This window comes from Hyperoodon ampullatus (assembly GCF_949752795.1).
Source record: "Hyperoodon ampullatus genome assembly, chromosome: 9".
NCBI classification, from domain to species: Eukaryota; Metazoa; Chordata; class Mammalia; order Artiodactyla; family Ziphiidae; genus Hyperoodon; species Hyperoodon ampullatus.
In genome coordinates, this window is record NC_136922.1 from 55,463,265 (window position 1) to 55,535,353 (window position 72,089).

Here is a 72,089-nt window from a genome sequence, read left to right on the forward strand (position 1 = left end):
GGTACATTTGAGATACAGATTGAGTGAGAACTTTTAAAATAAATAGAACAATCAGCCTGCTTTTCCTTAAGTGAACTGTGGGTAGAAACAATTCTGAGGGTAGGAAGTGGAATCACTGTACATTTATTAATGCTACCATCTTATAAAACATTTACTTCTTCCAAATGTTTAGCCTAGGATAAGAATAACTGCTAATAAATCTACCCAGCAAATAAATTAATTTTATTGGTTTTGCAAAAGAGTTCTTAGTTTTGTTAAGAAATCAATTATATTTCCTATAATGTGTCCCTGAACATAATAGACCTTTCATAATGTAGTTCTATAATAAGTGCATTTTAATTATATTTCACTCAGGTTTATACAAGTGTAATTAAAAATATACTGCAGAGTACAGAGTCTTCATTGTCAATGTACCACTATTAAGATGTAAAAGAAACTGAATCAGCAGCAGAATTTTATTCTGCATGTGTCTTGTGGTATGTTTCATAATATTGTCATACCTATAAAAAGAATACAAGGACACTTAGGGGTAGGAGTGCTAGAGACCTATTAAAATAGTCATACCTATTGGCAAAATGCAGTTAGAGCTTTTACATTGCATATGCAAAAAACTGGCTACTGGTGTTGATGCATTACTTTCTATTATAGATGTATTATTTCTTTTAAAGGTATATTATTTTCCTTTCAAGCTATATCATATCACCAACACTCTTATTTTAACAAGTATATTGGGACCCCATATCTCTTCAGTAGATCCCCAAACATAGTTTTTCAGCAGTGCAGAAAAAGACCTTTTTTAACTTAAGAAAGGTTATGACACAAAATCCATTTCAGAACTGAGCTGTAAAAACTTACAGGACCACACAGCAAAGGAAACCATAAACAAGACGAAAAACAACACTCAGAATGGGAGAAAATATTTGCAAATGAAGCAACTGACAAAGGATTAATCTCCAAAATATACAAGCAGCTCATGCAGCTCAATATCAAAAAAACAAACAACCCAAACAAAAAATGGGTGGAAGACCTAAATAGACATTTCTCCAAGGAAGACATACAGATAGCTAAAGGCACATGAAAAGATGCTCAACGACACTACTTATTAAAGAAATGCAAATCGAAACTGCAATGAGGTTATCACCTCATACCGGTCAGAACAGCCATCATCAAAAAATCTACAAACAATAAATGCTGGAGAGGGTGTGGAGAAATGGGAACCCTCTTGCACTGTTGGGAATGCAAATTGATACAGCCACTATGGAGAACAGTATGGAGGTTCCTTAAAGAACTAAAAATAGAACTACCATATGACGCAGCAATCCCACTACTGGGCACATACGCTGAGAAAACCATGATTCAAAAAGACACATACACCCAAATGTTCACTGCAGCACTATTTACAATAGCCAGGACATGGAAGCAACCTAAATGTCCATCAACAGATGAACTGATAAATAAGATGTGGTACATGTACACAATGGAATATTACTCAGCCATTAAAAGGAATGAAACTGGGTCATTCGTAGAAACATGCATGGACCTAGAGACTGTCATAGAGAGTGAAGTAAGTCAGAAAGAGAAAAACAAATATCGTGTATTAACCCATATATGTAGAACCTAGAAAAATGGCACAGATGAACCTATTTACAAAGCAGAAATAGAGACACAGACTTAGAGAACAAACATATGGATACCAAGGGGGAAAAGGGGTGAGGGTGGGATGAATTGGGAGATTGGGATTGACATATATACACTACTATGTATAAAATAGATAACTAATGAGAACCTCCTGTATAGCACAAGGAACTCTACTCAATGCTCGTGATGATCTAAATAGGAAGGAAATCCAAAAAACGGGATAAATATGGATACCTAAAATATAGCTTAGAAAGAAAAAGGTGTAGGATAAAAGGAAAATTCTTTGCACCTCAGTGGAAGTGCTTAGCCCTGGGGACAGAGCCGGGCTGTGGAGAATTCTAAGAAATATGTGGCGGTGATTAATGCTTCATCCCTGCCTTCCCATCGTCAAGGTATTTCAGTTAGGATTGTTATAGAAAGAAAGCTCAGCACCTGCTCAGACTGCTGTGTGGTAGAGTTGGGGTAAATAAACACATCTTCAAAAAAAAAAAAAAAGAGGTGATACATGTACACATACAGCTGATTCACTTCACTGTACAGCAGAAACTAACACAACATTATAAAGCAGCTATACCCCAATTAAAAAAAAAAAACTTACAGGACCATATGAGCCAGTTTAAATCAAGGATATATGGAAGGGCCAGGAAAAGTATACTATAGCTTTTTAGGTAGTGCAGGGGAGTGGCATAAGACACAGTTTGACAAAAATCTTTCCTTTTGGCTACCTTAATGGTACATATACTAGCACATAGGAGCTTAGGGGAAAAAAGAAATTTAGCTTATTCACTTGTGCAGAAAAAAGATTTCTTTGGTTTTGGAATTATATCAAAGTGCGTGTAGGTCTGGTCCCTGCATTAAGGAAGAATCTAGAAAGCCATCTCTTCACTTATCAGCAGGGCCTATTCTCTTGGATTCTGTGTGAAGGTCTCCCTTTTCAAAATCCCTTCCAATTATTTTCCTCTTGGCAAGAGGTGAAACTGTTTTCCATGTCGATAGACCTAGGTCCCTGGTGATCATAAGCAAGGAAAGGGAGGGTTTTACAGACAAAACAGGATTATATGCAATGTACTGGTATTCTGTGTATATAAGATCAGGTCACTGACTAGGAAGGAAAGAAAATCCTAAGCATTATCTTCAAAGATTTTGTTCAGCTGCATCCCAAACTAATCTCATCAGGATCTCTGGATGTGGGCCCCATGTATCAATATTTTTCACAGCTCCCCAGGGGATGTAAATAGCCAAGGTTGCTGACCATTGGGTATTACGTCCTTACCCATATCATATCAATTAAAACATAAAAATGACTTTAAAAATCGTTTTCATTACCATAATTTGATTTCCAGGTAATTCTTATGTGCACTTAAGGGTGAGAACCTCATTTTGAGTGTGTAATATGGGCTAAGTAATTTGCCTATATTATTTCTAATGCCCACTATGACTAGAAGTAATTATTATTCTCATTTTAAGAGTGAGGAACGTGAAAATCAGTGAAGTTAAGAAAAATTTCCAGGTCCACATTGGTGGCAAATACAGAACCAGGATCTGAACCCAAGTATATTTGTCCTCATACAAAGCTCTGGTGTTTTGACTATATCATACTACGTATATGAAAACTACATTTCCTGGATAAAATAAAAAATCAACTGTTTAAAAGGGCAGGAGTTTACTGTTATGCACTGTTAGTGCAATGTGAATTGCTACGATCATTTTGGAAAGTCATTTGCAGAATCTGCAAAAAGATTCATAGTTTATAATAGCTAACAATAATTTCATGCTTAGCCTATGATGATCCACTCCCAGACACTGCATATGGATTAACTCATTTACCTATCAGAAAAACTATAATATAGATACTATTATTCCTGTTTTGCAAAAAATGAAAATAGTTTATAAAAATTGCTTTGTGGGTTTAATAACTACATGAAAATAATGCAAACAATCAATGGCAGAACATAATTCAAACCTATCAGTCTTCAGTTTGACCCTATTCTCTTTTAACCGAGTAATTTTGTTCAGGAAATAATCCTGAATAAAAAAATAAGCTGTGTACATAAATGTGCTTATTGCAGTATTCCTTCTTAATGGGAAAAACAAAATATTCAGCAGCAATGGAATAGTAAATTATGGTAAATATATTCAGTGAATATTACACACCTATTGAAGACAATATTTACAACTATAAATGTGGACAAATGTTTTTGAAGCCACTTCCACTGCTGCATAAGATGTAGAAAACTGAAGAGACTGTCTCTTTTTCACTTGCAGCAAGAAAAATCCAGATAATCTGTAGAATCATAACTTCATTGAGTGCATGAGAGAGCTGAGGCTGGTAAACCTGCATTTACTGATTCCAAAGATAGACAAGCCTTCCCAAGGACGGACAGGACATGCAACGTGTCTCACCTTTGGCAGAGCAGGGTAGAAAGAAGTGGCTGCCATATAAATGGGTAAGAAAATATTAACTAACATTCTAATATATTCTTTTTTTTTTTTCTGTGGTATGAGGGCCTCTCACTGTTGTGGCCTCTCCCGTTGCGGAGCACAGGCTCCGGACACGCAGGCTCAGCAGCCATGGCTCACGGGCCCAGCCGCTCCACGGGATCTTCCCAGACCAGGGCACGAACCCGTGTCCCCTGCATCGGCAGGCGGACTCTCAACCACTGTGCCACCAGGGAAGCCCTCTAATACATTCTTAAAGGTCGAATGTTGCCAACCTGTTAGTTTGGATGTTCTGGGGCCTCAAACAAGGGTAGTTCATACTTCCTTGAAAGCACTTCTCTTTGTGTGTCTACCAAATACTCATTTAGTACAATGCGTAACACTAGAAAAAGTTCATTAATTTTGGATGTTGTTATTGGGTGAGTGGGAGACAAAAGAAGGAAATCAATTCAAATGATTATTGGGCATATCTTTTTGCTATCATTAACATTATTGTCTATTATAATATTATGTGAATCATATCATTCCATGATTTTGGTGTTTGCTACTTTATATTATAATAACTTCAAGCAGCAGAGTTAGAGGTACCTGCCTTACCAAAGGAAGAATACTGACTTTTTGTTAAAACACTAATTTTTTAGAGCAGTTTTAGGTTCACAGAAAAATTGAAGGGGAAATACAGAGATTTCCCATATATTCCAGGCCCTCACACATGCATAGCTTCCCCCATCGTCAAAATCACTCAGCGGATTAGTAAAGATGAATCTACACTGATATATGATAGTCACCCAAAGTTTACAGTTTACATTATGAATTGATCTTGGTGCTGTACATTCTATGGGTTTGGACAAATGTATAATTATCTTTATCCATCATTATAGTATCATACAGAGTATTTTCATGGCCTAAAAATCCTCTGTGCTCTGCCTATTCATCCCTTACCACCCTGCCCCCCTCCACCTCTGCCTCCCCACATACAACCTCTGGCAGTCACTACCTTTTTACTGTCTTCATAATTTTGCCTTTTCCTGAATGTCATATAGATGGAATCCTCCAGGATATAGTCTTTTCAGATTGGCTTTTTTCCACATAGTAATATGCATTTAATATTCCTCTATGTCTTTTCATGGCTGGTAGCTCATTTATGTTTACTGTTCAACAATATTCCACTGTCCGGACTGTATCATAGTTTAGTTATCCATTCAGCTACTGAAGGACATCTTGGTGGCTTATAAGTTTTAGCAGTTATGAAAAAAGCTTGTATAAACATCTGTGTACAGGTTTTTGTGTAGATGACAGTTTTCAACTCCTCTGGGCAAATACCAAGGAGAGAGATTGCTGGATCATATGGTAAGAGTATGTTTAACTTTGTAAGAAAATACCAAACTGTCTTCCAAAGTGGCTGCACCATTTTGCATTCCTACCAGCAGTGAATGAGCGTTCCTCTTGCTGCACAGCCCCACGAGCATTTGGGGCTGTTAGTCTTCTGAATTTTGGTCATCTAATAAGTGTATAGTGATATCCCACTGTTGTTTTAATTTGCAATTCCCTAATGACGTGTGACGTGGAGCATCTTTTTATGTATTTGTCATCTGTATATCTTCTTTGAGATGTATTGCCTTTTGTTTAAACTATTTTGATTCAAATCCACCTTGAAAGGAATTAGAGGTACTACAAATATTTCTAAGTATGCATGGACTAGGTTCCCTGATACCATATTCTACAATGGATCTTTGTCAGTTTACAAGTCATACAGTGAATGAAATGATTGTTTACTATTTTAATTGCAACACATATGTTGTGATTTGGCCTTATAACCAGTTAATTATCCCCTGAATTAATTCTGGGACTCATTAGTATAGTTTCAAAGGAATTGCTGTATTGTTTTTTTTAACATATCGCTTCTCCTCTAGTGGTGAGTGAAATCATTTAACATAGCATTTGGCAGTAAGACCTTCCTTTTAAGAAGGCTAAAATAATTTTTTCCCATTGTGTTACACTTATGTGATAAGACAGGGAAATTTGCATATACACAAATGGATTACCCTAAAGAAAAATCTCTGTCTCACACACACACACTGTGCCCATACAATGTTATACCAGCATATATATTGTTTGAGCTAAAACTTCCTTAACACAGATTTTTGGTAGTATTATTTCTGCCATCAGTATACGATATTTAGAGATGGCGAGATGTGACAAAATCATCTGACAGTAAGTTCCAGTTCTTCACACTTATTCCATCTGGGAGAGGGGTTTGAATTAATCTTGAGTAGCTTGACTGGTATGAAATAAATCTGCAGAATAAAACTGAATCAACTGTGTCTGCGTTTTTGCAAAAGTCTTTTCAAAATGAAATTTAACATTTTTCCCCCTCCCAGGGGTAGCAGTTTACTGCTGGCTATCATTGCTGTTTAATGAAACTTAGAGCTTTCAAATAGAGAAACTAATTACTATATAATTTCAAGAGGTTTTCATTTCCCCTTCCATTTCCCTTCCCCCTCCACTCCCATCCCATATATGCAGGGTGGGAGAACAGAGTTATGTTCATTTATACTGAATAGAAACACATTCTCGCAATAAAGTATTTTCATAAAGAGCAAAGATAAGTAATTGAGAAGAGCTGTGTTTAATTATCAGTTTCTGAGAAACCTAGGCTTGGGTCAAGTCAGAGAAGGAAGTGAATGACATGGGAGTCTGCCCCTATGGGTTCCCATATGACATTTTAACTAGCAGAAAGCAAATATACCCTGGGTTTCTTTGAGCTGACAATTTAAATTCTAATTCTGGCTACTCTTCTTTGAAAAACAGGAGGCACCCAACTTGGGCCCAGCATGTAATTGGACCTAAGTCATAGTTTCTGCCTGTAATTATGTCCCCAAAGTCAGATGGTTTGAACTGGGAGCCGAGACATGTTTTTAGCTTCTTAAGTGTAGGTTTATATATTTGGAATAAAAAATGTTGTTTAATTTCTCTTTTAAATATTTAAATATTAAATATTTTAGCTTTAAATATTTAAAACAGAACAGTTAAATTATAATAATTAGTAAATTGGAATCAGAGGTGAGAGGTGTGAAGAATAAACATAGAAAAATAAAAAAACAAACTAACCAAAACAGCAACTGTTACTAGAAATCAGTTATTATTAGAGAGGGAAATGGGCACAGGACTTGGCTAATATCTGGATACTACAGACTGGAAAACCATGCTGAAAAAGTTTATGCTTGGAATGGTAGGCTGGAGGCTTTTCATGTATGCTGGTGGGTACTCCAGCTTAGCAATTAATTTCATTAATATTAGATTACACTAAGAAAAATGGATAGCCAGTTGCCACCAGTAGATATTCCAAGCTCTAATTTTAATCCATTCTGATAGGTTAGGGAAGGATTCTGACAAAACCTCAGAAAGAGACTTCCTCCATATCATTTAGAAAATCCCACAAATCTAAATATATCCTACAGTAAAGTATGGGAAAGTGTCAAGTGTCAAGGGGGAAATAGGTAATTAACATAGAGGTAACAAAAAAAAGAATAAAGGTGACATATTGTCTTAGAATTCAAGCAGGTATTGTCATATTTTCTTTTCTTTTTTTTTTTTTTTTTTTGCGGTACGTGGGCCTCTCACTGTTGTGGCCTCTCCCATTGCAGAGTACAGGCTCTGGACTCGCAGGCTCAGCAGCCATGGCTCACGGGCCCAGCCGCTCCGCAGCATGTGGGATCTTCCCGGACCGGGGCACGAACCAGTGTCCCCTGCATCGGCAGGCGGACTCTCAACCACTGCGCCACCAGGGAAGCCCGTCATATTTTCTTATTTGTTGTTGTTTTGTTGTAGTTATTGCCCTTAATTTAATGCCCAGTGAGTACTCATTAAGAAATAATAGTACTCTTTTTCTCTCTCTGAAGTTCAAGATTTTAACTTCTGGGGAGGCAAAACTAGGTAAGCTGCTGACCATCAAAGAAATTCTCCAAGGCAGGAATAAGGTTTATATTTTTATCTTTAGAATTATTAATGAATGTTATTAATGAATGCTCCCTTCTGAAGGGGTTTACCAGGGTTGCATCATATGTGAAGACAATAAAAATAATAATTCTTTCATTGGCATGGTGGATTTATGTATTTTCACATACATTCTCTCATTTGAGTCTGATGGTTGAGGCCACTGTTTAAAGAAGTGACACTAGAAAGATGTGTGTATACCTTAGTGTTAAAGCCAAATAACATTCAGAGAGAGTGATTTGATTCCTTAAATTTAGTTAAATAGAAACTAAGAATCTAATCTCTTCCAAATACCTGGGACTGAGAGTATTTCAACTCTAATCCACATTAGATCACAACATATCGCAATACACAGTACATCAGTGTACTAACCTAAGGGGAAATATCATGACTTAAAATCCTGCTTATTCTGAGTCTTCAGACTCTCAGATCAGTAGTCTTCTTACAGTCTTACTTTTATCTTTTAAAAAAAATCTTACCCAAGACTGTTCTGATTGCTAAAAATATTGAATCTCCTCTATATCTCATTTCTCTTCAAAAAAGAAATACAAGAGAAATCATTGTTGTCATATTCTGTATGAAAATATGCATATCAATAACAACTTAGTCTGTTTTAACTTATTGCCTATTTATACATTTAGCAATCTAATTCATATAAAGTCTTTCTATTTGAAATATAAAATTTATGGGACTCTTGACAGTTTTGGATGTTTACATGAGTGATTTTACATGAGTAAAGAGAATGTCCTTACTTTTCAGCAAGATGAACTTTACTTAAGATTTGCATTCAGTGTGTTTAATATTGAAATTTGAGAGCTAAACAAGGATTAAAGTTTCCTGGAAGGGATAAATTATCAGTCACCAAATCAAAAATATTTTACACTGATAAGAAAACTATAAAAGCAAAAGAGATTAAATAAGGTTTCTGAGCCAGACTTTTTCTTGGAATTGGACCACCTATTAAGGATATAATCATTTGCCAGCCATAAGATAATATAAATGTTAGCAGTGTGGCAAACGCTTCTGTATCTTACTTCCAAATACTTAGGTTTTCAATCTAGGCTATTGAAACAATAAAACATTGTTTTAAAACAATGACCATTAAAACAACTACCAGAGGTAATTCATTTACTTCCTTATCCCTCAGGTATATTCATCAACAAAGGGTTTTAATGAAAGACATGCCACTTCTATAGAGATACAAGTAAGTAAAATAGTGTGTGGAAAGTTCTTTGAATTGAATATTCTTTGAATTGAATAAATGGAAGAAACAGTGTGAAATTGCAATATAAATCTCAACAATATAGTTTATCATTTCCATTTGGGGAGACTGGAAAAATAAATCCCATACAGGTGAAACGAGTTGGTCTGAAGTCTGCTAACAAATGAGCAGAAACTTAAGGCTTTGGTTTCTGGACTACAAGCTTGTGGCCAAACCATAAACCATTCCCATTTTGTATACCCACTTACATCACTGCTATCTCATAAAAAAGTATATTATTCTTCCACAGAGTCCTCGGATGTAGCACTAGTGTAAATCAAATATTCCCTGGTTTCTGCTCTTCTTTTGAAATGAAATTCTTAGGCTGAGCAGAATAAAACAACCTCTTAATCAACTAGGCATTTGAGGGAGGCTGGACCAAAGAGAAAGTAAAGGTTAGGAGAGAAGTAAGGGGACTAAACTTGACATTGTCTTGTCTATACTACCCATGTGGCACAACTCTGGAGGAGGACAGGCACTGTTGCAACTAAAACCTCAGACACCAGATGTTTACTCTTCTTTCACAAAATTTGCAGTTTGAGCAATTCTGGTTCAGGATATCTGCTAATTTCCTACTTCACGCTAGTTAGAAGGCTATTTTGACCAGTGATAGTCCCCATAGGCTTTAGAGAAGAGAGAAACTACAAACACTGAAAATGTCTAACAGTCATTCTGCATGTACCTCCACTAATTTAGACGTGTGGGCTACAAAGCAACACATATTATTTTTATATCTACAATCATACACAAGGTCCCTTTCAATGTACCTGAGATTAGTCTGGAGTACCTGACCATCCCATATAAGTCAGCTAAAATCAGTGTTGCCCCTGTCTAAACAGGTCATTCAGGCCTAAAGAAGTTTTCTCATTATCTCTTCATACACATTTTTGGTAGAGGCTGAGGGTGCAACCAACTCTTCTTCAAGGAAGAACTTGCTGCTCCAGCTGCTGGGAGCACTGACAGTAGACAGCTTTCTGCTCTCAGCACCTTCAGGGACTGTCTCAGCTGCAAAGACCAGCCCTATTCAAGCTCACACCCCTTCCTGGGGTGACCCATGAGTAACGACTAAACAACGTGGGTATATAAAAGCTTGGTCATCTCAGGCCAACTCAGGACGGCTCCGAAGGAACATTCCAAGTCCAGAACTCCCCAGGCTGACACTGTACAGTAGCTTCCCTTTGCCCATGGCCCACTCCTGTCTTCTTCCCTTTCCTTCCAGGGGTGTTAGTGAATCCTTAGCTGCATGCTCACTCTCTCCAAATCTATTTCCTGGGAAGATCTGCCCGTGACTATATCTCACCATCTTTTAATTTATCTCAAGGTCCTTGGGCTAGGATGTACTTTCAATAGCAATTAGTTACAGCTTCTGGATAGGAAATCAACCTAAGCATGCTTGTCTAAGCACCTCTGTCCATCACCCTAAGATGATTCAAAACATGTCCGGTAGAATATAAAAATAAGAGAAAATATGCACCATAGATAGATTCCAGAGATTAGTGACAAGTACAAATTGTTATCTTAGTATAAAATAATAATAAACCAAGTGATCATAATTCAGAAATGCAAGGAAGAAATATAACAATACTAACATCCAATGTTACATATTAATTTTACTATTGATAGAGAAACACCATATTATTATACTACAGTTGCAGAAAAATCATTAAACATATTCTTACATTGATTTTTAATTTAAACAATTATAAATGAGAAACAGAAAGGAAATTCTTTAATTTGATAAAATACATGTATTAAGACCATAAAGAAAACAGCTTATATAACTGTAGAACTTTAGAAATATTTACATTAAAACTAAAGACAAGTCAATTGTATTAGTTTTGTATTGCTATATAACAAATTGTCATAAACTCAGTGGCTTAAAACAATAATCCTGTATTAGCTTATGGTTCTGTAACTCACCATGTTTATTGAATCGAAGATCTACATTTTAAAAGTGAACATCATTCTATTATTATTTTTAATAATCAAAAATATAGTAAGTGAAAAAGGTATGATTCACAATAATAAATGTATATACTAACTGGGAAATAAAACATGGAGAAATGTACAAAATGCTATTTATGAACATGAAAAATCTACAATCTGGAACATATGTCATTTTTGTAGATAAGAAGACTTAGCCTCAAATTATTTATATTTTATGAAACTAGGATCAAACCTTCAGTTTTTCATGAACATGAAAAAATTATTTTCAAATTCATTTAGAGAATTCAAGTTCAAATATCATTAAAGACTGGACTTAAACTAAAAGAGTCCTACTTCCTCTTTGGAAGAACATAATATGAGCGTACCTTTTAATAAGAAACCGGTAAATATTTCAACAGAAAAATAAGCAGGTAATTAAAAGAAGAAGAAATAAGACAGGCCTATAAAAGTATGAGTAATATAAGACCATGCAGGGAAATACACATTAAATCATTAACGAGATACTATTTCACACCCACTGAATTACACAGAAAGTGTAAAAGCCTAATAATATGAAATATAGTCAAGGAGGTAAAGAAATAGATAATTGCATATATAAGGTATCAAATATATAATTGCATAGAGACACTGAAGTCTGTTCTGGAGAGCAAGTCAACATTAGCTCATGTTTAAATATGCATAAATGATTACCTAGCAACTCCATTCCTTGGAATAGACTGGAATTCTCCAGTACTAGCCACATGTAAATTTGAATTATTTAAACTTATTCAAAACGAAAAAATTGAAAATTTAGTTCCTCAATCTCACTAGATATATTTCAAGTGCTAGTGGCTACCTTATTTGACAGCACAGATTACAGAATAGTTCCATTATCATGGGAAGTTCTTATTGGACAGCCCTGATTTAGACCCTGAAGAAACTCTAGTATATGTGTATAGGGAGATATAGATATATAATGTTTTGTATTGTGTCTCTGGTTGTAATTACACCAAAAAAATGAGAGAGAGAGACACACACAGAGAGAGAGAGAGAGAGGAAGAAGAAGGAGGAGGAGGAGGACATGAAAGAAAGAAATTCATGAAAGAAAAGTAAAGAAAGAAAAGAAATAAAAAAGGAAGGAAGAAGAAAGGCAGGAAGAAGAAAGGGAAAGAGGAACCATGACTGAAAAAGTGAAGGGGGCTCAAAGAACAGCAAATTTGGAGAGGAAGGAGGTAGATATCAGGATTTCTGTCTGGGGGCATGTTAAAGTTTGATATACCAATTAACACCCCAGTAGGTATGCTGAGTAGGAATTATACAAGGTTGGTACTCAGGTGAAATGTAATTTAAAGTCACAAACAGTTCAAGTTATTCAATTGACCTTTGACAACAAGGAAGTTTTCATTAATGTTTTTTATATCCCCGTATAGTTCTTTCAATAAAATGAAATAAAGCATTAGATATTTTATGACTTTGTCTTCCATCACGAACACTATCAAGAGTTAAGGGTGTGTGTGTGTGTGCATGCATGCATTAGGGGGAATGGAAACAAAGTTTTTAATGAGGATATAAAATGTTTTTTTTAAGTTGAAATATTGCAAATATCCATGGTATTTTTCACAGAACTAGAACCAATAATTCTAAAATTTGTATGGAATCACAAGCTCCAAATAGCCAAAGCAATATTGATAGAAAAGAACAAAACTGGAGGTATCATGTGCCTTGATTTCAAACTACACTACAAATCTACAGTAATCAAAACAGTATGGTGCTGGCACAAAAACAAACATGTAGATCAATAGAACAGAATGAAGAGTCCAGAAATAAACTCATGCTTATATGGTCAATCAATCTCTGACTAAGGAGGTAATAATATACAATGGGGAAAAGAAATTCTCATCAATAAATGGTGTTGGGAAAACTGGACAGATAAATGCAAAGGAATGAAACTTACCAATTTCTTACACAATATACAAAAATAAACACAAAATGGATTAAAGATTTAAATGTAAGACTAAAACCATCAAACTTCTAGAAGACAACATGGCAGTACACTCTTTAACATTGGTCTTAGCATTATTTTTTTGAATCTGTATTCTCAGGCAAGGGCAACAAAAGTAAAAATAAACAAATGTGACTACATCAAACTAAAAAGCCTTGCATAGTGAAGGCAACCACTGACAAAACAAAAAGGCAAACTATTGAATAGGAGAAGATATTTACATGATATATCTGATAAGCGGTTGATATCCAAATATACAAAGAACTAATACAACTCAATAGCAGCAAAACAAACAATCTGATTAAAAAATGAGTAGAGGACATAAACATTTTTCCAAAGAAGATATACAGATGGCCAACAGGAACATGAAAAGATGCTCAGCATCACTAATCATCAGGAGAATATAAATCAAAACCACAGTGAGATATCTCCTCACACCTGTCAGAATGGCTATAAAGACAACAAGTAAATTGGCAAGAATGTAGAGGAAAGAGAACCCACTATTTTTGGGGATATAAATTGGTGTAGCCACTATGGAAAAAAGTGTGGAGGTTCCTCAAAAATTAAAAATACAACTACCATATGATCCAGCAATTCCACTTCTGGGTATTTATCTATAGAAAACAGAAACACTCATTTGAAAAGATACATGTATCCCTATGTTCATTGCAGCATTATTTACAATAGCTAAGATATGGAAACCATCAACGTGTCCACTGATAGATGATTGTACAAAGAAGATGTAAAAAATATATATATATATAACACATACACACACACACACATATATATACACACATACACACACGTACATGTATACACAGTGGTATATTACTCAGCCACTGAAAAGAACGAAATCTTGCCATTTGCAACAACAAGGGTAGAACTAGAGGGTATTATGCCAAGTGAAATGAGTCAGACAGAGAAAGACAAATACTGTATGTTTTCATTTATATGTGAAACCTAAAAAACAAAACAAATTAACCAACAGTACAAAACAGAAACAGATTCACAGATACAGAGAACAAACTAGTGATTTCCAGATGGGAGGTTGGTGGGGAGATGGGGGAAATTGGGAAAAGGGATTAAGAGGAACTAACTCGCAGTCACAAAATAAATAAGTCACAGAGCTGTAATGTACAGCATAGGGAATACAGTCAATAATATTGTAATGACTTTGTATGGTGACAAATGGTAACTAGACTTAGCAAGGTTAGTATTTCATAATGTATAAAAATATCAAATCACTAACATAATATTGCAAGTCAATTATATGTCAATAAAAAATAAGATAAAAAATAAAATTAAGCATGGTTAATATCTTAATTAAAAAGTAGATATATCACAATGCAAATACTATGAATCTCATTTAAAGAATTTCTTTACGTATAGCAAACTTGCTCAAATGCTATATCTACAAAATGACTCAAATGTTATATCCACAAAATCAAAGAGTCCATTGTACACTCTTACCAAACATCAAATAATTAGAAATATTTATTCTTTTTTTTGTGAACATGAGGGGGATGAAAGTGATGGGATTATTCTCATGTTCATTTAGTTTCAAACATATAAGCAAAACTCAGGAGTCCATTTCCATGAGGTATGTATTACTGGAATAAAATGTAAATCACTTTTAACCCTGTTTCAAAGACAGCCTAGAAATTTACATCTGCTTTGTAAGGCAATCTTATAAACGCATGCTGGCAGTGTGTCTAAATAACATTATGAGAAATTCTGATAAAAGGCTTAAGGGTTTTTCCTTTGACCATGAATAATGTTTTACACTGAATAGTTGAATAAATATAAACCTCTGATGTTTTACAATGTAACTAGAATTTGTCAGTTCTCTTGCTGATGTATTCTTTATAAACAGCTTCCAGAAATGTGTTACCTGAGGCTAGATACTACTACTAGATACTATCATTTTCCTATTGATAAACAAACAAATAACAGCAGGGGCGGCAAAATTCTGTGTCCCTTATTTTTGTCTAGCTTCAGCCTGATGGGACTTTTGAAAATTTTCATTAGAGCCATGATTTTTTTGTCACTGTAGTCAAATATCTATTAGTATTTCCATTCAAAAGTGCTTATGCTTATGGTTTATAAATTTAGGTCTACACATGTTGTGGAATGTGCCTAGTAAGAGACCCTCCTGGTTTTCTTCAGACGTTTGCATCTGGTTCTGAATTGTTCAATTCTAAATACAGTAAATAAGCTGTAATTATGTGCTATGCACAATTCATTATACATCTTCATTTGGAAACACTAAGCAACAAAACAATGTTCCTTCTCAAAGGAACTTGCCATCTGCATTTTGCACTCTGAGTTGGGAACAGGGAATGTAAAAGGTAATATGATGATAATGAGAATGAGAGTTGTTATAGACCTCATAAATTACAGAAATTATTCTCTGGCAATATTGCATTGCTGCTTGTACATAGCATCTTTAGAACACTTGAGACCAGGAAAGAGATGGGTGTGTGTAACCAGAGCAGCAGAGGCAGCCATAAAACGTGGCCTAGCACTCCCATTTCCTGGTTTTTGCACATTTCTTTTCCCTTTTTCCCTTTTAGTTTCCCTCTTTCTGCAATTAACTTCCACTTATTCCTCCTTCCTTATTCCTCAAACACAAAACTGCATGTTATTTGGAGATTGGAGGCGGGGGGGAATCTCTTCCTTTAGGCTCCCCTTTGCAAGGCTGGGGATTGAGAACTTTGTGGTTTACTGTTGACATAAATTACAGAAATAATTGAGAAGTGATTTTCTGTTTTCTCCAAAACTTGGAGTCCTTCTGCCCATGAAGTCATCAGCTATAAGTCGTTTTCTTATTTTTAAAATTTGCTAATAACTTAATAAATTTAAGAGATGTTGGTCTATCGGCATAAAGTCTATAAACATAGCTGCACTTTAAAGTCTTGTTTCTATGTGTTATTAGAAATGAATTTTCCAGAATTTATGATCTTTCATAGTGTGCAACGCAGGTAACTCTTTCCTACATGTTCCTGGAACAAGATGTTATAAACAGTTTGTCACAGATAGAAGTGGTGAAAGCAAGTAGTGATGAGGTCATTTCTCAAATTTTAAAATATAACCTTTGACTCTTACTCGTTGGCTCCCAGCTGTCCCTCATTCTGTCAACCAGTCTACTTTATTGCTTTTGGGGAAGGAAAGCCAGATTTTGTATCATTTAACATCTTTATTTTGTCATCTAAGCATTACCTACTAGCCCACATCTTTTAATATTTTAAGCCAAGCTCTTTGAACTCATAAGATTCCTTTTTTTCTCCTCAAAAACATATACGATTGAAAAATCAAAAAAGATTTTAAGCATGGTATCTTGCTATGAGTTACAAGAAATCCATTTAGATTCTCAGTTACCTTTCTTATTTCTACTTGATTATTTAATATCTCCCTATCTCGAGGGCAAATACATGCTTTCTGAAGTAATAAAGACTTTTAATTCAGTAGGGGTTGGTTTGCAAGACAGTGTCAAAAATCCATGGAGGAAAAGCTTATGAACTCAGTACTATATCCCCTACCCCATTAACATTGTCATAACCCAGAGAGCTAACGGAATCATCCTCTATGAAGGTCTTTGTGCTATTCATCCACAAGGACCAAGAATTCTGTAAGTTAGGTAGAGTGATCTCTAAGAAGTTTGGTGGCAAATAATTGCTTAATTTCCAATGGCTTCCTTATATTATACCTATAAATAAGAGTGTTTTCCAAACAAAATTACATTATTTTATTACAGATAATCCATTAGGGAAAATAAAAAATTACAGGTTCTTTCCATAATACATATTAAAATAGGCAATGTTTAATTGCTTTGTAAAGTAGAATTATGTTGTGATAATTAGTACAGTCTTTAAAAATATATATATATGCCTGTGAATATTCTAATATTTCTCCTGAGATTGGGACGTAATTTCCAGGTGAGACATCACAAAGGGACAGATGTTAAAGAATAATTTCACGCTTCTGCATAAATAAGAATCTATTGTTACAAGTCCATGGAGTGAGCAATCGAGCATTTTCTCAGTTCTCATGCTTGTTAATTTTGAAATCTTAGGTGAACAAAAGTCTTGGTTATGAAGGTTTCCAAAGATCAAATACAGTAGGCTTCCTACTTATATTCATCTCTCAATTGTATATTAATGGAAAATATAGATTAAACCCATTTATAAACCTACATCTTATTAACTTTTTTTCAGAATATTGCTGGCAAGTAGCAAAGGGAACTAATTTGAGTTCCATTTTACCACCCTTTCTCTTTCCATCTGGTGGGCATGATAATGATTAATCAAATTATTAAGACATTGGCAGCAGAGGATGAATACATGAAAATAATAATACATAAACCAAACTGATAAGGAATTTAATCATTAAGAGTGAAACTCAGGAGATCCACTGTATGAATTATGTGTCTTTTTAGCTCTCCTTTATACAATATCTCTAGCTGTCGCCTAACAGAGACAAATACATGGTAAACCTCGATTTTATTCTTCCCCAAAGACACAGGCATTTTGCAGGGACAGGACAGCCTGGGAAGATCCTTGGAATCATGTTTTCTTCTCTGATAAATTTCATTCTCTTTCCAAAGGACCTGCACCCATCATCCCATGATTCTTCTGCCCTCAAACTCCATTTATTTTACCCCTGTTATGTTCATATCTGTCTCCCCTCTGTAGTTCTAACACTACAGAGCTCATTCCTTTATTTCTCAGCAATGAATTATTACAGTAGCTTCTTGACTAGACACCACTGCCCCATATTCTTACCACTCTCATCTCTTCCTTCAACACCATCAACATATTCTTTCTAAAATAGATGTCTCAAACAAAAGCCCAGGACCAGATGGCTTCACAGGCGAATTCTATCAAACATTTAGAGAAGAGCTAACACCCATCCTTCTCAAACTCTTCCAAACAATTTCAGAGGAAGGAACACTCCCAAACTCATTCTACGAGGCCACCATCACCTTGATACCAAAACCAGGCAAGGATGTCACAAAGAAAGAAAACTACAGGCCAATATCACTGATGAACATAGATGCAAAAATCCTCAACAAAATACTAGCAAACAGAATCCAACAGCACATTAAAAGGATCATACACCATGATCAAGTGGGGTTTATTCCAGGAATGCAAGGATTCTTCAATATACGCAAATCAATCAATGTGATACACCATATTAACAAGTTGAAGGAGAAAAACCATATGATCATCTCAATAGATGCAGAGAAAGCTTTCGACAAAATTCAACACCCATTTATGATAAAAACCCTGCAGAAAGTAGGCATAGAGGGAACTTTCCTCAACATAATAAAGGCCATATATGACAAACCCACAGCCAACATTGTCCTCAATGGTGAAAAACTGAAACCATTTCCACTAAGATCAGGAACAAGACAAGGCTGCCCACTCTCACCACTCTTATTCAACTTAGTTTTGGAAGTTTTAGCCACAGCAATCAGAGAAGAAAAGGAAATAAAAGGAATCCAAATTGGAAAAGAAGAAGTAAAGCTGTCACTGTTTGCAGATGACATGATACTATACATAGAGAAACCTAAAGATGCTACCAGAAAACTACTAGAGCTAATCAATGAATTTGGTAAAGTAGCAGGATACAAAATTAATGCACAGAAATCTCTGGCATTCCTGTACACTAATGATGAAAAATCTGAAAATGAAATCAAGAAAACACTCCCATTTACCATTGCAACAAAAAGAATAAAATATCTAGGAATAAACCTACCTAAGGAGACAAAAGACCTGTATGCAGAAAATTATAAGACACTGATGAAAGAAATTAAAGATGATACACATAGATGGAGAGATATACCATGCTCCTGGATTGGAAGAATCAATATTGTGAAAATGACTCTACTACCCAAAGCAATCTACAGATTCAATGCAATCCCTATCAAACTACCACTGGCATTTTTCACAGAACTAGAACAAAAAATTTCAAAATTTGTTTGGAAAAACAAAAGACCCCGAATAGCCAAAGCAATCTTGAGAACGAAAAACGGAGCTGGAGGAATCAGGCTCCCTGACTTCAGACTATACTACAAAGCTACAGTAATCAAGACAGTGTGGTACTGGCACAAAGACAGAAAGATAGATCAATGGAACAGGATAGAAAGCCCAGAGATAAACCCACGCACATATGGTCACCTTATCTTTGATAAAGGAGGCAGGAATGTACAGTGGAGAAAGGACAGCCTCTTCAATAAGTGGTGCTGGGAAAACTGGACAGGGACATGTAAAAGTATGAGATTAGATCAGTCCCTAACACCATACACAAAAATAAGCTCAAAATGGATTAAAGACCTAAATGTAAGGCCAGAAACTATCAAACTCTTAGAGGAAAACACAGGCAGAACACTCTATGACATAAATCACAGCAAGATCCTTTTGGACCCACCTCCTAGAGAAATGGAAATAAAAACAAAGATAAACAAATGGGACCTAATGAAACTTCAAAGCTTTTGCACAGCAAAGGAAACCATAAACAAGACCAAAAGACAACCCTCAGAATGGGAGAAAATATTTGCAAATGAAGCAACTGACAAAGGATTAATCTCCAAAATTTATAAACAGCTCATGCAGCTCAATAGCAAAAAAACAAACAACCCAATCCAAAAATGGGCAGAAGACTTAAATAGGCATTTCTCCAAAGAAGATATACAGACTGCCAACAAACACATGAAAGAATGCTCAACATCATTAATCATTAGAGAAATGCAAATCAAAACTACAAAGAGATATCATCTCACACCAGTCAGAATGGCCATCATCAAGAAATCTAGAAACAATAAATGCTGGAGAGGGTGTGGAGAAAAGGGAACACTCTTGCACTGCTGGTGGGAATGTGAATTGGTACAGCCACTATGGAGAACAGTATGGAGGTTCCTTAAAACACTAAAAATAGAACTACCATATGACCCAGCAATCCCACTACTAGGCATATACCCTGAGAAAACCATAATTCAAAAAGAGACATGTACCAAAATGTTCATTGCAGCTCTATTCACAATAGCCCGGAGCTGGAAACAACCTAAGTGTCCATCATCGGATGAATGGATAAAGAAGATGTGGCACATATATACAATGGAATATTACTCAGCCATAAAAAGAAACGAAACTGAGCTATTTGTAATGAGGTGGATAGACCTAGAGTCTGTCATACAGAGTGAAGTAAGTCAGAAAGAGAAAGACAAATACCGTATGCTAACATATATATATGGAATTTAAAAAAAAATGTCATGAAGAACCTAGGGGTAAAACGGGAATAAAGACACAGACCTACTTGAGAATGGACCTGAGGATATGGGGAGGGGGAAGGGTAAGCTGTGACAAAGTGAAAGAGAGGCATGGACATATATACACTACCAAACGTAAGGTAGATAGCTAGTGGGAAGCAGCCGCAGAGCACAGGGAGATCAGCTTGGTGCTTTGTGACCGCCTGGAAGGGTGGGAGGGAGGGAGATGCATGAGGGAAGGGATGTGGGAACAGATGTATATGTATGACTGATTCACTTTGTTATAAAGCAGAAACTAATAAAAATAATAATAATAATAATAAAATAAAATAGATGTCTGATGACTTCTGACTTAAAAAGGAAAAGATAAAATTCTTTATCATCTTCTCCATTAACTGTTGACTAAAATCCATACTTCTTAGTTAAGGCATTTAAGAGCTCTCTGCAATATCTACTTCACATGCAAACTTTTCCATAGAGACTTGTGCAGTTCCCATTTGGTACAACAGATTAGTAATTTTATCCCTTAGTTAGCATTTTTATTCAATTTGTGTTTTACTTTTGTTAAATATCATAGAATGCTTTGTATTATAACTTCTCCAGTTATTATATACCATGCCCACTAGATATAACCTATTTAGGGATAGATACTTCTGAATCTACCAAATTACATAATGAAGGCACTAAAATATGATTAAATTGTGTGTGTAGAAGGGGAGTATGTGTATCCCAGCTAATGAGATGAAAAGTTTCAACCAATTTTCATTTTTCTATATTATTTCCCAGAAGTAGATTCATTTATAAATCATAAATGTTCATTTTTTTTTAGAGAATAATTGCCTAAAAATCTCTTTATTTATCATTTAGGATGAGGTTGCTCCCCATTGTGATGTTACAATCAATTTGTACAAATAAGAATTACCTACCAAAATAATAGGATTTAATTGTTCTCTCTAGGTTTTAAGGCCCTGCATGCCATTTGTTATTAATGTCTAATAATCCATTTTAAGTATAGAGCATCCACATGTATCAGAGATTATATTAGATTATATGTATAATATTTTAATTTAAATGTATTATATTATATATATTCTACCTTAATTATTCTAAAAATCCCCCAAAAGATATTATTCCCATTTTTAGATAATGAAATTAAAGCTTGGAGAGGATAAATAACTGTCCTAAGTCACAGAAGTGGAATTTGAACCTCCATTTCTCTGTTTTCAAAGCTTATGCTTTCTACCTTGTACACATGCTTTTTAATAAATTATTTCTGCTACTTCTTCCACTTTCCTCCTTCCCTTGACACCCATAATGCTTATTTTCAATTCCCTACCTTTTCCCATTCTATTGTCACTTCTTTGAATTCCATTCCTAGTAGCTAATTCCTTGATTAAGACCCATCTCCTTCAGAAACTTTCCCTGATTTTCATAGCACACACAATGAAGAAAATGATGGCTGCTACACTTTCACATTATTTGTTGAGTGCTTACTGTGTGCTAAGAACTTTATATCCATTATATCTTGTTTCTTTCTTAAGAAACAAGGACACAAAGAAAACTGAGGCTTAGGGTGATTTTGTAAGTGCTCAAGATACCAACAGACACTATTTCTTGTCTGACTACAAAGCCTGTATCTAACTGCTTCTCATTTTGTACCCCTCTTTTAAACTTGATTGTTATCTAATTCTTTTGTGTCATTTTAGCTTGGTTTTCCAAACGAACCGCAAATTCTTTTGGAGTTTAACTGCCCTAGACAAATAAGGTAGATATTGCATAATTTTTAAAAAGTAGTTAAAAATTCTTGCTTACAGACACATTTGGACTCAAAATTATCCAAATACAGATAATTAAAAGTTGTAATTGTTGATAGTTTAGATTAAAAAATAAGAATATATACTTCTAGGGCTTAATAACATAAAGGTCTAAAGACTTAATGTCAGATTTGATTAATTATTTGACAGAAGACTAAAGCCAATGAAAATCTTACACTTAAGTGATATTTTTTTCTTTAAGACTGTAACGAACTGATGTTTCCACCTTGTCATAGGTAGCATTTCTCCTAGGTTATATCAAATAAAGACATCTTTATTTGTTCAATCAGATATTCAGTAGAGGAAGTAAGGGTGTATTTGTAAGGGGTCACAATGCATCAACAGTGAAGAATCTAGTTTCTCTGGTTGCCAATCTAAGGGTGATTGATTACTACACAATACATTATCAGCATTTCCATAAATAAGGTACTATCAAAAACCTATTTCAATATCTGTAAACAGGGTGGGATATGATACAGCAACAATTAAGCCCTAAAATGTCAGTGGCTTAATACATGTAGGTTTATTTCTTGCTCTTGTTACATTTAATGTGGATCCAGCATCTCTCATAATGTAAATGGTTCTCCTACAAGTGGTGGTTCATGAAGCAAAGCCTCTCCCCATCTATAGCTATGCTACCTGGAACACAGGGCCATGAAAGTCACAGCAACTGAGAAAGAGAGGTGGAAAATGCCACGGGATGTTTTAGATGGCCAGACTTGGAAGTAGTTTACATTACTTCCTCCCACATACCTCTGGTTTTGACAAAGTAGTGCGGCCCCAACAAGTTTTATTGGTAAGCTCTCTATATGACACCTGAATTATTTTCTTATGACCTTTGTAATAAATTATCATAAACTTAGTGGTTTAAACAATATAAATTTATATCTTACAATTCCAGATAACAAAACTCTGAACTGAGTTTCAATGAGCTAAAACAAGGGGGTCAGTAGGGCCATACTCCTTCTATATAGTCTGGAGGAGAATTCATATCCTTCCCTTTATCAGCTTGTAGAGGCTACGCACATTTCTTGGCTTATGGTCCCTTTTCTTCATCAACTTTGGGCCAAGTCCTCATGGTACCATCTCTCTTTTCTGCCTCCCTCTTCCAGTTCTAAGGACTTGGATTATCTAGAGCCCACTCAGATAAAACTACATTATTCTCCTTATTTTAAGATTGGTTGATTAGTAACCTCAATTCCATCTGCAGCTTTAATCTCCTTTGCCATGTAACCTAACATGGTCACAGGTCCTCTGGATTAGGATATGGACATCTTTAGGGGGCCATTATTTTGCCTACTACACACATTATCATTTTACCTTAAATTTATATGGTCTAAATATTCCCATTAAATGGTAGAGATGGTCATATTGGATTAAAAAAAGTAAGACCAAAAATATGTTGTCTATAAGAAATACATGCTTTAGAAAGATTTCTAAAGGTGTTAAAGGTTTAGAAAGGTTAAAAGTAAAATAATAGAAAATAATATATCTTGCATACACTAAATAAAAGAGAGTTAGAGCACTATATTAATATCAGACAATGCATACTTCAATATAGAGTATTATACGGAATAAAGAGAAATTTCATAATAATAAGAGGTCTGTTTGAAGAATACATAAAAATATCAAATACTAAATTTTTGGTGGTGAGAACACTGTAGTGTATATAGAAATAGAAATATAATGTTCTACATATGAAAATTACTTAATGTAATAAACCAATGTTACCTCAATAAAAAGAAATGTTAAAATATCAAATATATATGAAACTAATAACAGAGCTTCAAAGTACATTAAAAATCTGAAAAAAAGGAGAAGATGATAAATCTATAGTTATATATGAAGAATTCAACACTCCTCTTACTATAATTGATAGGACAGGAAAAGTAAACACAAAATTTCTAAGTATGGAAGACTTAAACAACAAAATAAAACAAATTGTTCAAACAGATTTATAGAAATCTATTTTCAAAAGCAGAATATACACTTTCCAAGTATGCAAGGAGCTTTCAAAATATATCATATTCTGTGCCATAAAATAAGTGTCAAAAATGTTACAAAGTGCAAGGTATGTGCTATTAATACAAGAGAATTCAACTATAAATCAAAAGCAAAAACATACCTGGAAAATCTTAAAATGTTGGTCAAGGTCACAATGTAAGTCATCAGGGAAATTACCCTAAATAAATGAAAATATATGTCCTTGCAAAGATGTGTATTTATATGTTCATAGATTCATAGCAGTTTTGTTTATATAGCAAAAACTGAGAAGAAACAATGCCCACTAGCTGGCAAATATATAAGCAGTACAGTGGAAATATTACTTAGCAATGAGAAGAAATGAAGTCCTAATATATGTAACAACATGGATGAATCTCAAAATCATCATGTGGACCAAAGTAGCCAGATACAAGAGAGTACATACTATATGATTCTACCTATATGAAATTCTAGAAAAGGCAATGCTAATATATTATTTTAGAGAGTAGATCAGATGTTCTCTGGGACTGGAGTGGAGCAGGGGTTACTAGAATTAAGCATCAGGGAACTTTTTGTGGTTATAGAAATGTTCTGTATCTTGACTGTGTTGGTAGCTACATGGGTATATAAATTTGTCAAGATTTATTGAAACTTATGCCAAAAATGGGTGCATTTAATTACTCATAAACTGTACCTCAATAAAGCTGATTCAAAGAAAGATTTAAAGAATGAAGTTATAGCATCTCTAAAACTACAATATGGATTAACTAGAAATTAAAAGTGGCTTTATTAAAATATTTTCATGTAGACTTTTAGAATATATGGATATGTAAAGAGGTCTTTATAACAGAAATAAATCTGAAGTTGTATCAAATTGGCAACAAAATTAAGAAAGAATCACCAGTAAAAAATCTCTTAGGATAGATGCCCTTTATCTCACATTAGGATCACAGAACCAGTATGCGGTCAGGGAGTATATTCTGATACTTACATGAATAACACTTACAATGGGGAAGGTAATCATGCCTTTAAATATCACTTGGTGAATTCCAAAGCAACAACATTAGAGGGAGAGAGAGGGAGAGAGAGGGAGAGAGAGAGAGAGGGAGAGGGAGAGGGAGAGAGAGGGAGAGAGAGGGAGAGGGAGAGAGAGGGAGAGAGAGGGAGAGGGAGAGAGAGGGAGAGAGAGGGAGAGGGAGAGAGAGAGAGGGAGGGAAGGAAGGAAGGAGGGAGGGAGGGAGGGAGGGAGGGAGAATGTGGGTATGTGTTTGTGGGTACGAGGAGATTGGAAACTATCTACTTGCTTTTATTTAATCCCAAATTTTACCATTAACTAGATGTTATACAATTCTCCCTAGTATCTGATGCGGAATATTCTTTTCAAACGTTGGTTTCCTTTTCTGCTTCTCCAACAGGACCAAGAAAAAGATGTCATTTCCCTTGAAAATTTCTCTCAACTGGCACTTTACAATTCAAGTTAATTAAAATTTTTTTGTTTGTTTATGGGTAGGGTTTCATTTGTTTGCTTTTCAGCCTGCCACTTAGTCTACAGACATCAGCTTAATGGACTTGGAATTCCGGCAACTTCTAGCTCGACTCATCCACAGCAAAGTGAAAACCGTTCTTGTCCTCCTCAAATGATTGCTTTTGTTCATACGTGCCCTTATGATTTTGCTAAGAAAAGAAAATGATTGTTTCTTTCAGATGGAGGCTTGATTGTATGTGAAAACTGAAGGCACTTTAGAAGTATCTTTAAATTTCATTGCACCACTAGAGAAACAAAGTATTGGGTTGGCCAAAAACTTTTTGGCCAACCCAATATATGGGTACCAATGACTTAAATTTCTTCAGCTGTAAGGTAGGAGCTGAATTTCTATTCTTCACCTTTGTTTTTGGTTGTCATGTGTTCACTTAGGGCTATTTTTAAGCTGCTTTAATTTTTTTTATTGTTTGGAAAAGTTATAATTTCCTTGTTATTTCAATGAGGCTGTAGTACCACTTAGAATTAAATGGTGGATTTATTTCATGATTTCCTTTTCTTGGGAACCTGTGAAGTTTTTTACCCTCTCATTAGTCTTTCACACATAGGTGGGTGAAACTCCACTTGAAAGCTGAAGTTCCAGTATTAAAGATTTCAGAGCCGTTTATAATTTAAAATATGCACATGTACACACAACCACATACATTACCACCAACAGCACCATATCAGACAACAACCCAAAACCTCAGGTTTTAAAAGCTGAAATCAATTTGCTTATTCAATACTTGTGGTTTGTTTTTATGAAGATATTTTAAGCATAGTTTGTTCATGTTCTCAATGTTTTCTGAGGTTCCTTGGAATAAATAACACATTTTAAACATTCACAAATTGTTTCCAATTTATGAAATAAACTGGGAAAGTGATATTTTCTTTCTCTGTTGAACTTTCTTTAATTTTTTAAGGATTTCTGAAAACAAGTATTCAAAAAAAGGCACGCCTTTGCATGGCCAAGTGTAACAATATCTACATTCTCAGTCTACTTGGCATCCTTATCATCCATATTCTACACAAAGGTCCACAGGGCCATAAGCTGGGACACACACACACACACACATCATTCTTCCCTTCTGAATGATGCCTGAGACCCCTTACCTAGGAATCCTTTATGCTATCCCTGCTGCAATATCCTTATACTATTCCTTACAATATCCCTAACCCACAATTCCCTAATTAGAAATAAGACCTCAAATATCAACGTACCTGAGAAAGGTAATATGTAAAGGCTATCAGTCCTTCCGAGAGAACAGAATCAAGTGAAGAAGACCTAAAAATTCTGAGTGTAGGTGAGAGGGTCTAATCTGGAGTGGGAAATAGCACTAAAAGAGAGTCCTGAGGAACCTGAAAACAAACTTTCATTATTATCAAATTTGGTCAAGATACAGACTTCCCTAGACATGAATAAAAGTAGTAGAGGCTTCCTACTGTCTCTCAAAGGGGTTGGATGAAGTGCTTAAATACCAAATCATATAAAAAATATTCTGGAGTGCAGCCATCTTCATCTTATTCTCTCTTCTTCTTTCTCCTCTTCCTCCTCCTCCTCCTGACTTTCCTCCTTTTCTTATTTTTATTCCAGGCAAAAAGACCATGTTATCTAGATGTATAAGATTACAAATAGAGCGAAAGATCTCTCTCTATCCATTTCAAATTGCAAGTTGTAACTATTATTTTTAAATAAATATATGCTGGTGTGACTATTTTAAAATATTAAAAATAATTATAGTTATCATTTATTGACTACCATTCTACATTCTTTATATTGATGAAACAAATTAACTATTTCAACAACCCTGCCAATTAAGTATTAGTACATACATTTTAAGAGTAAGGAAACAGATTGTGTGACTCACAGAAGCTACCTAGCTAGTGCAGGATTAAAATTCATGTATCTTTGTCTAAAAACTATACTTTTTACACTTTAGAATTTAAACTACTTTTTGTCAATAAATAGAAGACATTATTTTTCATCTATTGAAAGTACATATTTTACCAGGGAGTTAGGTGTTATTTTCGTTCTATCAATATGTTGGGCTTAGTATTGACAAGTAACCCTCTCCAGGAAATCTCTCACCATTCACAGGAATCCTTGTGCTTTAATATTCATGATCAAATTTTAGTGTTTTCTTTTACTGTGCTTGAATGTCAATGGATTGTGTAACCCAGAGAGAGGGAAACGAGGGTACCAAAGTGTTACAAATGAAGAACTCTGGGTTTTTGAAGGAATGAGAAAACGTTTCCCTCGAGAGACTATCCTTTCTGGTTGTAACAGTTAGTTTGTGAAGCTTACTAAACTGATGAATAATGACTCCTTTTTCCATCTGTCTATAGTAAAATAACCAATTTAACTGAGATTAATATTATCCATTTTGTTTGACCAGCTTTATACTTTAAAGTAGAAAGAACTGTGCTCTTGCTGAAATATATTACTATTAGGTTTCTCTCTAATTATCCTAGGTTATAAAAAAATGCTTTCTGTAAAGAAAATGGGGAGGAAAAGGAAGAGGGAGACAAAAATGATAAAAAAGGAAAAGCAGCAGCTGTAATTATCTTTTTAATAATAGTATATTTTTTCCATATTTTAGGCCTGAGGATAATTGAAAAGTGCTGACTCTGTGACCATATTTGAGTTTGCTTTATCTGTAAGTATTAATACTACTTCTTATAGAGGAAAAAGCCTGTGCTGGGAGTGAGTAAAAGGCAAGTTGTGAGTCACCTGAAGTCCTAACTCCAGACACGACCTGACCTGTCATCGCTAATCTCCTTTCTCCACCAAGTAGGGTAAAATCAGGAAAAGCAAATGGAAGCCTTGATACTGCTTTTCTTCAAGTTGACCCAAGTATCAAAAAATGAGTGACACGTCACTGACTATTATTTCTATTTTGTCTAAGCATCAAGGGAAAATTATATTTTCAACAGTGAATGGAATAGAAGCAGAAAATGAACTCTACTTGCAAGTTTAAGCCAAAATGTAAAGAGCTTAGAATCTGCCACTCCTCTTTTTACAGTAAGAAATAGTCGAAGAAACTTTAAATCATTGAATTTTCTTGGACTCAGAGAACTGAGTCACCTCAAAATCTGGAAAGACAGGCAAGTTTAGAGTCACAGGAGAGAAATGTTTGCCTGAAGTAGAAATCCCTAGAGCTATAAACTGCTAGCAACACTTAAGTAGTAATTTTCAGAAACTTCTGGAGCCTGAATGTGGACTAGCCTGAGAATGGGAAACTCCTGAGGTTCCAGTCTTAGAGGGTGTTGAGCAAAGATTCCCTCCAGACTCTGGAGGTGGGGGAGGAAGATAAATAATTGTAAAATATGAGCAAGGTATTCTTTGTTTGAGTTCCCTTTTTCCTTTTGCTTTTTCTGCCAGGCTCTGTTTCTGAGGAAATCCTAGGCAGTGGCCTCTGACAGCACATACCCTTTAGGATGGGATATGGAGTTGGATTCTCTACCTGTTTAAAGGCAAAAGTGACCATGTAGCTCATGGTAAGTGGAGGAGGGTATATTCAGAGATATCATAATTGCTAATGTTTTGACCTGTGGTTAATTAGAATTGAGTGCAAGTGTAAGGCAAGGCATTGGAAGATCACGTGGCTGTTGCATTAATCATTATGGGGACAGTAATAACTGAGCTTTTGGTAACATTGGAACATTGTGAAAAATAAAAGGATAAGGCTTACAACAGCTATTTCCCATGTAAACCAAAGGACCTTTATGAAAGCTTTCAAAAGTCTTTCACATATTGTTCTTCTGGTAGATGGTGCTGAAAAGCAAGTCTAAGGTCTGAATATAGGATGGTATACCTGGAAAGAAGACTAAATGTGTCATCTTAACAAGTCTCATATGCTAAACTAGGGTCTTGATAGGGAAAGAGGGGGACCCTAAGACCTGAGATGGTTATATTTGGATGAATCAACCTGTGAATGTCAATTTCCTGAATTTTCCTTAATCTTCTTGTCCAATAGAGACAACCCTAAAAGACCTTGTCAGAAGAGAACAACCTGCTTTTTCCCTGGTGCTGTGAACTGACTTGACCTAAAGCAGGGGTCTCAAGAGATAATGTTTGTTCTCCACGAGGTCTGCCCTTAATATGCCCCACTGGCTCCAGGCCGATCAAGTCTCCTCACTGTTCAAGAAGGGAAGAATAGGCTCTGCTCTGGGAAGAAATGGCCTAAATCGCAAAGAAATTAAAGCCCTGGTCAATATACGCCAGCAGGAACCAGGGAACCAATGTGGGAGTGGAGCCTAATGTTAATGGTTATGAACCAGGAATGTAAGCCTGGATACATTTACCATTACACAACGGAGGCAAAGTGGGGTATGTCTATGGCCTAGGAGATTCACTGGTACCTCTCTTGATGCTACTATACCCATTGATAATTATGAATGAAAATTTCAACAGCCAGGACCCAACAAAGGCAAGTTAAGATCTCAAACCCATTAAGAATGAATGCTGTGTCACCTCCTGAAACAAGCAACAGTTGAAGTGATGGGAGAGGGTAAGGAAAAGCCAGAAAGTTTGGGTGAAGGATGAGAAGTATCAATTCTGTACCACCTGCAACAGTTTGAATATAGCTTTTTTTCCCTAAACTTCTTTAAGTTTAGGAGATTGCACTGACCATCACCTAAAGGATTAGATCTACATCTCCCTTCCCAGGGAAGAAATGGATGCAAAGTATTCTCCTGTGAGACCTGAAAATTGTTATAGGCTGTGAGTGAATATGAGTTGTGGCCTTCAAACCTACTTGACTTTACCTCATCCCCCAGGTCTCAGCAGTTTACTCTATTTCCTGGCTGGAACAGCCTTAGAGATGCCTCATGCCATTATCCCAAACATAAAGCCTAGCTCATTGCCACTGCCATCAAGCAGTCACAACCATCGCCAACCAAGTCTCCCCCTCCTCCACACACACAAATATACAAAACCTTGGAGGAGTCTGCTGCACAAAGCACCAACTGGGCTGGACCTCTGGAAGCCCTAATTTCCTCCAAAGTTGCCCAGCTAGTCCAGGTGCTACAATCTAGAAGTACAGCAGAGTTAAGTCCAAGCAGGGCTTTGACCAGTAGGAAACAAGTGAAGGAAAGTAACGAGGAGGTAATTCACTAGCCCTTCCTCCCTCCTTCAATCTCCAATAGATCTATCGATCCAAACACAGAATTCTTTACAGCTTCTCTTTAAACAACTCACATAATAGAGCTATGCACTATGCAGGTCTTGAAGCTGAGGCCTATATGGTAACAAACCAACTTGTGGTTTGTTCTCCTTCCATATGGTCTCCCTTTTGTCATTCACTTTTGCTTCCAGGGCTGTCCCCTTAGCTACCCCAGTAACATATCAGGGTATAACTTTTTGCCTCAGGTTCTGTTTTCTAGGGAACTCAGGCCAATATATTTCCCTTCCAGCCTTGGCCTGAGCAATATATTAAATTAGTGTCAGGCTTTCTATACAGCTAGAACAATGCCAATTCACTCGTAATACTATTTTATTTACTTAACAGTCAGTAGTTCTTCATTTTATACAGTTTAGTACATTTTAAGTTTTATAGTATTTGTAAACAGGATTTTCATACTGTTTTCTGGTCAGCCGTATATCCTGATTTAGCTATCTCCACAGATGTAGATATCTTAGCTATATATATTTATTGCTATATACATATCTACCTAGGCATTTCTCTTAATTTTTTCCTTTTAAACTATTTTTAATGATTTTTTATCTGTCACTGGAGTATGAGTATAGAGATTTTAATCCATGTTAGTGTAATTTAAAAATGGTTGTTTTTTAGGCACCTTAGGCATCACTAATGATCAGGGAAATGCAAATGGAAACCACAATGAAGTACCACCTCATACCTGTCAGAATGGCTATCAACAAAAAGAACATAAATAACAAATGTTGGTGAGGATGTGGAGAAAAGGGAACCCTTGTTCACTGTTGGTGGGGATGTAAACTGGTGCAGCCACTTTGGAAAACACTATGGAAGTTTCTCAAAAAACTAAAAATAGAACTACCATATGACCCAGAAATTCCACTCCTGGATATATATCCAAAAAAAACCCCAAAACACTACGTTGAAAAGATACATACACCCAATGTTCACAGCAGCATTATTTACAATTGCAAAGATATGGCAGCAACTTACATGTCCACCAACAGATGAATGGATAAAGAAGATGTGGCACACACACACACACACACACACGCACGCACGCACACACACACACACACACACCAGGGAATACTACTCAGCCAAAAAAAAGAATGAAACTTTGCCATTTGCAGCAACATGGATGGACTTGGAGGGCATTATGCTATACGAAATAAGTCAGAGAAAGAAAAATACTTTATGATATCACTTATACATGAATCTAAAAAATACAACAAACTAGTGTATATAACAAAAAAGTAGCAGACTCACAGACATAGAGAAAAACTAGTGGTTACCAGTCAGGGGGAGCAGAAATATAGGGGTGGGGGAGCAGGAGGGACAAACTAGTGGGTGTAAGATAGACTTAAGGATGTATCGTACACCAAGGGGAATATAGCCAATATTTTGTAATAACTGTGAATAGAAAGTAACCTTTAAAAATTGTATAAAAAATAAATTTAAAAATGGATTTTTTTAAAGATAAAGGTGGATTAGATAATTACTAATAAAATTTTGAAAACTATAGAGCTTCCAAAATGCAAGACACTATTGTTTCTTGTGCATACACAGGTCATGAAAGTATAATAAAAGACTTACGATATTTTACAGTTGAAAAGGACTCTAGATGCCATTTTAATCTAGATTATTTTATTTTATATAAAAGGACAATGAGGCCCAGAAATATGACTAAGAGTCAGGACTAAAGCCCAGCACTGCTAGTTCACTTTTCCCACTTATTGCCTTGGTCCAGCTTATACCCATAAATTTTTGTTGCCCTTCTTTATTTAAAAATAAGATGGGAAAAAGCCAGACGCTTATTTCATAGAAGTCTGAGACTGAGAAATTGCTCTGATCTGTTTTGGGTAGAACAGCCACCATTAGGGTAAAATTGAAATGAACAGCTTTTCTTGTATGGTAGCATTTATTCAGAATATTTAAATAAAAGGCAAATTTAAAGAGGCAAGTTCATGGGGAATTCTTGGGAACATGTGGAAAAGTAAACAGTGCTTCTGGCTAACACAAAAATAGTCCTCACAGCTACTATGCACTAATGATTGTTTGATAATCTAGTAACACAGTTTTCAGCCATTAGGCATATCGATATGTGTCTGTTCATCAGACAAGAGCATTGCCCAATGCCAGAACCAAGAATCTTTTGATTTTTCAAAGGGTGTAGACTATTTAGGCAGTTATTGACAATATGTTTTAGGCTGTTTTTTCAAGTATCCTCTCTCATTTTTTTCCTTTAGAGTTTGTTTCTTGAAGTAGATTAGAGAGTGAATGATAATATCAAAGCACAGCGAAAAGCTTTGCAAAGTGTTTCACACTCTATTCTTTCTTTTCATGAGCACTGCTATGTAATTCCCTTGAGTTCAGTGATCTGTGAATTTTGGATACTTCACCTAACTTTTTAAAGCTGCTTATCCAAACGATGCCATCTCCATCTGCCATGGGCAAGTTCATTCTTCCCTGGTCCTGAAGCTGAAGGAGCATCTAACATTTTATCCTAATTTAAAATCCATGCAGCATACACTGGGACTATTGCCCAGCATGGAGGCTTTCAAAGGGCAGAGGGCATAATAACACACACCTGAGAAAGGTACGCAAAGAAATAATTTTGACAATTGGCTTTCCACCCATTCCTTGTCACCGAGACTTTGTTCTTCCTATGAGCAGTGCTATCTAAACAGCAATTTGTTATTGAATCTATCCAATCTGCAAAATGAACGAATTGAGATGATTACCTGAGTATGTTTAGAAAACACCTTTACAACGATTGCTTTGTGCTGGCTGGGTTGACAAAGTCAAATAATGCTGCCTTGGCTATTTTTCTTCACCTGAGGCTGTTCTCAATTTCTTCCCCCAGCAAGAAAACTCTACTCCTATGGCACCAATCCTCGAAATGACAGTTATTTCTCTACTTCGGGGTAAGAACTCTTTAGGACAAAAGACTTTGTCTAGTCTTGGGCGATTTGTAGTTCTACAAAGAAATTTCTGTTGACGAGAAAGTGAAATGGTGTTCAATAAATGTCTAAATGCCAGTAAGTTTTCAAATGCCAGAATACTGACTCTACTTTCACATAGTAGAACATCTGGAAGTTACTACTGTTACTGAAGTCTTGGCAAAATTAATTTCTCTTCTTTCACTGACTTAAATGGTCATGACTAGGGGTATCAAGCTGACCAACTGCACTGTTTGCCCATCAGTTTCCACACGGGCTGCCACTCTTGCTGCATATTCAATGAACTGATGTGGAGGATGGCTCCAATTTTACATCCAGGCTCACAGGTTAGCCGAAAATCAAACTCTAAATAGGCATTTCCCCAGAATGTTAGTCAACTTAGTGGAAAAATATTTAATTCACGATATAAATTCAGAAGCTAAAAATTATTTCCTAGCATTTTAATAAAGAGCAGGAAATGGGAGCTTGTTCCAGTGCCTGTGTTCTCTGTCAGAGAGGAAGTACTCACCAAGTTTAAATCCCAAAATTTGTTAATCTAGTAACTATCCTCAGTACCTGGGCACAAACTGATAGGGAGGTTGATCAAGAATAGGACCCACAGGGCTTCCCTGGTGGCGCAGTGGTTGAGAGTCCGCTTGCCGATGCAGGGGACGCGGGTTCGTGCACCAGTCCGGGAAGATCCCACATGCCGCGGAGCGGCTGGGCCCGTGAGCCATGGCCGCTGAGCCTGCGCGACCGGAGCCTGTGCCCCGCAACGGGAGAGGCCACAACAGTGAGAGGCCCGTGTACCACAAAAAAAAAAAAAGAATAGGACCCACAGTACTTATTAGAGAGACAGCCTGAGCTACAGATATAAAATGATAAAATCCTACCATGCTCTGAGAAAGCCGATGAAAAATGTGCGGGTCTGAAACCTTCTAGACGCTGCATATTTTAGCACCACCATCCTTTAAATTCTCCAGAGGAAAACTCTCCCCTGAACTTGATGCTTTTGAAATAATTCTTTTAACTGAAACCAGTTAAACCTCTGGTAGGATCTTTAATGCCCAGAGTAGCTACTGGAATGTCTGGGCACTGGTAGGGAATTAAAGCACCAGATAGCTTATATCTGCTTATGGAAAATAAATAATACTTATCTTTAAACTTAAATGGAAAGAATTTGAAACAATATATCAAGGTCTCAGTCATATCATGCAGAAGCATTAGCAGTATCTTGTTTCTTTTGACTAAAAAGACCACATCCTTCCCTTAGGCCTTACAGTTTGATGCTTCATGTTTTACTTGGAAATAACAAGAGCTAATAATATGTTAATATGATATCTTGATCTTGAATAGTATCCCTTATTTTTGAATAGTCAGTATAAGAATACAGTATCATATAACAATATATATTATTTTAAAGTTTCAGAAAGGGATGCAGAGATATCTAAATTTGATTGTAAATAGACTTATGGAAAGGGAAGTTCATGTTGATTTTTAATAATAATATCAATAACAAAATAATAACAATGTTACTTCAAGTACCTACTAGATATGTATCAGTTGTTTTATATATGCTATGAGATAGGAGTTACTATTTCTGCTTTACAGATGAGGAGTCTTTGCCCAAGGCTACACTAACAGTTACATAAAAGAGGTAGATTTGAAGCCATATGTGTAATGATACCAATAAATTGTAAATCCTGCATTGCAACATAAGGTCACTATTTGCACTTTATTAACTGAATGCAACACAAATTTGCCATACCCGTTGGATGCTCATATACTCATGCCCCCAAACCCACCACCAATAACTCCCTAGTGCTGTGTTGTGCTAAGGAATTGCTATTTACAATTTGAGCCCTTTTGGGCCCTTAACGAATTCCATGTCTTTCCCCAAGTCTTCCTTCTGCTAGTAATGCTCTCCATTTGATGTACAATAACTGTGGAAAATCTACTGATCACACTATTTTACCCAATGCCCCTTTATTCATAGTCCCTCAGAGTTTCCCTACGGTGTTGAGATATTTTACATACTCGTTAATTGCTTTATTATGTTATTAAAATTTAATTTTTTACATTGCTGAGTATGGCCTCTTCTCTGCACATATCTTTTAGAATTTCTTAGATTCCTAATGGTTGTATATTTATGTTGGTTTCTTGTTGGCTCCAGTTCTGGATGGCCAACATATATCCAAATATATATGTCCTAGTATATTCTGGAGTGTTACATGTCTTCAATGTTAGCTTCTGAGCTTTTCCTTCACTGGTATATTTCTTAAGATTTACAATGTTTACTAACCTTATCTACCAGTTGTATTTAAAGTCAATATCTTGAGTTTATTCCTATTCTACCTTCAGGTGTGGGAAGCATGCTGATTTATTCCTATTAGCTTTTATATCTCCAGGTGCTTTGAAGAGATAGGGAGCAATAAAGAAAACGATGGTAAGTTCAACAGAAAACCTATGGATTTCATCAATAGGCGTGAAGCTCCCAAGCTATATTATGATATGGAAACTCATAGAAAGGTTTCTTGTTAAACAACGTTTGTTTTTATTGCTGTTGTGAGGATAAAATATTACTCTAAGCATATTTTTTTCCTTCTGCTTCCCTTTCAGCTCTTGAGCTGTGCTGTGAAACAAATTAGAAAACAAGTAAAAGCATAAAGCTTTTAAAAAGAAAACTAATATATAATTTTGTCATTTATGGGAAACATCTCAGTTTGTTCCTTAGAGATGCTGCCTAATTAATATTTATAAAAATTTGTATATGTTTCATGTTCCCTAATTTTACAGATAAGGAAATTCAAGTGCTGAGCATTAAAGTAACTTTCCCATGGTCATCTGGGTAGTAAACGCCAGAACAGAACAGTATTGGATTGAATCCAGTATTGGATTCAAATACCTGAAATTCCATGCTTTTTCACTAAATCACATTGTTTTACACAGATGAGTAAAACTTTGTTAATATCCATTTAATTCACATTTGACTCACTTTTCTCATTGTACATTGCTTACCAATGTAGTTCTCAAACTTTTCCTACTAAGGATACCTAAATGTGCAAGATATTAACATGAAACCCATACCCAAAAGAGATATACTCTAAATTGTACACAAAGTTAAACTATCTTTGGGGCTCTCCTGTTACAACTTTAAAACTCATGCAAAATTTGCACCCTACCACATACTGTAGCTCTTCATTTTACTACAAAAACTATTTTAAATAGTTTATAGTTTAATGATACTATTTAAAATAGTTTATTTTAAATGTTATAGTTATTAATAGTTATAACGTTATAAATAGTTATTTAAACTATTTATAACTCTATAAATAGTTATAAATAGTTATTTAAACTATTTTAAATAGTTGATTTTAAATGTTATTAACTCAAAAAAACACAAAGACTAAATTTTCTGACTTGTGACATTGACTAGTGGGCATTATATTATTAGATTTATACTAAGGATTTTGTAAAATGGGCTGATTAAAGACTCAAATAATATTTCTCCATTATAGACAGACAGACAGATGGATATTCCTCCCAGTCCTTAACACAGCAACACAGTCTACAAAACTTACACATGCTTTGCCCCTGACTACCTCTCAGACCTCATCTCCTCTAAATTTCTCTTGACTCACAATCCTTTCCTGCTGTTCGTCAAATATGTAAAGCAAGCTTCCACAGCAGCACGCATTCATGGTTTCTCTGCCTGATATTCACATAGTTTACTTCCGCTCTTCAGTTAGATTTTACTTAGGTTTCAATGCCTTCTTCTCTGGTAGTTCTTCCCTTACCATGTCTCTAAAATAGTATTTCCTCTTCCTCCACCCATGTTCTTTTTAAAACAATAACATTATACTCTATTTTATGCTGATCAGCATATTCAATTACCTGTTTCCCCTCCCGGAATGCTAGCCCTATGAGGTCAGGGACTTTTTTCATTGCTTATATGAATCATGGTTGTTAACTGCAAAAAAACCAAACCCATAGTTATCATAAAAAGTAATAAATTTAATAAAAGCTAGTAGGTTGCTCATGGACTCTCCAGAGCGCAAGATTATCCAGGCTTGGAGGTTAAGCCACCAGGAAAAGTGCGGAAGCCTCACAGCGCGGATGGTTCAACCCACTCCATCACGACTGCCAACAGAGTCAGATACCATCGTCCACATGCTGATGATAGGCTATCTTTGGAACCCCCAAATCTTGGCTATGGACTCTGACCTATCAGGAAAAGCATTTAGAAAAGTACCCCCTTTAGTATTTGCTTCCTATAGTTCTTTTTTTCAGGACCAAAGTCTTGAATACATGCATCTGATTAGTGAATTCCAGGTCACAGAGCTGAGCTCTAGATCAAGGTCAAGAAAAGTGAGTTTCACTTTTGAGAAGTGAAGTTTCACTTCACTTCTCATTTGAGAAGTTTTTTTCTTAACATAGAAAGTCCCCTACATATAAGAAAACTGTTCAAAATGTGCTCCATGGCCAAAAAAACCAAAGCAAATGTGCATTCCCAGCACCTAGAACGCTGTCAGGCACACTTGGAGCATTCCATAATAGTTGCTAAGTGAATTAGTGACATATTATGTTCACGTTCCAGGTAACATTTTTCTCAGTTTGGTATTACAATATTTTGAAAGCTGAATTTACACAAATATGTGCAAGCATGCAGTTACAGCTTTTTTTCAGTGTTTTGGCGATTGAAAGTACTGCCAAAGATATTGAAAAGTGATATTTTCAGGGTTCTTGTTGGTGAACACAATCTCATGTGTCATCTTCCTGCTCAGTTCAAATGAATGGCTGACGTGGTCCCACATAGGCCAATCAGGCTCTTTCATCATCTCAGGGGAACCCAGGTCAAAGGTCTTTTCAGCATAGAAAGATGACTAGTGATTCCTGTAATTTATTTTACATTAATAATCTGAGCAGGTCAACAATATCTTTTCTAAATTTTTTAGGGTAGGTATGTTTTGATATTCAGAATTTTCAGATATTGTAATGTTTTTGAGTAATACATCATATACTGTGAAACATTCTCAGCTGAGTCTAGGACAGCACCCTATAATCAAACCTATTACTGCCTCTGCATTGAAAGGTATAATAACATATACTCAGTAAGATAAATTAACATAAAGACTAAAAGTAGTTTCACGTCAGTTTTTGTTCCCAAATAAGTTATACAACTATTTTGGTTTTCAGAAGACTCTGGATTTTGGAATTAAGAATAAGAGATTATAGACCTGTAAATGTATCAAGTATCAATGAATGAAGACATTAGCATGTTTACTGTTGCTGTGATCAACTTTCTTCACTCAACTGTTCAATTTATTTTTAGTGCTCTGATCTTGACATGGAAATTAAACACATTTTTTTTGCCTTTTGATTAAGAATATTCAGCCTAGAAAAAATAGGTAAATTTATGTTTATTTCCCTCTCCATAAATACAAAACTCATGTTTTACTAAAGCCTCTAACTACGTTCTACCATCTTCAGATTGACTAGTTCTGTCTACTTCACCAGCCCTGGTACATGTTTCTTTGACAACATCATTAACAACTTGATTTTTTCAGATCTATGTACTTAAAATCTCATATTACCTTACTCTATTTGTGATTTTAAGATTATATTTGAACTTGCTGTTTTTCAATACTTACTAAAGTTCCCAGCTGACACATAACTTAAACAGACTGTTAAAAAAACAGCATTCTCAAAATAAATTAAGGTTTCAAGTGCAGGGATGAGCAATAAACCATTCTTGTACCTGATCATTGCCCATCCAGCTAGAATCAACTCAACACTGTCTAATGTTCAGAAAATCTCTTTACCAAGTGATTATTTGGCATGAATTGCACACCATACCATAATTACTAATGCTGATTTTCTTCCCTGTACATGCGAACATACATTATTAACTGACAATGACTAGAAATATCCCTAGATCTTGGGTACCCAAGGTATATATGTTTTATTTACAACAATTTCTGTCAAAATGTATTGAACAATCTTCCCTATTACCTCATCTCTACAAAGTATAGTGTTGTTTGAATAGGAGAAACCAATTTAATTGTAACAATAGGTTTGGCATCTAATATTTTTAAACTGTGAATACGTGCCACAGATATTACAACATATTCTACAATCATGTATAATTTCTAGCTTTCACATGGAGCAAAGCTAATTTGGAGGAGGCCTCCATGATAATATTGACTACAAAATATTTTTAGTTTTATTTACATTTTTACTAATACTCATCTTTTCTAATTAAAAATTAATAGGTTCTGGAAATCTTGTAAGTTATAGTTTTAGAAGAGAGATAAATTCAAACCTTTTACATGTATAAATTTTGACCAAAAATCTCAAAGAACTCTCCCTCAAGAATAATGAATTCGTTGACAACGGTTATTGGAAAGGAAAAGGAAAGTAGTTAAGCAAAAATTGTCATCAATCTCACCACCATGCTCTACAATATACTTGAATTCAGAATATCTCAACACAGGCCAACATATCCTATTTCTAATACCACCCATTGTCCTGGACATTAATATGTAAAAAGCATGGAGAGATGCAAAGCCTACTACAGGTTTTTGATGTCTTGATTAAAAGGAAGCCTCTCAATACTAATAATTAAAATTGTCACTTTGTTCTCTAGAAGTTTTTGCACTCCATCACAATGCAGCTTGGAAAGGTTCTGACAGGCTGGGGAAAAGTGCTTTTCTTTTGTAGACTGAGATGAGACATTTTGAAAGAAAAAGTGGGAATAGAGAGCTAACAAGAGACCTAGACTGCAGTTGTACTGGGTTGGCCAAAAAGTTCGTTCAGATTTTTCCATAATGTCTTATGGAAAAACCCAAATGAACTTTTGGCCAATCCAATACTTTTAAGGAGTGAATATGGAAAATCGAAATTTGAATATTATCGTAATATTTACACCTATGCTGCCCCCTTGTAAAGTTTTTGTGTAACCCACAGTATGCATACCCTAATTTAAGGACCAAACTCTAGGATGACCTTTATCCTACATCTTAATTTCCCCTCTCCCATACAAAAGCCAGCTCTGAAGTGCCTTGATTTGAGATTCCTGGATTTAGATTTTTGACATTAGTGAACTTTACTTCCAGGCTACCTAGCAGGGCTTGTCATGTGTGCGTAACCCAGGTGTTTTTTGCCTAGAAAGTCTCAAGTCCTCCAGCCACATAGAGTTCACATTCTTTTTAAAATTTAAAATGAAATGAAATGGATAAGGACTCCAAATTGTAGGTTCCTTCTTGGTGTGATATCCTTTTTCTACTCTATGTAGCCATGATTTCTCTTCTAGGGCAAATCAAATCTTGTCAGCCTCTTTCCTCAGGCTTCTTCTGGCATTCTGCTATGTTGCTGAGTGTTTTCTCTCCCTGATTCTCTTAGGTTGTATCAAGAAATTTAAAAATTCTCAACTTTATTGATACTAATTATTTCTTTATTCCCAATCTGTCTATGGAGAGGGACACATGTCACATTTAACGCTCAAAAAGGTCCCCCACCAATTTTCCTAAATAAAAAGAGTTGTTTTCCTAAGACAAATTCTTACATAAGCACTTTCTGTTTAAATCTTATGCTCAGTATCGGTCTGCCTATTTTTTCTTTCTTTTCCCTCTCAGGTGTCTTCATATCTCTGTTTTGTAACTGAAATGCTGCCGACCCTATTATCCAGAGAATCTTCCCATATTGCTGTATTTGGAATAATATAAACTTTGTTTTATGTGGATTATTTTAATAAAATTTCTAAGAATTTGGCCATTTTTAAAATTATCAAATCCATGAAAAAGTTCATTTTTCCTTTTGATCGATATTGAGATGTTTGTTACACTTAGTTTTGTTTGCCATTGTTTACTATCTGGTGATTCTGGTTGTACATCCTTTGATCTCAAAATACTTTTTCCACTTTTAAACAGTTGAAAACTAAAATGATATTTTGTTATTTTATATACATTTAAAGACCTGTTATGGGACATTAATATTGAAATACAATGTTTGATCTTTTAATTAGCCATGGGATGTGGAGAGTCTAAATCAAAGAAGATATAAAAATTAAAGTCTGGGAATTCAATATATTAATTATCATCCAATAGTGTTGCCTATTAATATGTTCTTTTAAAATATCTTTATGGTTGCTTTCCTGGGATGTACTTTCCTAGAACAGTATATTTCAACACTGGCTGTTTATTGGAATTGCTTAGTGGATTACAAAAACATTACAATTACAAATACCTGCACCCTGCACCCAGAGATTTTGAATTAATTGGTGTTGAATAGGGCCCAGTTTTTTTTTTAAATAAATTAGATGTTTCTAATATGCAGGAATGTTGAAAACTACTGTCTTAAAGTGAGTGTATGTTTCCATTATATTTCCCATCATGGTAACTTCTAATCTTAAAAATTATTATTCACAGTAGCAATGAATATATAATGAACTTAAACTAGCAAAATATATGTAAGAATTTTATGTATAAAAGTATAAAATATTTTTGAAGGCAATTAAGACCTAAATTTTACATAGGGAAAGACAAATAATATTTGTGGAGAGGAAGGCTCTGTGTAATAAAAATTTCAGTTCCTTCCAAGTTGGTGTGATTTAATACCAACCCCCCAAACAGGATTTTCTTTTTGTAGTTTTGAAAGCTAATTCTCAAATGTGCCTGGAACATCAAAGACTCAGTCTGAGATACTCTTAATGAAGACCAGGTGAAGGGATCAAGCTGCAAAATATCAATTTATTATAAAGTACAGTTTGCATCAGAATGGCAATAGGCATGTAGACGATCAATTCAGTACAATTTAAAGTATTTTTTTCAACATCTATTATATTCTGATTTTGTTTTAAGGTTGGTGATACAGCAATGATAGAGCAAACAAAACTAAAACTCTGTGGAGCTTAGGTATAGCTAAGGCGAAAGCAATAAATGAGATGAATAAGTAAAATATAGTATATTAGATGGTGATAGGTCCTGTGAAGAAATATATATTAAGTGAGGAAGGTAGTAGAAAGTACATGTGTGTTTGTGAAGGGGCAGATGAGATTCAATTTTAGATAGGGAAACCAAAGAATTCCTTACTGGGAAGGTTACACTGCAGTCAAAAATCAATACAAATGGTAAATGACAGAATTTTGATGTATTACAATGGACATCAATAGAGAAATGGTTACTTAATAAATGATTCTGAGAAAATTAGTTGATCATACATATGAAAGTAAAATATGTCTTCTATCTCACAATATTGTTGAAAATCCAATTAAATTAAAGATGTGATATATATATATATATATATACACACACACACACAACGGAATATTATAATGAAATTTTGCCATTTGCAACAACGTGGATGGACCTGGATGGGGTTATGATTAGTGAAACAAGTCAGACACAAAAAGACAAATACTGTATGTTTCACTTGTATGTAGAATCTAAAAAATAAAACAAACATAACAGAAACAGACACAGATACAGAGAACAAACTAGTGGTTTCCAGAGGGGAGAGAGGTGGGGAGAGGGGAAAATAGGTGAAGGGGATTAAGAGGAACAGACCACTAGATATGAAGTAAATAAGTTACTAGGATGTAATGTACAGCATAGGGAATATAGTCATTATTTTATAGTAACTTTGTATGGAGTATAATCTATAAAAATACTGAATTATTATGTTGTACAGATATAATATTGTAAGTCAACTATACTTCAAAAAAAATTGACAAGTGTGAGTGACAAAACCTCAAAAGTATAAAAAAATTGGACATTGGAATAGGGAGGATTTTAAAAATAAGACACAAAAAAGGTCAAATCATAAAAGATTTACATATTTGACTACATTAAAATGACTCAAAGATACTCTAAGCCACAAACTTGGAGAAGATATTTTAAAACATTTTTAATCAAAATAGAATTCATATCCAAAATGTGTTAAAAGTCTTACAAATTATTAAGAAACCAGCATTAAAAAGAAACAATTTAATTAGAAAAAGTTAGACCACTCAGTGTAGACAAAGGAAAGGAGAAAAAAAACAAAAACCATGAAGAGGTATTTCACAAGACAGGAAGTATGAATGATTAATCAAAATATGAAAAGATGCACAAGCTCATTAGTAATCAGGGAAATTAATTTCATAATGAGATACCCTTTTATACCTACTAAACTGGAAAACATAAAACTATCTATACAAAGTTGTGGTCAGAATATGGAATACTGAGAACTCAGTATACTACTGGTGGAAGTGAATATTGGTATAATCGCTTTAGAGACCTATATAATACATATAGTCTCTTAGATATATTTTTCCTAATAGTAAATAAAAGATAATCATTCACTGGGCCTGTATAATGAGCCATATGTGTTCATATATTATCTTCTTTAATCTTTGCAACAATTCAGTGCCATCAGTTGCTTCCATTCTAAATATAAGGCAAACCATGAGTGAGCTGGGAAAAATAAGAAGGAAAGAAGTCTCCGTAGTGTGGAGTTTGAGAGTTCAGTAGATAGAGTGTGTAGGTAAGGCCTTTCCAAGTAGGTGGCATTTGAGTCAAGACATGATGGAAGTTGGGAGGAAGACCAAGCAAACAGCCAAGGCAAAGACATTGAAGCAGTGGTGGGTCTATTTCCAGGAAGAGCAAAATGATCCGTGTAGCTGGTGCAGAATGAAGTGGGGGATGTAGAAGACAAGATGTAATAGGCTGCTGTTGGGCAGATTAGATAGGGCTTCTAAGACAGCAGGAAGACTTGGGCTTTACCCGCTGAAACGTATAAGCAGAGGAGTGGTGTAATCTGACACGTGCTTTCCAAGCATAGGCTGGTGGCTGCTCTTCTGAGCATGCGCTCTAGGAAAGCCAGGGCAGAAGTAATGCAGTTAGTTGGGAGATGCTGACACTAATATTGTAGCCAATGCACACAGTGAGAAGTGATCCAATTCTGAAAAATCAGATCTGGTGTGTAAGGGTTAAGAGTGACTCCAAGGTTTTTAGCTTGGACAACTGGCAGATAATAAAGTAAAAATTGGCTGCATAATGCCAACCATACATTTTCCTTTAGCATTTTCTTTTGTATTGTCTCCTAGGCTGGTGAGAACCCATCTCCCTGTGTTTATTCAGGAATACAGAGATCAGTAGATCATTTTAATGTTCACTTTAATAACACTGGTAATTAAATTTTAAAATTTCTCTAGATATATGAGAATACTGTATGTGGAACTGTAGATATCCACTGCTAAATTTGCTGATAAACCTTTTCTAATTTTGAGGGTTTATCAAGCAGAGTTAGAGAGGAAGAAGAAAAACGTCCTGTTAGGCTTTGCTTTGAGATCTCCTTTTAAAAATGAGTTATCTTATTGAAAGAGGAGGACCAATATTTGGGAATTGCTGGTTTTAGCTGACAGTGACTTTCTTCATTCTTTTCAAAAAAATCTAGAGACTGCAGACAAGACCCAGAATGGTGACTATTATAATTAAAAGAGAAACTACATGTACTCTAGAAAGTTCCTCATCTTATTGGGCATTGTGCTGTCATGTTTATGCCAAAACATTAAGACCAATACAGGGCATGAACCCACAGTGAAGAGGGCAATTTGTGTTTAGGACAGTCTATTTTGTCTCTAATGTGTATGCTTCAGGGGAAAAAAGGATTAGAATCAAGGAGAAATGAGATAATGTGGATGAATTGTTAGAGGCTAAGTATTTTACTGTAAGCGCTTTTTCCCCCGATCCATCTACAACAAGTCAACTGCATCAGAGTGGGGTGCTGTAATATTTTCTTTTATAAAAATAAAACCTTTTGAATAAATGTGAAATCAATATTTAGGCATGGAACCATACTGGGAGTGCAGCCGGTTGGTATTTTGCCAGCGACATTTTACCAAGTCATCACAGCTGATTAGTGCTGTTGTGTGGCTCATTAAAAGAATTTTAGCTTTTCAGGCCTTCTATACCCAGTGGAGCCTAATTTTTACAAATAGCTGATGGCTCCACTTCCCTGAAATTCCTGGATTGCTGCCTGAATTTCCTTACTTTCTTCAGCCCTACACCATCCATTTTCTACTGTAGATTAAGGATCTATTCATCATCACTGTATTTATAATATTTTGCATGTGAATGTGTGTGTGTGTGTGTGTGTGTGTGTGTGTGTGTGTGTGTGTGTGTGTGTGAGTGTGTGAGAGAGAGAGAGAGAGAGAGGGAGGGAGGGAGGGAGGGAGGGGAGGGAGGAGGCCATTCTATTATATATGCTTTATGTGGAACCAGTCATGAAAAGTTTCTCTCCATTTAAAAACTAATCTTTATTGGCTTAAAATTTCTTGTTTATTTTTAAAATAAATAACCACCTTTTTTTCTTATATTAGATTTTTCTCTCACTCTCATGAGTAAAATAATATAAATCCCATTTCTATGTGGTGCAAACAAAGGAAAAATGAACCTGTTGGCAAGTTTCTCTGGAGGGAAGTGGGGAGTCCGAACTGGAAAGGAGAATGGAATCCTTTCTGAAATGATGGAAATATTCTATATCTTGTTTTGGGTGGTGGCCACATGGGTGTATATGATTGTAAAACTAATAGAACTGAATAGTTAATACCTGCCAGCTTTAATGTAGGTAAATTATACCATAGTAAAATAAATTTTAATTATTATTTTCCCTGTTTATTCTTCTGCCTATCCATCCCTATTTAGCTAACACAATCCCTTCTTCAGTTGCCTCTGCTGTTTTAAACACATTTCTGCTCTCTACTTCCTCCGGTTACACATTTAACATGTGGCAAATATAAGAAATAATTAGTAGATAATTTAAATGTAATTGTCAGAGACCAAATGTCTAAAACAATGGACAGAATTTTAATATTGAATGTTCAAAATTCATCTTATTATTAAAGATGAATTGAATATCACTACACATGGAAGTAAAAATCAGAGGGAAAATCTCTATATAATAATTATATAGGAAAGATTGAAGACTCGTTTGGTATCTACAAAAAGCTAAATAAACACAACCAAACGTCCTCTAGAAATGCCCAGCTTCTTTGATGGTGGGTCAGGAAGGAAGTCCTCAAAATGTTCCTTCTAAATCTCTTTCCACCTATCTATGTCTGTATCTGTATCTGGGTTTTTATCTGTATCTATATCTGTATAAATGTTTTAAAAATAAGGATTGAGACTTCAGAGTTTAGAACAATTATTAGGAATTAAATGTCTAAGTTATAAACAGGAATGAGTGCCTGAGATGGACTGAAAGTCAAGGTCACTGGAGAAGAGGAGGTCAAGGAGCTGAGAGGCCAGGTTATTAGAAATATCTTCTAAATAAGTGTGGGAAAGAATTGGACAAGAGTATACACATATCTTTGACGATAGGGGTTCAGATTCTAAAGAAGAAGCCATTCTTTGGACCTCAGACCATTTAAAAATTTGCCAGATGCATATATAGGAATTTTCATAGCAATGTGTGTCTGTGGGCAACAGCTAAACTTGATGAATCACATTATAGTGAACCAAGAACCAAAATCAACAAGGAATGAATCATCAGAGGTGTCGGAAGCCTGAAACAAGTTGTGTAGTCAGCGTGAGAGTGAAGGAATGATAAACAATGGAGGTGAAAGGCAAAGGCAAGGGCAAGGTGAGACAAGAGATGTGAAGGATAAAATAATTTCCATGTGAAAGAACTCTTATCAGGCGTTATTCTCACAAGGAAACCAGGCTGCAGTTAAAACATTTTTCATGGCCCCATGCCTCCTGAATCCATAGATTCTAGATTTGTTTACCATAGGAATCCTACACTAGGAGCATCTTACTAAAAGCATTCCACAGATAGGAACTCTCCTTTTAGTAAACTAAACCAGTCTATATGACAGTAGATCCAGTTAACATCAAATTTTAAAGACAACTATTCTGGACAACTATTCACCTGCCCTTTTTCTCCCCCAGAGAGCTTATCTCCAGTAATGGGAAAGAAATTGATTATAAGAGGCTGCTTTCATGCCTTCCTCTATGAAAATTATTACTTTCTTGGCACTTTTTCATTTTAACACTCAAACCTGGTTATTATTTTCCCCATGAAGACAAATCATAAACAAATATCTGAGAGGCTGTCTAATTATCTCAATATAATTCTCAAGTGAGACCAAAATGAGAGCGTCATTTGGCAGCTCCTGATTTGGAGAACAATGAATATGTCATCTCTGCTTACAGTTGAGTTATCAAGAATGATTTGAATTGGAATCTTTGGCAGAAATAAAACCAATTTTATATCAGTTAATAGCTCCATTTTAAGCTTTTGAGAGTTTATTTAAAATAGATTTAAAAGACAAATGCTTACTAATTTTTTTTTTTTTTTTTTTTTTTTACAGAAGTACCTACAGAATTTAGGGGAATGACAATGTTGAATTTGCTGAATACACAGAACTGATGGGACAAAGTTTTATCTACTAAACCAAGATGGTTAATGTTTCCAATATTTTACAAATGTGTTAAACGCAGTTGAAATACTGGAAACACTTCTCTAATTTTTACCATGTTTTTATATTCTGATTTAGTTTATGGTTACACAGTTGCTTGCTGGATTCTCTTGCTGAATGTGTATATATGTGTGCTACCTGCATACAGGTATCTAGACTACAGCAAGTTCCATTATAACTTGTATTTACCTTATTGTAGCCAATTTATTATCTTAGGAATAGCTCAGTAACACAAGGGTGGCCACTTAGTTCAATGATGTACAGTAAGATAAAAACAAATTTTTAAATATATTTTTACTTAAGAGCATAAAAAATATACATCTTTACCCTCAGACATTAATTTTCTGCCCCTACCAACACACACACACACACTCACTCATCAAAATATTCCTCTAAAAATAATAAACTTTTAGATATCACATAGCTGAAGTTGTACATTAAAAATCACATTTTTTACTTTAATATTCCCCATATATAAGGAATATCAAGGTAACAATGAGATATTATATCAAAAATTGTAGAGTATCAAAGAATGTTTGATGGGGAAATGTTTGCCACAATACAAATAGGGAAGATGAGTTTTCATTTTGGCTTTGACATTGGAGCGCTGTACTTTGTGTTAATCAAGTGTCTTCATCCCTTTTAAGGCTCAGGTTTTTAGTTGTTGTTCTGTTTCATATTTTAGTCTACAATTTGAAAGACTTGACCAAGTTTGCTGCTATTCCCTCAGTCACTCATATTTGTACTTTGACAACATGGGAAGTACTGTAGCTGGAGCAGAGGGACAAGCAGGGTTGATCTTAGGAACACTCTGGGTACAGAGCCCGGGCGCTGGGAGGCCCCCTGACAAGTGCCTGAAGTGGTCTTTTGACAGTCCATTTGTTTGTATTCTTGGGATTAGGTATGTGAGTGCTTTTAAAATACAAATATCCCTGAGAACATCATTAGTGTGTATGAATATCTCAGCTTTCTTCTTCAGAAAGGTTTTGGTAGGAGGAGTGTCTGGACAATTAAGGATCATATGGGAAAGAAGTGGGAATGAGAGCTAACCAAGAAAGCAGGAAATAACTTTCCCCATCAGATATGTGTCAGGGTCTTCCTGGAGATTTCAGGAGGTGCCATTCCTTAGCCAAATGTGTTTATTGCCTCTGGCTGTAGGGCTGCTGCTCTTGACCCACAATGACGCACAATTCAAGTTGTGAATTTCTCTGCTGAGGAAGCAGGGTCTTCGTGAGCAAGCCTTCCATCAGAGTCATAAGATTGGGAGCCACTAATTCCTTCAAGGAAAATGACAGTGTCTTATGACTGGCTGAAATGTACCAAGCTATAAAAGGCTCTCTGTACATGGCAATTTCATCTTTAAAAAAGACATATCAGATCTGTTGATTTTTAGAATCTGCCATCCATTTTGTGATTCCTTTTGTTCCAACAAAGCCTCATATGTCATCCACTCCAAGCTCACAGAATTGCTGATTCTCTCATTATACTCTAATATGAAGAGATGAGTCACAAGGTGCTGAGTTAGTGATATGATACCCTGCACCTTGAAGAGTTTCCTTAATGCAAAAGATTTCCATTGTCTTAGGCAGAGTACATTGCACCAGCAGAAATTTAACTTGCTTAGCCTACTAATGGTAGAATGCTAATGGGAGAAATATGTTAAACTGCTCATTCTCTGAATTCTGGCTAAAGAGTTGATGTATACTGCAAAGATCTAATGAAATGAAAATAGAACAATAAAAGCTCTATATATTTTGGCAATATCTTATTGAGTTTTAAAATTTACTTAGAATTCATTTAAAAAATAATTTAGAAGAAAAAAGTATAATTTTAAAATTGCTTTTTTGAAAACTTTTGGGAACTCACTTTCAGCCAGCTGAACTGTCAGGGCAAATATCTCTCTGTAAGGTAAGAAACCACAGAGAGGCCAAAAATACTACTAAATTTGATATTTTAGTTTAATGACGTTTCACAGAATCTTACACTTCGAAAGTATCTTTGATAACATCTTGTTCAATCTCACATTAGAAATTTCTTTTATGATATCCTGCTGGAATAGCTCATGTGACAAGGAACTCGCCACCTTGCAAGGCAACCCATTTTAGACAGAATTTAGCAATTAGAACTATAAATAGAACCTTGTTTTTCTACATCAAAATCAAGTTGCTTTCTGATCATTTTTTTCTTACTGGTCCCAGTTCTGCCCATTGTAACTAGACAGGATAAGTTTTATTCTAACACTAGACTCCACTGAGATTTTTTTTCCTCTTCCTGGATAAACCTCTCTATTTCTTTCAGCACTGGTACACAGCCTTTCCAGAATGTCACATTTTCTCCTTGGCTTTCTCTGTACATACACGTGTTGGCTAATCATCCTTTAAAAATATAGCCTCTACGAAATACTCCAAAAGGATCCACATTATGCAAAGTATGATGGGCTTTCAAAAAATTTAAATTAAAAGATTCATTAAATGATTATTATAAGATTATCTTAGAATATTTACCAGGCTCTGTCTCTATTCCCCATTTCAAACTATCTTATACTTTTCCTTGATTTGCATTCCCATTGCCTCTCCCTCCACCCTATTGATGAAAGGTGACTGGGATGGTTTATCTGATTTCCATAAGCAAATGACACTCATGCCCACATAGTACTTAGTTACTATACCCCAGATTCATTTAATGCTCCACACCCCACTTTGCTGCAGGAGGGATGAGATGCTGAACCCATAGACAACTAACCAAATCTAAACTAGATACTATCTTTCACCTGTCGGTTGAAGCTATGGCACTGGGCATATCTTAAGATAGCCATCTGCTTAATTGCATGCTATAGTGAAAAGGTAACTAGACTGAGAAGTACCCAGAGTTCTGTTTGATAGAGTGTGGCCCTTAAAAAAAAAAAAAAAAAAAAAATATATATATATATATATATATATATATATATATATATATTCTTCTTCAGATTCTTCTATATGTTATTATAAGATACTGAATATAGTTCCCTGGGCTATACAGTAGGTCCTTGTCGTTTATCAATTTTCTATTTAGTAGTGTGTATCTGTTAATCCCAAACTCCTAATTTATCCCTCCCTCCCCCTACCCTTTCTTCTTTGGTAATCATAAGTTTGTTTTCTATGTCTGTGAGTCTATTTCTGTTTTGTAAATAAGTTCATTTGTATTATTTTTTAGATTCCACATATAAGTGATATCATGTGATATGTCTTTGTCTGACTTACTTCACTTAGTATGATAATCTCTATGTCCAACCATGTTGCTGCAAATGCCATTATTTCATTCTTTTTTATTGCTAAGTAATATTCCACTGTATATATACCACATCTTTATCTATTCATCGGTTGATGAATACTTAGGTTGCTTCCATGTCTTGGCTATTGTAAATACTGCTTCTATGAACACTGGGGTGCGTTATTTTTGCAAATTAGAGTTTTTGTCATTTCTGGATATATGCTCAGGAGTGGGATTGCTGGATCATATGATAACTCTATTTTTAATTTTTTAAGGAACCTCCATACTGCCCCTTTTTATACCACTTCAGCTCTTACTCATTTCCAATAACATTGTTCACTCTCTTGTTCTTCTTACCACTCAAGCCTAGAGGTATAGCAGCTTTTCACTGTCTGTTTTCAATATCTTATACCTGGTTGGTTTCCTTAACCTTTCTTACACTTCTGTAAATAGTCCCTTTAGCTATTCTTTCAATAGTATTATTTGTTTCTTAACAGGGTCTTGACTGATAATCTCTCTAAGCCAGTTTTCTCATCTGTTAAATGATGATAACAATAGTACTTACTTTATAGGATTGTCCGAGGGTTAGTAAAAAGATATCAACATTTAGCATAGAGCCTGGCAATTGTGTCATAACTGTGAGATATTTCTATTATTATTATCATTAGCTTACAGAGGAGTTGATGTAATGTACTAACTATGAAAAATTTCGTTGGCTAATCTACACAGTCCTTTCAGTTCAACAATTTATTAGACATCTCACTTATGATCCTTGCTTAACAAATAAACTCTATTCTCCGTATCAAAGCTAAATATAATACTTAGTGATGACTGTTAGTTACATCAGTATATTGCAATAATGCCAGAAGGACATTTAAAAATTTAGAGAAAAATTAGCAATTTTCATTCTTTTTAGAAAAATACGAATATTTAGCCAATTTAGTAGTTCTGTTTCATAGAAAAGTGGGAGTGCATTGCCAATTATATTAATGAAACTATCAAGTGGTATAAGCATTTATAGTCTTCTCAAAAATCCCAATCAATGCTTGGTTCATGTTTCCAAATGGATAGCCTAGTTAAGACTCCTGGTGTTATCACAGATCTGATGATGGTCTCTTATGTGTCCCAGGTAGTGTTACTGGTCCACAGAAAGGTTAAGTCCCAGGGTTCTTTTTGTAAGGTTCTTTTGTAAAGTTTTATAAATGTCTACAGCTCTTCATCAATTTATATAAAAGTATGCTACTTCCAGTAATATCCACAAAATATTTGTTATACACTTTTCTTGTTAACCTGGAATTGCTTTTCTATGTTTTAGCCTTTTCACTTTTGTTGTCTGCTGCTATCAGTGCTTTCACTGCTGGATGCTTTCTCTCTACTGTTGGGGCAATGTATTCCGTTCCCTCTGGCAGGAAGAACCATTTTTGGTCTCTGTTCTGATTAACTGCAGATGGTCCATTGCCCAAGACTAAACACCTTTTGATGTAGCATCATTAAACATTTCCTAAGCAAGAGTAGTCTAGGGACATTCCTACTTAGCCATCATGCTCACTTTTGTGTGTCCTGTACTGGATACTGACAACATGTTCACTGCATTGCCACACATATGTGTGGTTATCATAATCTGAGCCTATCATAATCTGAGCTATCATAAACATGAGCTCAGTAACACAAAAGACCTAAGAATATTAAAATCTTTATTAATCTTTGAAATACCACTCACTGTAGTAACTCTCACCTAGTACTCATGGCCGTGTAGAAAGACTACCGTAAATATTGTAGTTTCCTGAAACATTTTACATTAGACCTTCTGAATATAACAGGGCTCTTAAATTTCACTCTCATATTACTCCTCAAGATTAACTAATTCAAACTGATGTGAACTGCTAAAAGAACAGACAGATTTCATTCTCCTAGTGTCCATTTTAGTGTATTTTAAGTGGTACTGTGTTAGGAAGAATCCTTACAAATCCGTATTCTCTGTTCTCAAAGCTACATGTACATTGACTGCATGTCACATTCCCCTAGAACAAGACCTAATGAAAACATAATTTTGTGTGGTGTTAGAGGTATTTTATGACTTATTTGACGCACAGATATCTTCACTATAAGAGAGGTAGAGTCCACCCAGACAAATATTTCTATAACTGTATTTAGAAGGGCTTGCTTTACTGCTGCTGTTTTCAAAATTCATATTTTTATGGAGAAAACAAAATGATAAGTTACAAAATAAATTACCTATGGGTATGAGAATTATTTCCACATAAACATACAGTCTGCTTGATCACAAAATATACAAATGCTATTAGGATACAAGCCATTGCCATTACAAAGTAATCTTCCTTTGCCCTTTCTGATGTAATTGAACAAAGTACCCTTCACATCCCACACATGTTGGTCATGGCTATCAGGACTTGAACAGACCCCCTGAATTCAAGGGCAAACATCAAGTGACCTGAATTAGTATGATTCTTCCCTCTCAAAGGTCCATAAATTAGACCACTGATAAATTCTGTCAGTTTTCAATGAGCAGCTAAACTAAGAAACTAGGATCATATAGACCCAAAGCCTGGCAATGGTATTGTACTGATCATGAGGAGGCACAGTGTGCTCTATGTGGGAAAAGGCAGACCTGGACAGAAAAGAAAAGGGGAGAAAAATCAGAGAAGCTGAGAAACAAACTCTTTCAGATTCAGTGAGAGAGGAACATAATGCCAGCTCCAACCCTAATTTTGTAAAACTTTATAAAGCCTAACTCAAGGATCCCTACATTAAACTTTTTATTCCTTTTATTTGCTTGACCAAGAATTAGTCATACTTGACTAAGAGTCAAGTTTTGTCCCTTTTAAAAAATATTCTTTAAAAAAAGGACAAACTAACTTGCTATCGAGAGTACTGGCTGGTATTTCCCAGTATCTGTTTACCATGAAACAATTTAAATTTATTTGCACCAGACAAGAGTCAGGAAGAGTATCAGTTCCTCATCTTCTTGTTCAATTGCCTTCACTTGCTTTTAGGTGACCTATATGAGATCCTTGGGTCATTCCTGTCTCTCATGAGAAGTAACATTCTTATGCCAGGGTCTTTTCCTATTTCTCCATAGGAACTTGCTTTAAACACATTTAGCGATCATCCTAATTATCTATCTTTCCCAAATCATTTACTTCTTCTAGTGTTCTGCAAAATGTCTGTCATTGATTATTCACAGGAAATATAATAGTACAATATATAGAGAGACAAATCTCAAAATATATCAACGTGTATACAGTCAACCCTCTATATTTGTGGGTTCTGCATCAGTGGATTCAACCAACCACAGACTGAAAATATTGGGGGGGAAAGAATTCCAGGAAGTTCCAGAAGCAAAGTTTGAATTTGCCATACACTGGGCAACTACTTAAATAGCATTAACATGTATTTACAACTATTTACATAACATTTACATTGTATTAGGTATCATAAGTAATCTAGAGATGATTTAAGGTATGCAAGAGAATTGTGTAGGTTATATGCAAACACTACATTATTTAATATAAGGCACCTGAGCATCTGTGGATCCTGGGGGGTGGGGGTGGGCTCTTGGAACTAATCCACTGTAGATACCAGGGGAAAACTGTACTGTAAAAATAGTCTCCTTCTCAAGCCTATTCTATCACCACTATTATGCCTTATCCCAGAGGCAACTACCACTCTCTGACACTTGTCTATCCACAAACTAACGTCTTCAGTTTTTTTATTTTACTATTTTGAGTACATATTGTACTCATGTGGTTCAATCATGTAAAGTTCCAAAAAATATACAAACATTTATTTGCTCCCACCTTCAACCTCAGTCACATAAGTTCCTCTTCCTGGGGAAATTAATCTTACCATTTTTTGTGTACCCTTTTGGAAATAATTTATGCACATACAAGCAAAGGTCTCTTAGCTCAATCCACTGTTAACATGAAACAGTGCTGTATTTTGCCCTGTACTTTGCTTTTTCTAATTAATATATCTTAGAAGTTATTCCATGATGGCAAAGAGCTTCCTCATTCGTTTTTATGATTGCTGTTAGATGTTCCCATCTATGGATTACTTACACAACCTACTGACTGACAATAGCCTTCTTTTCTTCTTTGGGAATTACAAACAGTGCTTCAGATATTCAGTTTACACCTATTCTATATCTATTTGTAATATTAATGGATATTACTAAATTGTACTCTACAGAGGCTATACCAATTTACTATCCACATTACCATTCTCTCTATGTAGCTATGTATCAATCAACCATCATAGATATATTACTGGATTATATAATTATTAGATATATACATCAATATTAGATTGTTTTTATCTTTGCTAATCTGAGAGATAAAATATTATATCTCATTGAAGTTTTGTTTTTTATTGACATTTATTTTGTATATAATAAAAGTGTTCAGTCTAATGAAAATTTGTATATGTATACACCTGTGCAACCATTACCCAAATCAAGACTTATAACCAGTAACCCAGAATCTCTCTTTGCTCATTTTCAAGTCATATCCAACCTCCCAAGGGACAAACAGCATTCAGACTTTTATCACAACAGAATAGCCCTGTATGTTCTTGAATATAAATTATATACTATGACTATTTTCATTTGATTTTTTAATGCATTTTCATTTCTGATTTTTTAACGCAACACAATGTCCCTTCAAATGTTGGTAATTCATTTTTTCATGTTGTGTGTAGAATTTTATTGGTTGAATATATCACATCTGTCTTTTTAATTTTGTTTTTAAAGTTTCAGAATGAATTTCTATTTAAATGAGGTTGAATTTTTTTTTCTTATTTTAAAAAAAGATTATTTGCATCTTTTAATGAACTTTCCATGGGTAGTCTGGTAGTCTTTGCTTTTTCTATTAGAAATATATATATATATAAATAAACACACATACACACACATATATATATACACACACAAATATACCTCACATATATATATGATTAGACATTGTGTTACAACTATTTTTTCCTGTTTGTCCACTACCTTTTAATTTTCTGTATGTTATCTAAATATCTCACCTTTCTTATGTGACTTTCATCAAGTTTTAACATTCTTAGAAAGATCTTTTATATTCCAAGATTATTGGAATATAATTGCTTTCTTCAATAATTTTATGGTTTAATTTTCTACATTTAAATATTTGATCAACTGAAATAAACTGTAGCCTAGTGTAAGGTGTAAGTATGAGTTCAACTCCACCACCCTGGCAACCCCACTCTTTTGGATCCTGCCTTTCAGATCTTGCCTTTGAAGAAAGTCATGTGGACGGTTTTCTCCATGTTGAATACTCATCACATGAAAGCAAAACTGAACTTGAACAGAGATTAGGACAGGAAAAAGGTTCCCCTTTTCCTCAAATGGATTTCAAAACTGTTTAATGTTGCGCAATTAGAACACAAACTAGCATAAGATAATCCCATCTGAATATTTTTTCATAAATCCGAACAAAACTCAACTAGAAATAAGCTACCTTTCAGTAAGAGACCATTCTCCCTGCAAAAGAATCTGTCCTGGTTCCCAAATCACCTCCCTTACTGACAGTGCGGATTTACAATGGGGGAGAGCAAATCCCCCATTGTAATGAACAGTGGAGACTTTATCATGTATTATAACACTAGGCTCATCAATTTTCATTCCAATAAAATGTTCTCAGTTATTTCAAAATGAAACCAACCAAACAATAAATAAATAAATCTTCTCAGTAGTAAAGTCTTCTGTAATCAATAAGTTCCCCACAGAAACCATGAAAGTGGAAGAAAGGAAAAGAGATGTAAACCTAAAATTGCACCAGTATCACTGTGATGTGGTTTATCTGGTATAAAATGGAATAAAAACGACACACTATTTTAATACTTAACTGCAATGTTACTTTCTCCAAGCTGTCCTGTATCATATTTAAGTAATATATACTTTTGAGAAGGTTATCATATCATCTAAAGTCATTCTGTGGGCATAATGTCCATGAGCCTGCTGCTACTATGTTGGAGAATGCACAGTATTTAGAGGAAGAGTGAGTCCTGAAATTTAAGAATGCAACTAGCTTGAATGCTGGAAAAAGTATTACTTGACCAGCTCTGTAAAGCATTATTTTAAGGTTCTCATTCTACATTAACATTTTCTTATCATATGATCTCCCTGTTGTTCAAAACTAGAGGAAAGACCATTCTATGTATGAGAGATATATTAATATCTGCCTTTCTTTGAGAAAGCCCAATACATATATATAATAATATTAAATTGCTCAGATACTTTAAGAAATGATTACTTTTAAATAAGTTTAACTTCAGAGTTCATCTCAAAAGCAAACTTCTTCATTTATCTTTAGGTCACACTCTATTACTTTTGGGCAAAGTCTATTACAGAACTTAGGGAGCAAGAGGCAAGTAAGGTGCAATCAGCAGGAAAAGTTGCCAAGTTAAAGTAAGTTTCTGAGCATGAGTATCTGTAACATTTCAGGTTATACCATAAATAAAATTAGAAGAGAAAATTCCCTGCCCCCCCATGTCAGGTAAATGCCAGTTTTTAATTTATAACAGCTAATTATGATTTTTGAGGAAGTCAATGAAAAAAGACATCCTATAAAGATATGCATTTTTCACTGTAAAGGATAGATGACTTGTGAAAGTGATAATGAATGAAGGTTAGTTAGAATTTCCATATAAAAGGCAGGCATGTAGTGGGTCTAGATTCTGTGCCTAGAAGTTATACTGTGGCATATTCTGTGGTTCAGTAAAGTAAATAAATGGCTTTGTGTTATTATAAGAGTGTACATTATCTGGAAATGAATAGTAATAAAGACTTGTTTGACTTTGAAAAAGACAAATTTGATTAAGTATTAAGATCTATGCTTATTACATTTTAACTGTAAGAAACTATAAAATTCAATTCAGTTCAACAGACTTTTACAAGGAAATTAATACATTCCAAGTCTGTAGACTTTAACTTTTAAAAAAGTTTTCATTATAAAAGTAACATAGTACTTTGTACATCCAGATAATGAACTCATGTTCAAGTCTCCCCACCTACAAGCAAACTGAAAAATGACAGACAATATATGAGCATTAAACTTAGTAATACAAATGCAAACTCCTGAAGAGCAAGAGGGATTCACAGCAGGCAGGAGCTACAGGGCATGCCTAACAAGTAATGTTTCAGGGTAAACCCAGTGCTTGCCATAGACAAGGCCATCCCAAAATGTGGCACAGTCCCACCTGCAAACACTTAGAGGTCCACCATCCCAGGAGGTCAACTTAGTGTAGCTACAGAGGTAGCTACAGCTGTAGCTACCAGGCTGGTAAAGATTCACAGAGATTGAGGGGGAAAAAGAAATCTGAAAAAGGCCAATATTTTGATAGAGATACAACAATAGGGAGATCTTTCGTTAAAAGAAATTAGAGTTACTAAAAAATCAGAAAAGAGCTTTAAAATGAGTCTATGAGACAATGAAAGGAATCATTACTGAAATGAAAACAGGATGGTATAAAACAAAAAAGTTGACAATACAAGAAAACAAATTAGAGATCTAATAAATAAAGAATTGTTGATATGAAACAAAATATATGGGTAAACAGCAGATTATACATAGTTGAAAAATATATAGTGAACCAAAAGATCCTTTCAGAATCAAGCAAAAAAGATAAAAATAATAAAACCACCCTCAAACAAACAAGTAATCTAAACATAAAATAAGAAACAAAAGAGCACAAAGTTATAGGGAAAATTAAAGATTGTTACTTGCAAAGAAAAATCACTAAAAAAACAAAACCCCAAAAAACTGCAACTTAATGAGGGAGAGAAGACACTGGGAGTAATTACAGAGAAAAGCAAATAGTAATTAAACAAATAGTTAAACTGTTTAATTTTAATTTAAATAGTTTAATTTACTACTTGTTTACTATTAATTTTAAAAAATTAAAATTTTTTGGTAGAAAAAAAGAACTAAAAATTATAAGAGGGCAATGTTAGTAAATTTATACCAGTAAAATTGAAAATCTAGATAAAATGATAAAATGGACAAGTTTCTAGGGATGTACTGCCAAATATTATTAAAAACAAATTTAAAATAGTTAAATCATACACAGACATACACAAAATTACCATAAGCTCAAATATCTTTATATACTCCCCAAGGAAAAATAATTATCATTTTATACAAACTGTTTTAGAGCAACCAGATGGGTTACAGACCAATTGATTTTACAAGGCATAACTTAAGGATAAAAGAAAATAGAGGTTTTTTTTCCCTACAAGCAAAATGAATCAACAAATTTAAAATGCACTGAAGTAATAAAATTCAGCAAGCTTGCTGTATACAAGATCAACATAAAAATTCAATTGTGCTTCTATACAAAAGCAACAACCAATTAAAACTTATAATAGAAAAATGATGCATTACAGCAACAAAACTAATGTATTTTACATTTACAAAATGTAAATAGAAAATTTTTTAATTTATAAAAAGTGGTGCAAGAATTTTATGGAGAAAATCCAAGGAGGTTTATAGAAAAACAAAAAGGGTCTTAAATTCCAGAGTCATGCTATTTTGGGAATGATGGTGTCAGTTTTATGTAGATATATATTCTTTTTTTTTTAATCACTCTATAAATCCAAATTAATACCTTTCAAAATCCCACCAGAGTTTTATGAACCCTCACAGGTGAGTTAAAAAATTAATTAAAAGGGTAATTGTGTTAAAAAGAAAAGGCAATTTTAAAAAAAGTACAAGGTTGGGTTCACATAAAATCATTGACTATAAAAATCAAGATATGAAGCTGTAGTAATTAAACAATAGTGTTAGAGCAAGAGTACAATAATGGAAACTGCTGAAATTGCTATTACTATCAATATGGAGTATATACTGTATGCATATTCATGAACAATCACAAGTGGGCATATTTGCAATCTATATGTGTATCTATATCTATCATATACTCTAACAATTTGCCTTATTTCACTCCTGTAAAAACATATTTCAGCACTCTCTTGTCTGTAACCATAGTTCTATCTTACTCCTTTTGATGACAGTATAATATTCAATTTCATGGATGCAATTTTACATTAAATAATTTCATATTTTATTTATAATTTTATTTTCAGTGAGCAATTTTGTCCATAACTTTTCCACCTAATACTAGGATATGAATGAGGAAGATTCCACTGAGTAGAACTTTAGAAACAAAGGACAACTCACCCTGAGCCTGTCCATCTCCTCTCCTATTCTGCCTGAGGCAGCCAATTACCAGCCCCACCTGTTTCAGCTCCAGAGCTGCCCTAGGAGCACGTGAGCCCACTGGGATGCCAGAGTAGCAGCTGCCTGTTTCCTGAGCCCAGACTGCCCTCCCCACCATGACTGTCACACTCAGTGCTGCTGTGAGTTGTGAAGACATGAGGGGAAATCCACCACAATAAAACTGACATTCAGCATTCAAAAAAAATTTTTTTTTTAAGTTATGTAGGAGAGCGTTTCTTTTCCTTTTCAGAAAGTTGTATTTATCATCCCACCAGCTGTGTCTAAAATAGTATATATTTAACACAAGGCTTTTTTTTTTCATTTTTTTGCTTCTAGGTATTAATGTGGGGCTCGAGAAAATCACCATCAATTCTCAAGTCAAGGAACTGAAAACGTATAGGCTCACATATTGGTGGACCACATGTAAGGTAATTATATTTCTTTATTTAAAAATAACTTTCATGCCTAACAAAAGATTAGAAGCAAGTTATATATGAAGATTACAAACTCTCAGAATGCATGAAATGTCAAAAGCCATGTAATTTGGTGATTACTAGTATCATTCTGGGAATAACACTTCAGAGGAAAAAAAGTGACATTATTATATACAAAAATGGTGATGCTTTTGTGGTCACTAATATATGTTATATTTTCTCTCAAATTGTTTCTTTTTTAATGGTCAAGTTTAAGGCCTCACCAATTTACTGAAATCATTTTGAAAGCACTTGCAAACATATTAAGAACAATGGGATTAATAAAAATTATTACCATGTAATATATTTAGAGTAGCCACACTACATAGCTTGCTATCATTTAAGAACAAATACAGCCCATCAGTGCTGTGGACAGTGATCCACAGATATAGAAATGACAGGCTCATTTATCCTGGCATCCAACAGACTTCAGGTTCTACTCTCCAAGGAGAAACCAACACATTTGACAGTTCACCTCAACTAAGCTAAACCAGAAAGGTAAATCTGCTTTAAAAACAGATTGGTGCAAAACCAACAATGTGTGCTTGGGAAACCCCTTGTTACTACCGACTGTGCCACTAGTTAGAAAAATTGCTACATCATGCAAAAGTCCTTGCAGCTAATTCATCACTTGCTTCACTGTAGCCTGAAGAGTGATGTAAGGATGAATGTCAGGAGCTTCAAAGCCTTCTCCAAGAATTGGGAGCATCCCATGAAGAAAACTCAATCCACCCAAACAAAGACATTTGACCTTTGTGTTGGCAGGAAGAAAAAAATAAATAAAAACAACTTCAGACTGCATTTGTGCTCTGTAATTGGCCCAAGCTTAATGGAAGATACTCACTAATAGAGTAAAACACCAGGACAGGATTTTGGTAAATGGCAAGTTATTTCAAAAAGAGCTCTGTTCAAGGTAATTTACAAGAAAGGAAGGCTTACTTAAAGCTGCTGCTTACGATTGTATTGAGTCAAATCAATTTCATAGTTTCTTTAAATTTTATTGATGTTTCTTGGCTTCTGTATTTCACAGAGCTGAAATAACAAAAACATCTCTTAGATGTCTCAATTTTAACTCCACTTTAAACTTAATTTTTATCTTAATTTATTTTTTAAGAGAAAAACTTTGTTTCCATTTCAGGGACTCAATATAGCAATAAGAACCATTGTGCTAAAGAGTATCCTGACAACTTTTGGTATTTAACTAAAGAGTGGGCAGAAAGCCAAAGAACTTGTTCTTCCTGTGTGAAGGTATCGATTTGGCACTTGTGTTTGGGATGCAGAGTGAAGAAGAAAGGAGGGCTCTGCCTATTATATATGGAGCAAGCTGTGTTGGTGAGAGTTGCAGCAAATTGTATGGTGGACTCTGTCACCTGACTTGGCCCTGCTGTAGGCCCTGGGGCCAGATCAGCTTTGCGGCTCAAATACTCTACTCGTTCTTCTTCACTTGTAGCTTCAGGATATTTTTGGCAATTATTACACTGCTTGTAGTTATTTATTTTTTTGTCAGAGCCTACCTCATCAAATAATAGTTCATGAGGGTATTGACTGCCTTATTCCTCTCCTGGTAGAATCAAAACGCAGAGAAGCAACAGGGTCTATTTCCAAAATTTGATTATCACTGCACAGTATGAGCGATACTGCTGGCCAGGGAAACAGTGGGAGATACTTCTGTTTGCATTCTGGGAGAACCTGAAAGCACCCTATATTTGATTCCAACCTCTTCCAGCCACAGTCCATGAGCAGTCCTGGTGGCAAAGAGACCAGATGGGAGACACTCATGTCTGTACCTGAGAAAACTCTTAAAAGGTCCCTAAACTCAGCTCTAGCCACTCCATAATTTGTTAATGGATGAACAATATAAAAAGATACAAAGTGTGACCTCTGTAGCATAAAATGTGGGGGAAGAAGTAAAAGTGTAGATTTTTCGTGTGCAACTGAAGGTAAGTTGTTATTAGCTTAAAATGCAGAATGGGAGAAAATATTTGCAAACCATATATCAGATATGGAATTACTATTTAAAATACATAAGGAATTCATGTATCTTATGGCAGAAAAACTCAATCTGATTAAAAATTAGGCAGAGGACCTAAATAGACATTTTTCCAAAGAAGACACACAAATGGTCAACAGGTATCTGAAAAGATGCTCAATATCACTAATCATCAGAGATATGTAAATCAAAATCTCAGTGAGATATCACCTCACACCTGTTAGAATGGCTATCATGAAAAGAACAAAATATGACAAGTTTTGGTGAGGATGTGAAGAAAAGGGAACCCTTGGGCACTGTTGGTGGGAATGTTAACTAGCACAGCCACTATGGAATATATTATGGAGGTTCTTCAAAAAATAAAAAATAGAACTACCATATGATTCAGTAATTCCACTTCTCGGTATATATGCAAAGGAAACGAAAACAGGATACTGAAAAGATATCTGCACTCCCATGTTCGTTGCAGCATTATTTACAATTGCCAAGATATGGAAACAACCTATTTGTCGGTGGATAAAAGGATAAAGAAGATGACGTGGTTGTATACATACAATTTAATATTATTCAGTCATGGCAAAGAAGGATATCCTGCTATTTGGAATAACATGGATGGAGCCTGAGGGCATTATGTTAAGCTAAATAAGTCAGACATAGAAAGACAAAATACTGTATAATCTCACTTAAATGTGATATCTAAAAAGAAATCCAGCCCATAGAAACAGAGGAGAAAGGTGGTTGCTAGGGACTGGGGTGTGGGGGAAATGAGGGTACGCACTTCCAGTTAGAAAATGAATAAATTCTGGGGATCTAATATCCAGCATGGTGACTACAGTTAACAGTAATGTATTATATTCTTGAAAGTTGCTAAAAATAAATCTTAAATGTTCTCACCATAAAAAAATAAAATTGCAAACATGTGAGGTGATGGATGTATTAACTAACCTTATTGTGTTAATCATTTTGTAATATCTACGTAGATATGTATCAAATCATCACATTGTACACCTTAAACTTACACAACATTATATACCAATTATATATTAATACAGGTGAGGAAAAACAAAACCTATCGTTGTGATGAGGGAATTGCAAATTAAAACCACCAGTAAATTAACTGCATATATAAATAAACAGCTGAAATCAGAACTGTTGGAGATGATACAGAACAAGAGGAACTATCAGATACTATTCGTGGGAATTTAAATTGATATAACCAGTCTGAAAAACTGTCAGTATCTACTAAAGATTAACACGTGCATACCATGTGACTTGACTTTCTACTCCTAGGCATATAACCAATAAAAACACACAAATATTTACAGCAAAAGACAAGTACACAACGTTCAGAGCAGAGTTGTTCTCAATAGCTACAGGCTGGAAATAAACCAAACAATCATCAAGCAAAGAATATGTAAGCAATTCATGATATATTCATACAAGGGAATTCTACCCGGCTCTGTAAAGCAATGAACTATTTCTGCATGAGAGGCTACGGTGAATCTCACAAACCCAGTCTAGAGGGAAATATTCCAAACACAAAAGAGTACAAATAATGTTATTGTATTTATATAAAGTTCAAAATCAGGCAAAATAATCTTTGATAATTAACTTTTAATAGGAATTAGTGATCATGACAGGGAGGTCCTAGATGGGGCTTCTGTGGTGCTGGCAATATTCTATATCTTGATATCTTGACCTGTGTGGTAATTACATGGGTATGTTCAATTTATGAAAAATTTTATTAACCTGTACCTGTATAATTTATAGAATTTATATATACTATACTTTGTTAAATAATTTGTTAAAATTTGGAATGTTCAACTATGTAAATATTGCAACTAGTCAAACAATACAGTAACAGTTAAATGATTTATATTTCATATAAAGGATGGCCTTGGTGACTCTTTCATGAGCCATTGGAAAGAAGTAGTGAGAATGATGCACTTTTGTCATGAAATGAGTACAGATGTTATTGAAGAATTAGGTAGAGTGATGTAAGTAGGTACCAATAAGGTTAATGATAAGTATATGATAGAAATATCCTGAGAACAATGGAAGTCTAGATTAAAGGCACTTAACTAAGCCTTAAGTGAAAGAGAAAGCCTTAGAGAAAGCATCTTTGAGGAGATGATGTTTAAATTTAGTACTGAAGGTTAAGTAAGAGTTAGGAGAGGAAGTAAGAAGGTGGGGTAGGAAAGGTGGGCATTCCAGGCAGCATGAGTAGAAGCAAGCAGTCGAGAAACTGCATAGATACAAAAATCAGCTTGTAGAGGGTTTTGGAAAACATGGCTAGAGAATTAGGCAAAGCACCAGCAATGGAGGACCTTATGTGTCACGTTTAGAGGGCTGGCCTTTTTCTATTAATTCTGGGTAGCTATTAACAGGTTATAAGCAGAAAAGAGTCATGATCAGATGTTTTTAATTAACTGGTTAATTAATTAAAAACAAATTTACCTATTTGTATTTTTCCTTCCAGTTTTATTGAGATATAATTAACACAGCTCTGTATCAGTTTAAGGTGTACAACATAATGATTTGACTCATATACATCATGTCTTTTAAATAGACACCACAGAATTGAAGTGGAGGTTTGAAAGCCATGTGATAAAAATATGGGAATAAATTAATTTTTTTCCTGAAAAATTATAACAATCTAATATAGAGAAGTCATAAGAGATCAAGAGATATACAGAACAGAAAGCTCTTGAATGCCCCAAAAGATTATTTTGGTTTGAATGACTTTTTTTCCTAACATGTGCCAGTACTTGCGATGTTTGTACTGACTCATCCACACTTTATACAGTTTCCTAATTGGCCAGTGACATATATTTGTAAATAGTTTTCAACCATCAGTACCTAACACATTAGTTGCTCAATAACTATACTGTTGATTTGTTGTGGTTGCCACACAGGGTTGAGAGTAAAGCATGGAGCCATGTAATAGTTGTGGTCATTTTTTCCTCTGTGTGAAATTAATTGGACTATGTAGAAATTCAATTCTCTACTTGGCCTGAAAAAAATCCTTTTCATCATCTCAATAGGAAACTCATTTTAGGCTTTTTAAAGATACTTGCATGATTTTGATGAGATTATCATTATCATAATCATTATTATTATCCCTCATTAAGTTCCTGGAATACAAGGACATACCATCTCAAGAGAGAAAGCTTTTTAAATAGCCGTCACTAGTTTTTAACTGCAATAATTACAGTAGATTCTGAATTCCAAGACTCTTTGCATTGTCTGGGTTAAAATGCTTAGGTCCTTTGGTTAACAGTTGTCTTCATCTTTATAGAGCCATGTTGATAGCTTTTAGCAACCAAATGAGACTTTGTTAAACACACACACACACACACACAAAACTAATAGCTGCTTTGGGAAATATGTATAACACATGATATTTAACAGGTCTTAAATAATAGATTTCCTTTAGTTTAAAACCTGTTTCTAGTTTAAACAGCTACTATATTGTATAAAGAAATATAACTTGGAGCAATATTTTCCACATCAAATAGGGAAAAAAAAAACAATCTAACATCCTTATTTTTCCTGAACTCTGTGTCAGGATCTCTCTTCTTTAATCCAGGCTGCACGTTGCCACCAGTGTAATTTCTCTGAGGCACAATTCTGGACATGTGCCCTCCCATAGCTAAAGAAATTCCAATGAATCCCTTTTGTCCACTCAAAAAAAATCTAGAATTCAAAGCCTTTTCCTACCCCTCAGTTAGTCTCCGCCAAGTTATCCTTGGCCAGGCACTTGGATGTAGCAATGGAGAGGGGTGACTGGAAAGAGAGTATAAGTGGCATAAACATGGTGAACATGAAGAAACATAAAATATTGTTCAGTGCTCCGAAGACTATAAAATAGGCTAATATTATAGAATGACAGGGAAGTGCTTCAGCTAGGTAGTCAAGGAAGGATCTCTGAGGAGAGGAAATTTGAGTTGTGTCTGAATGTTGTGAAGGAAAAATTCACGAAATGATATAGGTAAATGACCTTCCCAATAGACAAAACAACAAGGACCTTGACATGGGACACAAAATAAGGGACAGAAAGAAGAGTGCTTTGCCCAAACCTGTCCTTCTAGGCATCAGTTCTTCCTTCACTGAAAACCCAAACACCACACTGAAATATGTTTCTCCTATTTCTTTAAATGTGTTGTGTATTTGTTCCCCTCGGGAGTTTACTTATGAGCATCTTTCCCTATGGTACAATGATCCCTATCTCTGCACGGGAAAGCCCTGTTTTCAGAATCCACTGTGACCTGGCATCAGTAACAATTATTCAAAGTGCCTTTAGGGAACATTTGGACTTAATTTGGTGTCTGGATATCAAATTCTGAACTTGGATAGAAAACAAAAAGTGTAGCAGTATAGAAATAAGGTGAACTCTGCCAGGTTTTTCCAACTAAAGCTGTACCCTGTCCACTCAAGAGTCCAGTAAATAAGGGACCTTGTGGGCATTATGCTAAGTGAAATAAGTCAGACAGAGAAAGACAAATATCATATGATCTCACTTATATGTGGAATCAAAGAAAAAAAAAAACCCTGCAAATTCATAGATACAGAGAACAGACTGGTGGTTACCAGAGACAGGGGGTGTGGATGGACGAAATGGATAAAGGGGGTCCAAAAGGTACAAACTTCCAGTTATAAAATAAACAAGTCATGGGATGTAAGGTACAGCACGGTGACTACAGTTAATATTGTATTGCATATTTGAAAGTTGCTAAGAGAGTAGATCTTAAGAGTTCTCATCACAAGAAAAAAATTGTAACTCTGTGTGGTGACAGACATTAACTAGACTTACTTACCGTGGTGATCGATCGTCTTGCAACAAAATAAAACAAAATAAAAGAGTTGTAAATGTAGGGCTGTAGATTTTCCCAGCTGTGTTTGGGGGTTATTAATTGAAGAGAGTTCACCCAAAGTGTCATCTCTGGCCCCACGATAAGGGTAGTCAAAGATCCCAAAAGGTGGAGTGTTTTCTTTTTCTCAAGACACTTTACATGACCCTTTGTAGTATCATGACTCATTCATTTATTTATTCATTCATTCATCTGATAAACATTGAGGGTTTACTATGTGCCAGAATCTATAATATTTTCTGGAGATAAGATGGCATGCAAAACAAACAGTGGCCTCCTGTCTTTATTTCTGAATGACAAAGCTCTTAACTTTAAGAATACAATTGTATATCTCACTGTAATCCTCTGTATTACCGGTTCACACATTCATCTGGCAAGATTCTAATACTTTGAGAATGCCTGAATTAAAAAAAAAAAAAAAAGAAACAGGAACGAATGTGTACTCGGACCCAAATGCTATGGGATAGAAAGCCTAAGGAAAGCTGCAGCCTTGGAATCTGCTGTGTGCTGGGCTGGGCTGTTCTTTGACAGATGCAGTGAGACTTGGGGACAGGACAAAAACAACTCTCTAAACTCGATGCATAGGAAGGACACATCAGGAGGGAAAGCTAATCACACATCAAAAGCCTAGATTCCGGGGCTTCCCTGGGGCTTACCTGGTGGCGCAGTGGTTGGGAGTCCGCCTGCCGATGCGGGGGACGCGGGTTCGTGCCCCGGTCCGGAAGGGTCCCGCGTGCCGCGGAGCAGCTGGGCCCGAGGGCGGTGGCCGTGGCTGCTGGGCCTGCGCGTCCGGAGCCTGTGTTCCGCGGCGGGAGAGGCCACAGCAGTGGGAGGCCCGCGTACCGCAAAAACAAAAAACAAAAAACCTAGATTCCTAGATGCTTTACTGAAACTCTTACTGGATGTACATTTTGACTCCCAGAGGGAATTTACTCATGAAGAATGTCTTTGCAATCAGAGAAAGAGGCATCTGGGCAATTTGTTTAATTTACAGAAAGATGCCTTCCAACAAAATTATGGAGCCTTGTTTTTACTTTTAGGTTTCTGGTCCTAGGGACTTAATGTAGTTCCACTGTCACTTTAAGTAGAAACCGCCCCCCCCCCCCCCAAAATTATACAGCTCTTAACCTAAAAAACTAAGACTCATTATGACTAAACAGTTTATGGTATCACTCTGTCAACACAACTGAGATATTCCGCATGGCATGTATATATTAATACTATTTTCTACTAACTATGTCAACTTGAAAATACAGAGAGTGCTTTGCTACAAAGAGTAATCCCCCATCTCTAAGTATAGGCATTTCTTCATGAAAGAAGAAATGCACATGATTGGGGGCAGGTTGAACATTGTTACTGAAGGCCTGAAGTAAAGGGAAGTGGAGGAGAGCTTCCAGAAACCTTGGTTGCAGTGACAAGAGCAGCGGCAGTTGCTCCAAGCCTGACCCTGGATGAGGGGAGGATTCTCCTGGGCAACAGCAAGTCTGGGGCTGCCACAGGGGCTGCTGCATCTTTTATATCAGGACACGTCCCCTTCTTCAGGTCTTAGGGCACCAGTGATTATTTGGGGCTCCTGCATGCTTCTGTGGGGTATGATTCCCAGGGCTGCCTCCACTGCAACTCTTGTTTCTCATTACATGTAAAGACAAAATATAGCTTTCATTTTATGGTCTTGTAAGCCATGTCTTCCTGTGGTAAGTTATTATGGTTTTGCTGGTAGGAATTTTCTTTTAAGTCATTGATATTCTTAACTGAGATCAGGTAGCTTGGAGGCTGGTCTCACTTGCTGCCTCATTTGCTAGGAGTACCTATTGCACCTATAACTCAATATGTAACCCAATGCAAACTGCAACTGGAGGGGTTTGCATTTATTTCAGAACTTACTACAAAATTATCCAATTCTTGCATAATTTACACTGAGTGACCAGACTTTGCAAGAGTATCTGATAGAAGATTTCAGTGCCTTACCATCAGTAAATTTATTATAGATAAGTTCACAATAATGATATATTTTTATTCCAATGATATTTTATGATCTACAAGGCTTTTTTACTTGTACTATTTCAGATCATATATACGAAAACCCACAGAAAAGAAGATATTATTTTCTCCATTTTGAAAATAAAAAGCTAACGTTCAGGAGGGTTCGTTCACAGTAATACATCTAGTAATTGAAAAGGACTCAAATTCAGGCTAAAAGACTGAAGTCTCCCCATTTACCCATGCTATACTTTCTTCCTAATATGGGTAGAGCCCCATCAGATTGCTAATTACACTATAACAAGCAGTATATGTCTTCCATCTGGACCTACATCCATGAATCACCCTTGAGCATTGTCATGAGGGATGCAGGAGGACACTGGGTCTTCCCTCTGGGGAAAGGGGCACAGAGCCAGACAGCACGCCATCACCAGAGCAGCCCCAGGTAAATACTGACACTCTGGACTAGCAATTCTACATCAAGGTGCCTCCCAGAAGCAGTCTGAATGCAGGTCTAACAGGCCCTTTTAAATTCTTCTTTTAAAATCAAATGCTGCTGGAGCACTGACCATGTCCCAGAACTTGCCAGATGCTCTAGGTAAGAGGATGTGGTCTTTGGCCTGGAGGAAGCTACAGTTTAGGAAATGAGACCAACATGTCAACTATGAAATCAGTTCCTAGCGTGGCATGACAGAGAGACGGTAAGAGGCACAGGGACAGCTAGAGTGACAGCATGAAGATTTATGAGAGTAACAAACAGTTAAAGTTCCATGCTGTTGTGTCTACAGATCTGCCATTGTGGGTATTGCTGCCGTGATTAGATGCTGTTAAATTCCTAAAGTCTGCATATTCTCTCTTTCTAAGACGTGAAAGGGAGAATTTTTTTCATGTTAAGAAATGAAACTTGAGGAAGCCAGTAAGGCACAAATTTCAGATTCCCAAGACACTTGATATAACCCAGCTTTAATTTCAGAGCTCAGTTTTTATGATAAAATTAGATACCTAGAAAATAAATTCAGCATCGACTGAGTTCAACCAGGGAAAGTTCACAAGCTGAAGATGGAAACTGCAACATTCGGCTTTATAACAAGAGCCTGGGGATACCAGCCACATTTTATTTTAAGTGATAAGTACTAAAGAGCAGTTCTCCAACTAGACCCATATTTCTGACCACCATGCTTCCCTGGTCAGGGACCAAAGGTTGAGTGGCCTGTGGTGGTGCACTGCCTCATCCCCCTCATCACCAGACCTCAATTTGGTCTCAACTCCACACCTCCCAGCTCCTTGTTGAGCTTTGGGCCATGAAGGAACTTCAGTGTCTGGCACTGAGCAGGGATGTGGCACAACCTCAAACACTGGGAGGGGACAAGGCAAAATCTGAACCAGGTGAGTGTATTCCTCTGGAGCTCAGATACCTGCACATGTATCTTTCACCTGTGGAGCTTCCTTTAAAAGTCAGACCTATTTTTTTTTTTTTTTTTTTTTTTTTTGCGGTACGCAGGCCTCTCACTGTTGTGGCCTCTCCCGTTGCGGAGCACAGGCTCCAGACGTGCAGGCTCAGCGGCCATGGCTCATGGGCCCAGCCGCTCCGCGGCATGTGGGATCTTCCTAGATCGGGGCAAGAACCCGTGTCCCCTGCATCGGCAGGCGGACTCTCAACCACTGCGCCACCAGGGAAGTCCAAAAGTCAGACCTATTGATACTAACACTTAGAAAGTTGTAGAATTTCACCCCAAGAATGAGGTATTCAAAGCATATTGAGGAAGTACATATTAGAACTGTCATGATTTTTATTCTATTGTTCTTCAACCTCAGAATATAGCATGAAAGTTAGAGTCAGAGGAAAAGCAGTCCAGAGT